General features: G+C 35.7%; 4 protein-coding genes and 1 long non-coding RNA gene across 6 annotated transcripts; all 5 read left to right on the top strand.

Moving 5' to 3' along the window:
* The first annotated feature begins 13,416 nt into the window (after positions 1–13,416).
* On the top strand, positions 13,417–14,838 carry LOC120357325 (general transcriptional corepressor trfA-like). Its single transcript, XM_039447489.1, has 3 exons — positions 13,417–13,423; positions 14,234–14,533; positions 14,657–14,838. The coding sequence occupies exons 1-3, from the start codon at positions 13,417–13,419 to the stop codon at positions 14,836–14,838; spliced, it is 489 nt and encodes a 162-aa protein (XP_039303423.1).
* Positions 14,839–33,423: 18,585 nt separating this feature from the next.
* LOC120357324 lies at positions 33,424–34,593 on the top strand. The gene has a single exon (XM_039447488.1). It carries the CDS (start codon positions 33,424–33,426, stop codon positions 34,591–34,593), a length of 1,170 nt encoding a protein of 389 aa, XP_039303422.1.
* A 97-nt stretch (positions 34,594–34,690) lies between these two features.
* On the top strand, positions 34,691–35,746 carry LOC105204499. The gene is made up of 2 exons (XM_026141318.1): positions 34,691–35,189; positions 35,271–35,746. Exons 1-2 carry the CDS (start codon positions 34,691–34,693, stop codon positions 35,744–35,746), a joined length of 975 nt encoding a protein of 324 aa, XP_025997103.1.
* Positions 35,747–35,871: 125 nt separating this feature from the next.
* LOC113005723 lies at positions 35,872–38,553 on the top strand. The gene is made up of 2 exons (XM_026141590.2): positions 35,872–37,079; positions 37,161–38,553. The coding sequence occupies exons 1-2, from the start codon at positions 35,872–35,874 to the stop codon at positions 38,551–38,553; spliced, it is 2,601 nt and encodes an 866-aa protein (XP_025997375.2).
* Positions 38,554–41,932: 3,379 nt separating this feature from the next.
* LOC120357241 lies at positions 41,933–45,384 on the top strand. Of its 2 annotated transcripts, XR_005574400.1 has the most exons (7): positions 41,933–42,356; positions 42,437–42,798; positions 43,273–43,329; positions 44,124–44,255; positions 44,351–44,437; positions 44,527–44,748; positions 44,896–45,384. It is a non-coding gene; the product is annotated as an uncharacterized LOC120357241 (long non-coding RNA). The 2 variants fall into 2 exon arrangements; XR_005574399.1 differs by having other exon boundaries at positions 41,933–42,798.
* Positions 45,385–72,089: the final 26,705 nt, after the last annotated feature.

Below are 72,089 nucleotides of genomic sequence, written 5' to 3'. Positions count from 1 at the left end.
AAATAGAATGTAAAAAGGAAGGAAGGAGGGAAGATTAAAAAAGTTTATAATGGAAATAAAATAAAGAAAGGAATTGAAATTTGTTTGAGAAAGTAAAGATTTTTGAATAAAATCATATAAAAAGAAAGGGAGGAAAGAAGAAGGGTCGAAGAAGTGTAGAATGGAAATTATATTTTATAGGACAAAAGAATTGAAGGTGTTGGAGGAGATTAAGATTTTTATAAAGAATGAATAAAATTAAGGTTTTTTTTTAAATAACGGTTAAACATTACATGATATCTTTATATATTATATAAAATAATGTAAAGAAGAAGAAAGGAAGGAGGAAGAATCGATGGAGTATATAATGGAAATAAAATTAAAAGGAGAAAGGAATTGACGGTGTTGGAGAAGGAAAAGTTTTCAAATCAAGGGTGAACAAAGTTAAAAATGTTATGGAATATTGGTTAAATTTTAGCTCAATGAGTTCTAAAAACTAAGGGATAAAAATAATGAATTTACAAAATTGGAAAGAAGTACAACCTTTATAGAAACGACAAATATTTTTATTTGTACTTTAGAAAAAATTAATATGTTATTTTAACTTGATTAAATTAATTAAAGTTTTAAAAATTTGTAATTTTTTTAAAACATTTTAATATAAAGTATTTAAAATTTTCTTCAAACTTTTGCAATATATGTAAATCAAAATAATCCTTAAATATATAATATAACTATACTAAATATATGTATATACATACAACGTATTTTAATAAATTATTCATTATAAATTTGGAATAATTTATTATTACTTAAAAAAGATAAGAATTGATACGGGTGCAAACTCGTTTTATTGCTTCTTTCATGGTTTTATATATACGACTAAGAAATATTTCTTTGGAAGGTTACAAATTTAAATTAAAGTTTTTTTTCTTGCATTTGTACAGTTTCTTAATCAACTAGCTCTTTATTGAGTATTTCTTCCGAAATGTTATTGGACCTTTGAGATAAAACGTCAATTTTTGCTCTATTTTTATCGGAGTTTTAAGTTTTTCTCGTATTAGATTGTTTCTCTTTTCTTATTTAAAATTATATATTAAATTATTATTCATAATATCACATTATTATTCATTTTGATAAAATAAATACTTATTTAATTAAATTTACTTTTTCTAAAATTAAAATTTTTATAAAATATACCAACACGATGCTGAAGACAATATTTCGCTTTTATGTTAAACACGTTTTTCAAGAGCTTTCAGAACTGGCACGCATATCAATTTTAAAGAGAGGAAGGGAGTACGGAATAAAACTCTATTAAACACAAGATAAATTCTCATTATAAATTCATTGCTTTTCTCATTTATTCTGTTGAAGAATTCCAGATATTATTTGTTAGCGTTTTTAAGGTATTAATAATTCACTGTCATAATCACATATTATAATTTTAACATTATTCTGATTGTTATCGCAATTTGTATTTTGAATGTTAAAATTTCATCTACATACGTTGTTATATAAACTTTAAATATGAGTTAACGGGAAAAAAGTACCAACACTTTTAATTTCGATGAGTTATAAAATTTAATCTAATCAAGTGGATAAGCATAACCGATTAGATTCACAAGTAAGAAGGTAAGTATCAATCACTCATTGATCAGACCGTATTCCAAAATTCATCAAAAAAAAATATGTTGTAATCATTTTTTCGTTGATCGTATCTTCATATCTTCTTACATCATGATTGTTATGATGGAAATAAACATATGAGTGAATAAATAACAAGTCATAATTATTTTTCATTAATTTGTTTAAAACGCGTATGTGCTCGGACGTTAAAAATGGCAGGAAAAAGTAATAATTATTTGGAAGAGAATCTGCTGCTTTCGGACGAGGAAATTAATATGGACAAAATAAATATATCAAAATCGAAAGAAAATATAGATAGTGATGATGATAACATAATAATTACGTAAGTAACATTTTAAAAATATATCACTGTTTTACTTGCATTCTCTTGTACGCTTCTTGTAGTAATATTACAGAAATTATTCGAATCTTCCATGCAATATTACAATAAAATATTTTGATAGACAATCTCATGCAAAATAGTTTAAAATGTCATCTAGATTTTTATGTTTCAATTTGTGGACTTTTCACCGTTATCGCAAGCTTGCAGTAATATTGTACAAATCTTTTGCAACTCCTATGCAATATTACAATACAATGTTTCAATATAAGTTTGATGCGATGTTTCTATAATATTTTACTGAGGGGTTCATAGGATACTAACATTCATATTTAATCATAAATATTAAATATTGAGATACAATATCGTAGACAATCTCATGCAAAGAATCTGAAATGTCATAGATTTTTGGATTTTAAATTACAGATCTTTCAACGTTACTGCAAGCTTGCAGTAATATTACAAAAATCTTTCGTAACTTCCATGCAATAATGTTATAACGCAATGTTTTAATAACGTTTTACTACGGAGTTCTTATGATACAAATTTTCATTTTTAATAATAAATGTAAAATATTAAGACACAATGTCGTTCTTTTCAAGTTTCACGTTCATGTCCTTTTCGTTTTACGGTGAAATCATTTCTAAGTTAAATGTATAATAGATGAATTCAACCGCAAATAAAAAAAATAGACAATTTCATGCAAATAGTCTAAAATGTCATATAGATTTTTAGGCTTTAAGGTGGCTCTAAAGTGACGTTAGTCAATAATACAACTCACATAAAACTTGATAAAATACATTATGATTTTTCCTAAACATCTCATCTAAATAAAAATTATTAATATTGATAATGTTCCCATTGATTTTTATAAGTAGTTTATAAATTTATAATAATTATAAAAGGTCGATTGATTAATGTTGTCTTGATCGCAAGACCCATCTTCTTTCGCGTCAGTGCGCAAATACTGTGAAGATAGTGTAGATCTAGCAGCCAACTCGCCGTCTTCCCGCTGGTGTCTATAACCTCTTAACCATTTTACTTCCGTGACACGCATGCATCATCACTTTGTCAATTAAATTTTCTTAAAAATCCATGGCAACACACAACCTTTCATATACCACTGGAAAGCTTGTGATTTCATCTTTCAGTAATCAGTTTTTTATTAAGATCTCTATTTTTTTTTTTAAAGATATATCATTTCCGGTAAAAATTCAATAACCTCCCATAAGAGCTATGTTAAAAAGTGATTTTTTATATTGCTTGTTTGCAATAATTTACATGGCAACAGGGTCTCAAATTTTAAGAGATGGTTTATTATATATTAAAGAACAACCTCCCAAAGTTTTATTTATGTGGCTAGTCTTTTAGTTTACTTTCGAACCACCAAATTGCGGATGTTTCAACATTACCGCAAGCTTGCAGTAATATTACAGAAATCTTTTATTGCTGATTCCTTTTGATATTACATTTTTAATAATAAATTACTGAGACACAATGTTGTTCATTTCAAGTTCTACGTTCAAGGGCTTTTTCATTTTGTGGTTAAATAATTTTTAAATTAAATATGTAAAAGATGAATTCAACCGTGAATAAAATCAATCGATAATCTTATGTAAATGGTCTGAAATGACATTTAGATATTTATGTTTTAAATTGCAGATCTTTCAACATTACCGCAAGTTTGCAGTAATATTGCAGAACACATTCGCAACTCCCGTGCAACAATATTATAATACAATGCTTTAATCAAAGTTAAAGCAATATTTCTGTAACGTTTTACCACTGATTTCTTAAAATGCTAATTTCCATCTTTAATAATAAATGTAAAATATTGAGACATAATGTCATTCTTTTCAAGTTTCACGTTCATGTCCTTTTCTCAGGTTATGTTGGACCTGTAGAAGCTTGTTGGCGTATTCTCGAAAAAAAGTTACAAGACAAAAGTCATACTATATTTCGTTTGCCAGTTCATCTTCCTAACGAACAAAACGTTATAATTGAAAATGAAGCTATTGAAGAAGCAATGACTTCAGCTTTAAATCAAGTTACGATGTTACTAGATTATTTCTCCTTAAATTCTCGCGACGAAGAAGCAAAACAATATTTATATGTAGAAATTCCACGTTATTATACATTTAAGAAATGGAAAATCAATGGAAGAAATGTATCTTGTTGGGTTAAACGCAAAAGTCGTTACAATTGTGTAGGACGAATATATTCCATTAGTCCAACACAAATAGAATTATTTCATTTACGACTATTATTACTTACTGTAAAAGGAGCTACAAGTTTTGATGATTTAAAAACTGTAAATGGAGAAGTATGTCAATCATTTTCAACGACATGTTTAGCTTTAGGTTTAATTGAAGATGATCATGAATGGAAACGAGCTATGAACGAAGCTGTTGGATGGATGATGCTTCGTCAACTTTGTAGATTATTTGTACGTATATTATTACATTGTCAACCATTACATCCGGAAGAACTATAGAAAACTTTTAAAGTAGCAATGTCAGAAGATTACGTTCGATACTTTGGATTGTTACAAGGGCAACAAAAAGCATATGTGCAAATCAACTCTTTGCTTTGTTATGAAGGTAAAAGTCTTGCTGATTTTTGAAAAGTCTTGCACAAATGGAACAACTGATAGAAAATGAAGTAGATAATGATTATATAACACTTGAATAAGCTATGGAAATTGGTACCAGATATAAACCAGAATATAAACAGTTAAATAATAAACAAAAAGAAATAGTAGATTTTGTATTAAACAAATTAGATACTAACAATTACGATAATAATTGTATTTATATTGATGGGCCAGGTGGGTCAGGTAAAACGTTTATATATACGACTATTTATTATTTAGTCAAAATTCGAAATAAACATGCGTGTACAATGGCTTTTACGGGTATAGCAGCTACGTTATTACCAGCAGGAAGAACAGTTCATAAAATATTTGGATTACCAGTTCCATTATTTGCTGATTCATCATCTAACATTAAAATCCAATCTAAAGAAGCTTAATATTTGAAAGAAACAGATATATTTATTTGGGATGAAGCGCCAATGGCACCACGCTACGCATTAGAGATTATGGATCGAACGTTACGTGATATCATGAATAATAATTTACCTTTCAGTGGAAAAATTATTATATTAGGTGGTGATTTCAGACTTCTTCCTCCTATTAAAGTTCATAGTACTCGAAGTGAAATTGTAAATCTTTCAATTAAATTTAGTTCTATATGGAAATATTTTATAAATTTCTCTTTAACGGAAAATATGCGAGTTCTTCCAGAGGAAATTGAATCTGCAAAATTTCTATTAAATTTGGGAGATGGTATATTAAATGATTCTAATGATAATATACAACTTTCTAATTATTGTATTGCACCTATTAATGTTGACATTGTACAAGATACATTTAGTGATTTAATACAAAATAAAGAATTTAATAAAATGTCAAAGTGTGTAATACTTTCTGCAAGAAATGTCGATGTTGATAAAATTAAAAATCGAGTTGTTGAATTATTAGATACATATGAAGAACAAATTTATACAAGTATAGATAGTACTGAAAATTGTAATAATAATGATGACATTGGTGAAGCGTTGTTACCAGAATATTTAAATACTTTGTCTCCATCATCTCTTCCACCTTATGAATTACGTTTAAGACCAAATTGTATCATTATGTTGATTAGAAATCTTAGTATTAATGAAGGTCTTTGCAACGGTACTAGATTAATAATAATTGAACTTGCTGATCATTTACTAAAATCTAAAATCTTAACAGGAGATAAAATGGGAGATATTGTTTTTTTGAATCGTATAACACTGTATTGCGAAAATGTATATCCTTTTACTTTTAAAAGAAGACAGTTTCCAATAAAATTAGCTTTTGCTATGACAATTAATAAATCACAAGGACAGACATTTGACAGAGTAGCAATAGATCTTCGTAAAGATGTATTTATTCATGGACAACTGTATGTTGCTTTTTCAAGAGTACGTTCCTGGCAAGCATTAAAAGTTTATCTTGGTAATCAACGCGATAATAAACAAGTTAAAAATTATGTTTATAAGGAAATATATATATAATCTGGTGTTTTTAAAATTTTTATAAATATATAGTAAAAATTACTAATAATTAAAACTTAAAAGATAAATTTAAAAAAATTGAATTTTGAATATAGATAATAGAAACATTCTTTTCTTCTACAAATATAATTAATATAAAAATATTTGTAAAAGTAATTTTTAATATTACTTTAACATAATAAATTTTTTAATTGTTAAAATACTATTTATTTTACATTTTTGATTGTAATATTTTATACACTTTATGTATAATAAATATTTGAATGTTTCTCATTAACGATTTTAAGTAATTAATTGACAATTGATTACAAATTTTAGTGGTAAAATTAGCAACTTTCTAAATTTGTTTAAATTTGGAAAATTTTTGATTTTTAAAAGTTTTTCTTGAATTTTTTAGTATAATTAATATAAAAATATTTGTAGAAGTAATTTATAATATTAATACTTTAACATAATTAATTTTTTAATTGTTAAAATACTATTTATTTTGCATTTTTAATCGTAATATTTTACACACTTTATGTATAATTTGAATGTTTTTTATTAACGATTTTGAGTAATCAATTGACAATCGATTAGAAATTTAGTGGCATATGAACGACGTGACTTCACGAATTATTATCTGGGTATACTTACTAATAATTTATAATATTATTTTATAAAATAAAAATCGACAATGTCTTTTTAAAAATATAAGTAACTGTTTATTACTTTTTGGTAATATAGCAATGATTTAAATTGAGCATATCGCAGTAGGCGAAGTATACAATAGTAGTACAGCATGTAATAAGAAAGGTGAATTATTCCTTAGGATGCACAATGGTCAGAAATATACTATAACAATTAATAAATCACAAGGGCAAACATTTGATAGTGTTGGAATAGGTTTTCGTAAAATAAAATTTCGTAAAAGTGTATTTAATAAAGAGCAACTTTATTATTGCTTCTTCAAGAGTACGTTTAGTAATTATTAAGTAAAGCTAATCCAATCAGCACTGTTCTTTAAAAAGATATATGTCGATGAACCGCGCAGTGTGAAGTTGTACAGGAAACTAGAAAGCGGTGAGCCGGGCGAGTTCTCATGTATGTACACTATAAGACGTGCGGGTCACCGACGTATGTCTTTTTAAAGGATGGCGCTAATTGAATTAGTTTTATTTAATAATAAATGCTTTATTAAGCATTATAAAAAAAAATGATTCAGAATTTTTTGACTCAGTTTTTAGCAAGAAATAACACTATATAATTAGTGGGAGCTTTTTAAGATATACCTAGCTTGTATTGGGTAATTAAGTATTAAAATTTAAACATATACTTATAATTATATGTATATGTGTAAAGTTTCACACACATAATAATAACTTAATATATAATAATATATATATATATAATATTAAAATATTAAAAATTTACCCATAATAACTTAATATATAATAATATATATATATATAATATTAAAATATTAAAAACTTTGTAGCGCGCGAGTAGCGCGCGCCTGTTTTGTTCTAGTATTATAAAAAATAAAACTCGTAATAAATTAAGATGGGAAACGATTAATTCCATCTTGACAGTACATTATGGATTACGAAGGCATGATAAATATTGTCATAATTATAATCTTTATGCCAAAACATGGAACATTATTGCAACAAACGAAATGTATCCAGTTAAATACAAAAATTTTTAACTGCATATTTTCCGCATTTTGAATAATAAATACACATTGTCATTCTCACTCTTGTGCTTTAAATAAAAAAAATGTTTTAATAAGCATAAATATAATAAGAAATTAATATAAAAATGTAACATTATACTAACTCTGCGCCCGAAAATCAGAATTCGTAGCTGAAAGCAAAGCTATGCCTGTAACAAGAAAGAAAGAGAACGCTCGAGACAGAAGAGGATACAGCGAGAAGGAGAAGAACCGCTCGAGAAAGAAAGAGACAGGAAGACCTCCCCAGTCCCCACTCGTCGCCTTGGCTGCTCGACCGTCGAGCCTCGACGACGCACGTCGAATCAGCCGAATGCCGAGGAGTGGGGAGAGTAGGTCTGTTCCTTCTGGCTGCCGGTGCTGTCCGTGTGCTGCAAATCGGCGCCTCAACGGCATCACTGCGCGCAGAGTCGAGCGCGCGAGCGCGCGCGCAACATATATATATATATATATATATATATATATATATATATATATATATATAATATACACAATTATTTATACGTATAAGTTAGTAGGAAAATCTTAATTTTTCTACAACATTTATTAAATTATATGACGATAAAATTTTGCATAAAAATTTTAATCGGCAATTACGTAGGTGTATATAAAAAAATAGATGTGGAATTGACCTGTTGTTGAGACACTGATAACTGACATTGACATTGATAACTGCCGATGTAATTTCAAAATATTTCAAAGTATTCGACAAAACTATGACGATATATATCGATATTTTTATCTTAATATATATATTTACTTAATAGTATATTTACAAAAATAGAAAGAAATTGAAAATATAGCTGTACTATGCATGGAACATTTATAAATATAATTAATCCATATACATGTTTACGAAAATCTTAATTATTTCTAAATTACAATGTAGAACTATTGCAATATGAAATATATTACACATATTCAGCATGGTGACATGTTAAATAAAGAATCAAACGGTATCGAAATCATTATAAAATTATGAATAATTGCACTAAGATGATAATAAATTATTACAATTAGAAGCAGTTTTGTCAAAATAACATCTCAGGAATATTTGTCACACATGAAATAAGTCTGAAATCGTGATATAAATGTTTCACAATTATTTGAAAAATCATTTGATTCTTTAATTAAAATATTACCATGCTGAATGTGTAATATATCATACAGCAATATTTCTACCTCATAATTTATAAATAAATGTGCATTTTGATAAACATTTATTTGGATTAATTCTTTTACAAATGTTTTACGTTTAGCATAGCTATATCTTTCCTAATTATTCCTTTACAAATTTAATTTTGCAAATATATCACTAAAATAATGATTCGCATATCGTTATAGTTTTACCGAAATACTCCTTCAAAATTAATTGAACAACTATCAATATTTTATAAAAGGTCAATTCTTCTACATCTATTTTTCTAAATGTACCTACATAATTGCTGATTACAATTTGTATGCAAGATTTCGTCATATAATTTCATAAATGTTGTCCTATCGGGGAATATCGAGTCTCATCGCCATTTCGACAACTCCACTCAAATCATATATAGCTGTTACTACTGCTGTAACATGATTTTCAATCTCGAGATTCTTCTGTCGAATTCTGGCGCAGTATTCATTAACTTCGTACGGCAATGAAAATATGTTTAAAAAATTTAAGTCCACTCTTGGCCACCATGCGCGTTTTTATTTAACGAGTATGTAAATATATATATCATAAATATAACTGTTACTTAAATTATTTTTTTACTATAACCTGTTTTCTCACATTTACTTTATTTTATATAAATATTTATTTACTCAAACGTACATAGTGTTGCTCAACGGAAACCGCGAGAAGGTGGTGGTCTCTTCCGTCAGGAGGAAAATGTAAAAAATTCTTATCTATACTTAAAAGTAATACGATTTAGAAGCAATATTTCATCAGCTACATTGTTTTACAATATTAACTAGTCGCATAAAAAATGGAATTAGTTAACATTGCAAAATAATGTAACTGATTAAATATCACTTTCAAAATAAATTTTTTACATTTCCCTCAGTGTGTGTGTGTGTGTGTGTGTGTGTGTGTGTGTGTTTGCGTGTTTACATTGACACGCTCGTTCTTGTCGAACGATGTCCTTACGGACAAAATATTTTATACACTCTTTCGAGCGATGTCCTTACGGACAAAATATTCTACACACTCTTTCGAGCGATGTCCTTACGGACAAAATATTCTACACACTCTTTCGAGCGATGTCCTTACGGACAAAATATTTTACACACTTTTTCGAGTGATGTCCTTACGGACAACCCAGATAGAACATAGCATTCAAAAAGACTGCAGGTTTATGTCACCAATACTGAGTTCATTTTGAAATGCCAAAAGAATTCTTTTCCTGACTTTTTTTTTTAGAAAAAGAATTCTTTTCGTATTTCAATATAAACTCAGTATTGGTGACATAAACCTGAACTCTTTTTTTAATCTTTTTGAATTCTTTGTGCTATCTGGGAAAATATTCTACACACTCTTTCGAGTGATGTCCTAACGGACAACCCAGATAGCACATAGCATTCAAAAAGACTGCAGGTTTATGTCACCAATACTGAGTTCATTTTGAAATGCCAAAAGAATTCTTTTCCTGACTTTTTTTTAGAAAAAGAATTCTTTTCGTATTTCAATATAAACTCAGTATTGGTGACATAAACCTGAACTCTTTTTTTAATCTTTTTGAATTCTTTGTGCTATCTGGGAAAATATTCTACACACTCTTTCGAGCGATGTCCTTACGGACAAGATATTTTACACACTCTTTTCGAGCGATGTCCTTACGGACAAGAAAAAGAACTTTTATATTTTATTTTTAATTTTAATCTACCCACGAGGGACCAGCAATATCATTAACATCCACTGTATGTAATGTTAAATTATTGTGGTCTATTTTAGCGCTACTTTCATATAATTTGTCTGGCGACATAAGAGATAAATCTTTTTCCGTTATTGTCATGTTCATGCAAGTTTCGTTTCTTGCTTTTAAGGACGACTTAATAACGCAAATGGCGTTAATGCTTGCCGACGACAGTTTATTACGTTTATTCGTTTTGATATCTGTTAAAAGCGAAAACATTCTTTCCGCATCGGCATTTGAATTAGGAAGACATCGAACAGCATTCAGAAGACTTTTTAAGGTTGGATATTTATCTTTATTATTAACGTCGTGACATTGCAAAATTTGTTTCCACATTTCGTCAAACGTTTTTATCGAAAGAGTTTGCTTTTCCTCATTTGTAAAGTCTGATGGCAATGCAATCCATTCTTTCTTTAAATCTTCTTCTTCAAAACCACCGATAGTTTTGGCTACAAAAGAAACATCTTTAAATGATGTTTCTCTATCTGTATTATATAAAGTTACATATGGTCGAAAAATATTTAACTTTGACAAAAATAAATTATTAATGGGTAACCTTTTGCGAATTTCTTCTGCAGCAGTCACATAAAACGACACACAATTCTCTCGAATTGTTGCAACATCGTTTTCGTGACCTTGCATTATTATTTCGTTTAGATATTCATCGCAATCGGATCCAAAAGTAATTTCATGTAACATTTTATGATTTTCTTTTTCAGAGAATACTATGTTCATAATGTTCTCTGTGAAAGATTTCATAAGTTCATTTTTCAAAAAATGTTTGCAAATTTTAAAAAGAAATTGGACTGATTTGGAATGTAACATATGTATCCGCGTTTCTGTTGCTTGAAAGAATGCATTGAATGCATTAAATTCATTTAAAATATATTTTAAAAATAAAAAATACGCTTTTACATCGACTTTGCGCATTATAATCAATAATTCTTCTCCAGACTTACTTTTTTCACTGACAACTTGCTCAGTTAGAAAAAGTTCAATTGTATGCCAAGATTGCAGAAGTCTATCTACGCATTGATAATGGGAAAGCCAGCATGTCTCACATAATTTTTTTAATTTTAAATATCTATTTTCAAAACTAAAAGAAAATTCACGGAAAATAGCAGTACGTTTAGGACTGCTGTTAACATATTTAGCAATTTTTTTTAAAAAATCGTCACAAACATCTGGTATCTTATTACATGCAGCACGAGCTGCTAACGCTGTCGAATGACAAGGGCACGAAAACGTTATCAAATTTGGACATAATTCTTCTAATTTTTTTTAAAATGATTTTTGTTTCCCAGTCATAACAGACGCATTGTCGCATGACAAGGCAACAATATTTAAAAATGGTACCTCTAATCGCCACATTTCACATTTGAATGCGTTAATTAACTTTTCATGGCTAGAATCTTTGGCATCTATATCAATCAACTTTACTAACTGCGTGCGAATATCTAATGTATCAAAATCTACGTATCTTACGAGAAATGTCATCCATTTATCATTTGTAATGTCAGACGTCTCATCTATATATACGCAAAATTTTTGATTCTGAATGTTGTCCACGACACGTTCTCTCATCATTGGGTATACTGCATTTGTAATAACATTTCTGCACTTTGTACGACCCATTGTCATTTTTTTCAAGACATGGGGATCATCTGATAAATTTTGAAAAAATTCTAAAATGTGTTTTGCATTATCAAAAGAAATATTGAGAGTAGCAATTAATGTTGCATATCTCATTTCAGCTTCTTTTCTACGATCTTCAAATGGTAATTCGTTACTATATTCATTTATTGATATAAATGATTTTTCACTTGATTGTTTCTTTTCAAAATTTAAAAGTTTATCTAAATGTGTTTTGGATTCTGCGTGTCGTTCAATATGCGATAATCCACCTGATATACTTCCATATATATCGCAAATTGAACATAAAAATAAACTTTTATCATGTGCCACTTCGCGTAACCAACATTTATATTCATTAATTTCTAACCATTGTGGCTGAAATGTTTTATGTTTTTCTTGGGATGTTTTATCATTGTTATCTGATAATTTTTTAAGTTTATTTTTATGACCCACAGAATCCATATGTCTGGAAACATGTGCAGAAGAGCATGACAAATTTTTGTTACATACAGTGCAATGATAGAGAGAATTATCAGACGGTACTCCGCGTATCCAAAATTTATATCGATCATCAGAAAGCCAAGCTTCTGAAAAGGTTCGCTTTTTTTGATCGATTTATCACACATTTTTGTATAAAATAAGTAAATAGTATATATAAATATTACAAATATAAGTGTCACCAAAAGAGATCAGGATCCTGTGGTTTGTTATTCCCACAATATTTATTGATTAAATTGTATTCTCTTTCCGAATATGTGTGTGTGTGTATGTATGTGTGTGTGTGTGTGTGTGTGTGTGTGTGTGTGTGTGTGTGTGTGTGTGTGTGTGTGTGTGTGTGTGTGTGTGTGTGTGTTATGTAAAAATTCGTTTTACCTTTTTGGTCGTAAATATTTGCCAACTGAAGACAGAGCTCTGATCAGCAGCAAGACGTTGCGACCAAACAGATAACAATGAACATAGCGCATAGAAAAACAATTGAAGCATATTTCAGTGGTACCACATTCCGCCCGCCTTACTATTGTTGGTAAAAATGCACGTGGATGCGCGTTTATCGATGATCCGCGTCTCCACTGTCATTGTTTACGTTCCTGCGACAGCCAACAGCGACGGACAACGCTATGGCAGGTTAGTTATAAATATTTTATTACTACTCAGTTAATGATAGATTCAATGTTGATTCACTGGTTAAGTAATTCTAGTAGACAGAGTTGTGCGTATACTAATTTAGAGATTAATTTAGAGATGTATTATAATTCAGAAAATAAAAGAAATAATTCATGATAGAAAGGGTTATGTATACGTCTTGTCAACATTTATAACAAATCTTGTACTAGTAGATAAGCTATATAAATTATTAGAAATTGAATAACAATACTGAAAGTTAGGACAAAATAAAATTAATATGTTCCAGACAGAAATAACTCTTCAAATCGATGTCGAATGGATATCGATTTGATATAAAAATCATCATTTTGACGTTGACTTCATAATCTTTTTTGCTGAGATGTGGTTTTATTAGTGATAAAATACAAATATATAACATCCTAAAGAATTCCAAAAAAATTTTTTTAAATACAGGTTTTTGTCAATTCTGAGTTCATTTTCAGATGCAAAGATTCTGTTTCTGACTTTCTAGAAAAAAAATTCTGTGTGCATCTGAAAATGAACTCAAAATTTATGACATCGATTTGATGAAGATTTCTCTTTGGGGTATGTAATAATTTTATTGCGTTATAACTTTCTGTGTATTGTGTTATTCAATTTATAATAATTTACATAACTTGCATTATCTACTTGTAGTATTATGTAAATTAAATGAATTATTTATATTTCAAACATAAGCTTTTATATTTTACGCACAAATCTTGCTTTTAGAATTACTACATATATTTATATATGTTTGTTATTTATTAATATTATATTTGTATTTTTCAGAAAAACAAATAGTGCGCCAGGGACCTGCTGTGCTCCAGCAAAGGCTGGAGCAGATGGAAAGTAGTATTCAGGCCGTGCACATGATGCTGCAGGAGTTGCAGCAACAGCGGCAGCAACCGCAGCAACAGATTGACCGCTTAGAACAAGCGGTCAATCTGCTGTTACAACGGCAAATGCCGCAACAGGAGCAACCACAGCAGGAGCAGCCGCTGCAGGAGCAGCCGCTGCAAGAGCAACCGCTGCAGGAGCAACCGCTGCAGGAGCAATCCCAGCAGCAATTGCAACAGCAGCAAAATAATAGTAATAAAATATTTATATTTAAATGTATATATGCACACACACACACACACACACACACACGCGCGCGCACGCGCGCGCGCATATGAAATGATTAATTTTACATCTATTTATATTTATTTCCAGTCCGTCGAAACGGACCAGGGCATGGGCGTTCCCGCGCCCGCTGGTACCGCCAACGCGGAATCCTCGGCGGCAGAGGCGGGAGAGGCAGAGGCGGGAGAGGAGAGGCGGAATCCTCGGCGGCAGAGGCGGGAGAGGCAGAGGCAGGAGAGGAAGGGATGGACAAAGAAGAGGAAGGGGTGTAGGCGGTACAACGATTATATACAAATATTATAATACATATAATAAATAAAAAAAATATTTAAAAAAATGTAAATGACTGTCCTTTTATTTTTATCCCATTAACATACTTGGCCATAACATTATCGAAAGAGTGTGTAGAATATTTTGTCCGTAAGGACATCGCTCGAAAGAGTGTGTAGAATATTTTGTCCGTAAGGACATCGCTCGAAAGAGTGTGTAGAATATTTTGTCCGTAAGGACATCGCTCGAAAGAGTGTATAAAATATTTTGTCCGTAAGGACATGGTTCGACAAGAACGAGCGTGTCAATGTAAACACGCAAACGCACACACACACACACACACACACACACACACACACACACACACACACACACACACACACACACACACACACACACACACACTGAGGGAAATGTAAAAAATTTATTTTGAAAGTGATATTTAATCAGTTACATTATTTTGCAATGTTAACTAATTCCATTTTTTATGCGACTAGTTAATATTGTAAAACAATGTAGCTGATGAAATATTGCTTCTAAATCGTATTACTTTTAAGTATAGATAAGAATTTTTTACATTTTCCTCCTGACGGAAAAGACCACCACCTTCTCGCGGTTTCCGTTGAGCAACACTATGTACGTTTGAGTAAATAAATATTTATATAAAATAAAGTAAATGTGAGAAAACAGATTATAGTAAAAAAATAATTTAAGTAATAGTTATATTTATGATATATATATTTACATACTTGTTAAATAAAAACGCGCATGGTGGCCAAGAGTGGACTTAAATTTTTTAAACATATTTTCATTGCCGTACGAAGTTAATGAATACTGCGCCAGAATTCGACAGAAGAATCTCGAGATTGAAAATCATGTTACAGCAGTAGTAACAGCTATATGTGATTTGAGTGGAGTTGTCGAAATGGCGATGAGACTCGATATTCCCCGATAGGACATTTATGAAATTATATGACGAAATCTTGCATACAAATTGTAATCAGCAATTATGTAGGTACATTTAGAAAAATAGATGAATTGACCTTTTATAAAATATTGATAATTGTTCAATTAATTTTGAAGGAGTATTTCGGTAAAACTATAACGATATGCGAATCATTATTTTAGTGATATATTTGCAAAATTAAATTTGTAAAGGAATAATTAGGAAAGATACTTATAGCTATGCTAAACGTAAAACATTTGTAAAAGAATTAATCCAAATAAATGTTTATCAAAATGCACAATTATTTATAAATTATGAGGTAGAAATATTGCTGTATGATATATTACACATTCAGCATGGTAATATTTTAATTAAAGAATCAAATGATTTTTCAAATAATTGTGAAACATTTATATCACGATTTCAGACTTATTTCATGTGTGACAAATATTCCTGAGATGTTATTTTGACAAAACTGCTTCTAATTGTAATAATTTATTATCATCTTAGTGCAATTATTCATAATTTTATAATGATTTCGATACCGTTTGATTCTTTATTTAACATGTCACCATGCTGAATATGTGTAATATATTTCATATTGCAATAGTTCTACATTGTAATTTAGAAATAATTAAGATTTTCGTAAACATGTATATGGATTAATTATATTTATAAATGTTCCATGCATAGTACAGCTATATTTTTCAATTTCTTTCTATTTTTGTAAATATACTATTAAGTAAATATATATATTAAGATAAAAATATCGATATATATCGTCATAGTTTTGTCGAATACTTTGAAATATTTTGAAATTACATCGGCAGTTATCAATGTCAATGTCAGTTATCAGTGTCTCAACAACAGGTCAATTCCACATCTATTTTTTTATATACACCTACGTAATTGCCGATTAAAATTTTTATGCAAAATTTTATCGTCATATAATTTAATAAATGTTGTAGAAAAATTAAGATTTTCCTACTAACTTATACGTATAAATAATTGTGTATATTATATATATATATATATATATATATATATATATATGTTGCGCGCGCGCTCGCGCGCTCGACTCTGCGCCCGAAAATCGGAATTCGTAGCTGAAAGCAAAGCTATGCCTGTAACAAGAAAGAAAGAGAACGCTCGAGACAGAAGAGGATACAGCGAGAAGGAGAAGAACCGCTCGAGAAAGAAAGAGACAGGAAGACCTCCCCAGTCCCCACTCGTCGCCTTGGCTGCTCGACCGTCGAGCCTCGACGACGCACGCCGAATCAGCCGAATGCCGAGGAGTGGGGAGAGTAGGTCTGTTCCTTCTGGCTGCCGGTGCTGTCCGTGTGCTGCAAATCGGCGCCTCAACGGCATCACTGATGTATAGTAGACAGCTGAAAAAACAGTGCAATGTAACGAAGGGGAACAGCCCGCCCAGATCCCGAGTTCACGTTTACACAGTTTAAGATTTGATTTAGAGATGGGCGTCAACGACGAACCGCAGTCGATGTCGAGGATTGTAACATCGCGACTCTTATACCCTAGTCGCGGAATCTTAAACAGGAGAAACTACTCGCAGCTGCGGCCACCTACCGGCGTGGGCGGTACTAAGCGAAACAGGTCGGCGATCGACGCTCGCGCTCTCTCTCGCTCTCGCGCTTGCCGGGCTGCCGTTCGGGCAAAGCTGCCTTGTGTGTGTTATATATATGTACACACGTACAGTTAGGAGATTGCGACATTTTCTTTTCCGATAAATTTATGAAAACGCGATATAAATCAAAATGCGAATTCATGTCATGCGCTCATCCATATGATTGATTATGATGCTGTCAAATTTGTGTATACAATATGTAACATAAATTTAAATATGTCATGTGCTGTGCGTGAAATCTATAATAAATCTTACATTTATAAAATATAATGTTAGTAGAGCATATTACAAGATATATAAATTTTTTTTATTTCTTTAATTTAGCAATATATACGAATATATACGAATAGCTCAGATAACACAAAATATTCACAAAAGATTTACAAAATATTTATAATAATTATTTGAAACTTCTATAAATACTTACAAAAATATTTTACAAATATTTTTGTGATCTTAAAGAGTAACGCTACTCTAGGGTCTCCAAAAAAGGCGTATTTTTGATCATTTTTTACAGGAAAACAAAAACAGTAATACAAAATCCTTTTTAAGTACCTTATTCTACATGCTTTTAAGAATAAAAAAAAATTTTAGTGCATAGTTTTATTACAAAATGGCGGTGACAAAACTTGACCACTCGTTTCGGAAGGTGCCTCATTGCCGCACAGTGGTCCAAAATCCAAAATAACTGGCCAAAAGTCAAATTTGCAAGTTATTAAATAAGTATTGAAATCATATAAAATATTATCTCAAATACATAATACATTATATTTAATAGTTTATTTATGTTTAAATTCATTAGTAATTTGAAAATATTTTCTCAAAGTCGAGCAATTTTATAGCATGTGTTTTACAGCATTCTGTAAGTATGGTATTGTGTTCGTTCAAACAGAGCCGAACTAAGGCAATCTTGCGCCTAGGATGAATGTAGAATATTGCGCCCTTATCCTAAAGGCATATTACAATAAATAACAAAACGCAAAAGTGTAGTATTTTGTTTTGTATCTTTGCATTTTTTGTAGTTTTTATCTACTTAAACTGTGCCAAAATGCTTCTAATCATAATAAAAGAAAACGTAGCTTAAAAATTAAATTTCTTGGTGTAGAAACTAACACAGTTTTAGTCTAAGAGATTTTAACTTTGCTTTTGCGTTTTGACATCCTATATTATTTCTGCAATCGATTAAAAATTTTATTATTTCAACTAAAATTTGAATGCGTTGACAAGTCATCCAAATTAAACCTGAAAGTATTATGCGTAAAATAGTAAGACAAAATAAAACGTGTGTAAAAATAACAAAAAGGAATTTTTTGGTATTGTAAAAAGTTTTTTTTATTATATAAAAGATATATGTTTTATTCTGGAAACAAATCTTTAAAGAAAATTATGAAAATTTAAACATATTTATAGAATATATATATATATTGTATATATATATATTTTTTTATTAACAAGATACTGTAAACAATTTCAAGATTAACTGTATTAACAAAAATAAAAGCTTAGGTAAACCTCACTTTACGAACTTTTAAAGTAGAAAAGTTTTCTATTAAGTCACTATAATATAATGACTTTGCCAAATCCCATTCAATAGATAACAAACTAAGATTACTTATCCTGTTTTGATTCATAGTTGATCTTAAATAGTTTTTAATTATTTTAAGTTTGCTAAACAATCTTTCAGCACTAGCAGATGTCACAGATATTGTTAAATATATTCGATAAGCAACTTGCATATTAAGATAACCTGAAGTTAAATTATAATAATTTATTAACTGTAAGACCTCTAAATAATTTAATTTGAAAATCTTTATTTAAAGCTTTTAATAACGTTTTTGCACTTATTACTTCAGTGACAAGTTCACTTGAGTTTAAATCCTTACTGTATTTTAAAGCTAGATCAGTACTACGTAATTTTAATTCATCTGTATCTAAAAATAAAAGACTTTTACCACTAAGAAATTCAAAATCAGAAGCAATTTTAGTTAATTCTCGGAATCTCCAATTTAAATGACTAATTATTGTGTCAATGACTTCCAAATAGGTAACTTTAAATCTGTCTTCTTCAGTCAGTGATTGGCTTTCATCTTCCGCCTCGTAGAAAAATTATTTTGGAACCTTTCTTTTACGCGTTTCTTTAAAACAAAACTTCCTCGATGTTTAATAAAGCAGCTAAAGTAGAACTTTCTTTATAAAAATCTGCGATTTGATTTCGAGTGTCCATTATATCAATTTTTAACCCATCAATTAACGTATTTGCCTGAGAAATAGATAGTTCTTTTTTCTGCAATGCTATATTCACTTTGTCAATTTTGTTTAGAATGTTGTACCAAACTGTAAAGCTACATATGAAATCATAATCAATTTGTTTTAAAAATCTATTGGTAGCTGATACCGTTTTTACATTTCTTTTTAATTCAATAATTTTCTCTAATGCTTTAATAACATTTTCAAGTTCCTGATATAAAGCAGCGATCGCTCTTTTTTTTTATGACCATCGAGTATCTGATTGCTTTTTTAAGAAAAAATTTTTTTAATTTGCTGTTAAAATGTCCCATCTTTCTGTCGATGATGAAAAGAACACAAAAAGATTTTGAACAGTGTCGAAGAATGACATCATTTTTTAAGTTAAACTGGCCGCATGTACTCCCACTAAATTGAGGGAATGAGGTATACATGGGACAAAATAAGCAAATTCATTTCTTGCTAATGTTCTAGCTTGTACTCCTTTGTATTTACCGGCCATATTTGACCCGTTATCGTAGCATTGTGCTCTGCAATTTTCTATATGTAGTCCATCCGTTTGAATCTTGTTAATGATTTGACTAACTAATGCCTCACCAGTTTTGCTTTTTGATTCAATAAAATCAATAAATCTTTCCTCAACTTTATATTGCCCATCATCTGTGAGCTTAACATACCTAATAATCTGTACTATTTGTTCCTTGTGGAAAATATCAGGAGTGCATTCGAATGAAATTGCAAAGTAGGTTGCTTCTCTAATATCATCGAAAATTTTGTTTTTTATGTTTGTCCATAAGATGTAGAACTTTATTTTGAATTGTTTTAGAAAAATATGATACGGTTCGATTTGGATTATTCCTAATTGAATCTACATGTCGCGCAATTTTTTTATCACATTTTGCAATAAGTCTGATATTTTTAAGAAACATTCCTGACTAACGATCATCGATATTGTCTGATGTACCTCTTAAGGCTAAATTATTCTCTGCACAGTGCAATATGGAGTCAATTATCGCAATTAAAATCCGCCTCCACTTATTTTTTTCCATTAGAATATTTTTTTCTATATCAGAATCAATAGTGTGTCCAAGTTTTAGGCATCGTTCTAATTCCTTCCATTTAATAAATGCATTTTATGTTTTACGCTGTTTTCGTGATCAAGAATTTGAGGATTCATTTTTCTTCAGTTGGAAAAACTGCTATCAATATTTGCAATTTTTAGAGAATTCATGCTGTTTTTGCTAAATAGTAGACAAGAGAAACAAAATACTGCTCCTTTCGATCTACTATACAAGAGCCAGTCCCTCTTTACTTTTTCACCATTTGGCATACATTTAAAAAACTATGCTGCAGAAAAATGACGCCCGTCGTTACTTGCTGAGTGGGAAAAATCTACTTCCGTATCATGAACTGGACCATGAGCTACCAAGGCACAAATAAAATGTTCATTATAAATGTTCATTCTTTGCCAAGTAGCGGGATCACTATAGTTTATGTTTTTAAATTTTTATTCTTCCTCTGGATTACATTGTTCTTCTGTAGAAGTGCCGACAATAATATTGGATACTTTTTTCTTTTCATCTTCTGATATTTCTCTCGAACTAGATTCATGAACATCGCTTGAACTAAACGTAATTACAGGAACATTATCTTTTTTTCCGTCTTCTGATATTCCACTTGTATTTGATTCTGTTACTTTTGCAATTCGGGCTAAGCATTGCTTCCAATTTTTTGCTGACTCTATTTTTTCTTCTTCTTTCCTTGTGCGTATCTTTCTTATCTCTGCTCCTGATTTTTTTGACATTTTAATCGTCAATCTACCATAAACTGACATAAAAATAACATTGAAGAAATATTAAATAGTTGCGGTATACATTTAGATATTTTTATAGTTATACTAAAAAGAAAAAACATGATTTACTACTATAAAAGACATACCTTTTATTTTTTAAATGTTAGGTTAGGAATACTTTTACTTTATTATCAATATAACTTCAAGAACAGTACTTGTTTTTTAATTAAAATAAAATTTGAAAAAATAAAAAGGGCTAAAAGCAAAAATTAAGCGGAAAAGGACTGAACACAATTACGTTATCTCGAGTTTCGGACACATTGGACAGATTACGTATTAGGCCTGTCGCACATGAAATACATAACAAAGCATAAATACAGCATAAGATCGCTGGACCATTGAGCATCTGGCATAAAGTCGCCATATTGATTTACATAAGGTTTTCATTTTAGTGGCCATTAGTTTATACTACGTTTGTGCTCTGTTATGCATTTCATGTGCAACAGGCCCATAGGGCGCCGGTAGAGGCGTCGGCGCTTGACGGCGCCCCCTACAGCATTGTGCCCGGTGCCGTCGTCTTCTTAATCCCCCCCCCCTTTTAGTCCGGCTCTGACCGTTCAAAAAATCATAATATGCTATAAATGTTAAATTTCTTTCCTTGAACAACTAATATGAGGCTTATTCTTACGTTTTTTAACATCTATTGCTACAAGATTCAGGAGAAAGAATTTATAATTATAATTCTGTTTAACTGTATATCGAAGAGCTAGTAATATAATCATTTTGATGCATAAAATTGTCTCTACAAGTCTCCATCAAATTTCTCGAATAATTTAACAAATTAACATTTGAAATGGTCATAAAAAATTTTTCATCTGCCAATTGCTGCCTATAAGCTTATATTTCAATTATTTTTAGGTAGGATGATTTACGTATAAGTTAACAACTTAATATCTCGATAATTATGCGATTACTTTTAATCGTTTTGGTCTTAAATTTTAAAGATTCTATGAGTTTTTGAAACTCTATATCAAGACTTATCTCCTTTTTCCTCCCTTTTCTCGTTACAAGTACATGGTTACATTACGATAATGTAACGTAACATAGCGTAATTTAGCTATCATAATTGTCCATTCTTTGAAACGAACAGCACGCATATACGTATTTGCAAACAGAAACGGTCAGAATGCGTATACGTATTTGCAGAAAAAAACGGACAGGATGCATATACGCATTTGCAGACAGAAACTGACAGAATGCGTATACACATTTGCAGACAGAAATGAACAGGATGCGTATACGCATTTGCAGACAGAAACGGACAGAACGCGTATACGTATTTACAGACGGAAATGGACAGGATACGTATACGCATTTACAGACAGAAACGGACAGAATGCGTATACGGATTTGCAGACAAAATGCGTATACGTATTTGTATCAAAAACGGACAGGATGCATATACGTATTTGCAGACAGAAACGGACAGGATGCATATACGCATTTGCAGACAGAAACGGACAAGATACGTATACGCATTTGCAGACAGAAACGGACAGAATTCGTATACGTATTTGCAGACAGAAACGGACAGAACGCGTATACGTATTTGCAGACAGAAACGGACAGAACGCGTATACGTATTTGCAGACAGAAATGGACAGAACGCGTATACGTATTTGCAGACAGAAATGGACAGGTTGCGTATACGTATTTGCAGACAGAAACGGATAGGATGCGTGTACGTATTTGCAGATAGAAGCGGATAGGATGCATATGTATCCAGTTGTAGACAGAAACGGACAGGATAAGTATATATCCAATTGCAGTCAGAAACGGACAGGATGCGCATACGCATTCACAGACAGAAACGGAGAAAATTGGCATTTGTCTATCGTTTTTACGGACAGAAGCCGATAGATTACGAAACGCATTCTATCGGTTTCTGTCTGTAATTACGGATTAAGAAACGCATAGTAAAGCAGACAAATATGGATAGGATACGTTTTCTGTCCGTTTCTATCCGTAATTTTTACCAGGGAGTTGCATACGTATCATAATTTTATTTAATTTTAATGGTTACATTAAATTTTCCAATATTAATTACAGTTTATATTATATTTTAACTGAAAATGTTTGTTAAGATTTACAACGAATTTATGTTAATTAGATTAACATTTACAGAAAAATTGTCAAAATATTTTTTGTTACTAAAAATAAATCGGATAAAATATTTCGGAACAAACGCTCATAAACAAATTTTTTGAAATATAACCTTATCTTCTATTATTTCTTTTTCTTCATTTGATTGTTTACCCATGCTTTAATTGTTGCACAATTTCTATTAAAAATCACGGGGTTTTCATTCTTCAATTTTTGGATTTTTTTAAAAGAAGGTTGAATTTCAAAATGAATATGTTTGAATGATGCATATGCAATACTTTTTTTTTTCTTCGGTCCGTCGTCGACGAACACATTTTCCAAATGGAGATGCTGATATATAATTAACATATAATACAAATATGGTATAAGTATAATTTATATTAATTTTCCATAAATTAAACTTACTTGAATGTTTTTTTTATGATTTTCATGTGAGGGAGGGGATACAGATTTATTTTTACTTGTATCATATATGTTTGATTCTTCAGAATTTAGTGAATCTGTAAAAACAATGTACACAAAGCATTAAAATATGATTTCTTACAATACTAATTATTGTCTACTTATATCTTCACAATATAAATCAAATTTTTTTGATAATTATTTAAAACAATAATACGGATTAATTTTATATGTACATATTAATTAAATTTTAAATTTATATATAATATATATATATATATATATATATATATATATATATATATATATATATATATAAAATTAATCTATATTATTATTTTAAATAGATTTATATTAGATATTTCAAACAAGTAATACAACAAAATTCTAAGGAATAATAAATTTGCATAAATAAAAAGGAATTATAGACAAATCTCGTAAACATTTTCTTTAATACGAATTTGTTCTGTAACATAAAGATTTAAATTAAATAATTAATATTTTAATACTGGATATAAGGTCGTACTCTAACATATTACTGTTTGAATTTTTTAATAAAACTGTTATTCTTTATAGAGAAGTAAAGAAAATTGTAAAACTTTAAGAATTATAATAATTTGGAATTCTAAATCTGCATTATTTTATTTTAATAAAAGAATTAAGTTATAATGGTAATTTACTAATAAATTAAAAGCTAACAATATTCCAAAATATTTATTAGTTATTATTAAAGCATACAAAAGAAATAAAATAAATTTACGTGATGATATTTGGTAAAAATTATTTTCTTCGATATCATTTTCCTCTGTTTCTTCATCGCTGTCTTTTCCATGCACAATTTCTAATAATTTTGAGACTTGAAATATTTCTCTACTTAAAATAGGTCGTCGATAATGCTCTATGTGTATTTTATCAGCGTAACCCATAAAATTAGCTAAGTCGGAAACCTCATGATCTTTGAGGTTTAAATTGATACATGTGGTTGCTAAATGTTTTCTTAAATTAGTTCGTCGCAATCTATCCGGATGTGATACTCCGCATTCCTCCGAGTATTTTCTCATAAGATCACATGCTTTTAAATAACAGTAGTCTCCTTTTAATGTACCAGGCATTCCAAAAAAATATGGATTATTTGAATGTATGTTCGCTTCTTTGCGGTAGCTTAGAAGTAAATTTTCAAACATTTGCTTATGCAGTAAAATAGGTACAGTGCGTCTTAATTTTCCTCTTAAGGTAATTTGTACATATTTTTTTGCTAATTTTTTTTCTTCATTACTAAGCGATTGATAAAATGTCCCAATTATACTTTCATTAATTTTTTCGTAACTGTGAAAATCTTCAACTAAAGCACGTTTAATTTCTCCTAGTCTACGACGGTTAAATAATTGAACGGATAATAAACAAGTTTCTGCCAATGTCTCCCAAGCAATGAAAGAAAACGTTTGCTTTAAAGAATCGTACACCATTTTCAATTTATTATTCAAAAAAGTCTCTAACTTCTTAATATCATCTTGAATTGGTAATAATTTTTTTGCATGTCTTCTTATCTTATGCTGGGTTTCAACAGCTGTTCAAACTATAGAAGACGAATAATCTTCCGTTAATAAGCTTAAAAATTTTTCTGCTAATTTTCGATTTATTTTATCTCGTCTTTTTATCATTACCGTAATGACCGTAATCACCGTTTACAAAGTTGTTTTAGTAAAGTACCTAAAGAGGTTGCTAATGATGGAGTTTTAAAACCAGTTTCCGAGTCATTTAAGCCTGCTAAAGATCTGACAATTCTAAGACAATCATCGTATTTATCTGGTGTAAAGATCGTAAAAAGATCATCAATATCATTATTTTGACTCTTTATTCTAAGTAATAGACGACCAATTTGGCGCAATTTTTGTCGAATCATATCATAAAAATGAGGACCTTGATATTTTTCACATAGTTTGTTTCCGAAATCAATAGCTAGTTCGTCATATCTTATCACTCTTGCTGTCATCTCTCATTGAAGGAAAAACGCGTTCTCGAAGAGTTTTACATGCCGATTTATGAATTCGGCCTGTAATTTTTCTTGATTTTGTTAATATAGTCCTTTGTTTTGCAAAATTGTTTTTACTGCATCTTTTATAATGATACCGAATAGCAAATTTTGGAATAATTACCCTTGCATTGCAAACATATAACAAAATCACATGCTTTTTTATTATATTTAGCGTTAGGACGTCTCATCACTTTTAATTCGCCCGTATTAATAGTTGAATTAGTGTTAAATAGAAATTGTCCATTTTTACGAATTTTTTTAATTAACATTCTGCGCTCTGGCTGTCCTTTGGGAATACAAAAAATATCCTTTACTTCTTTTACATCTTTATGTTTCCTGTTGAGATAACTACTCAATTTTGTTTGTTCAGTTTAACAATAAATACAAAAATCCTTTTTATTTCCAGATTTCACAGTTTTTACAAACATTTGTGTCATCGGGTGCGCTATGTTTAATGGAAGTTTCCAAACTAATATTATGTGATATTTTAGATAAATCCTGATTTTTTAAAGAAGTTTTCGAATTTTGTATCTTATTTGCAGAAGTATCTGCACTATTTGCAGAAGTATCTGAATCAGGTACGTAAGAAGAATCACTTGTTTTATTGATTGTATTAGTACTTTTCTCTTCTAAAATAAAACAAAGTACTTATAAATTTCTTAATTATTTAATATATCAATTTCTTAATTATTTAATAGTATCAATGTACTCAAAGTAAAAATGTCTTGTTATTAAAAATTAAAGTTTTATCCAATTATTACAATAAATAATTCTAATTAAAATTTTTTAATTAACATAAAATTTTACCATCTTCTCGCACATTTGATAAAGTAAACAGTCCTGGAAATAATACATCTTCGAGACTAATATCATGAAATACTTGTTCATTACTTGTAAATTGAGTCGAGCTGTATATGTCTTTTTCTGTTTGATCAAATTCTTTTTCTGTTACATCAAATGGCAATACAAGAATGTCCCTGCATTATGTCATAAGCTTAATGAAAAAAGATTTTTAATGTAATAACAAAATAAATATTAATTTATTACCTTATATCTTTTGAATTATTAAGTTCTACAGGTAATTGATAAAAATCTGGAAAAATTTTAAATAAAAAATTATATATTTTAGATAATACTAAGAGAAGACAAATATATATTTTAATTTTTTTAAGAAAATTAAAACAATCTTTTTTATTGTGTTAGTAATATACTATATATCTCTTTTTACCTTGCTGGTTAAACTTAGTTAGGTCAAAATGTGTCGCGTTTTAAACATTCTCTATTATAGTGTTCTCTACTACAGGATTTCTATTACAAATTTTTATAGATTGGATTTGATTAGAATTACCTCCAGGATTGTTAAGTATAATATTAGATGTAGACGGGTGTTCAAATTCATTATCTATTTTCATGCCTATAATAACATCATTATTTCATATTACTAATATAAAATAATGTTAATAACTGTTTGTTAACATTTATAATTTTCGTTATTGTAATTTTTGTCTTTGGCAATATTTTCTTCTATTAATTGGCCACTATACTCAGGACAAACTAATAATATTTATAAAACACGTGTTTAATTAAAAAGAATAAAAAAAACTATGTCAAAATATTATAATAGAGGAATGAATTAAACATGGTAAAACACCATTTTGCTTTTTTATACATAACTCTGAAAATATTAACGCGATGCAATTTTCATCAACATCAAATTGACCATCAAGTTCTAGCAATCCCTCTATAAGTAGAGCAGGCATGGCCCTGTGGGCGCCCACGAAGCATGTGAGGAGGAGAACATGCTCCCTCTTCGCACGGTTGCTTCTTTCCGTCTTTCCTTCTGACTCCGCAATCCACCTATCCCCTATATCCCCACCTCCATACGACCGCTCTCGGTCCCTACTATGCTACAGTATGTGCACGTGACTCGCGCGTGTGGAAAGGGAAGCGGAGAAGCTCGAGCTATAGTTTGTGGGCCATGCCTGAAGTAGAGGTTTATTGGGTATATAGAATGAATGTAATTTACAATGTATTGAAGAATAAAAAAAAATGCGTTTGTGAGATGGCAAGGAAATCATGGAATGCTAACAATCAATGTCATAAAAAGCACTTGTAATTATAAAAAGTCACAAATTATAAATTAATGATTTCTCTTGTAAATATTACTAATAAGTACCACAGAATATAATAAACATTTTATAAAATATGTTTTATTCGGAACAATCTAATTAGAATAATTTCTTTATATCTAGTAAGTATTATGTAACGTACACAATAATATTGTAAAGACATAAGAGCGGTATTACACTCTTAATGTAAACGGTTAACCATCTCTCAACCCCATTCTTTACATTATATAACTTTATACGTTGAATTCATATACGTATTATGGCATACGTTCAATTCAGTTATATCATTTACAAGCCACATTCAAGACCTTCAAGCAAGACTAAAGTTAAAAACTTGATATTTAATGTACTTCTCAAAATTATGTAGAAAGTACAGAGTAGAGAGTACGTACATGTAAAAATTACACCTACCAGTAAAACTGAAAAGCAGCTTTTAGAAAAATGCAATAATTATTAATGACCAGTTACTTCCATTTTACAATGTTTAAAAAGTCTATTTTTAACAGTTATTCTTAGATTTCAATGCATAGATTTTAAATGTATCATATAATATGGTACCTCCATCCAACACGTATCTTACCATCTTCATCTTTCCTCTATTAGATAAAATTGTAAAATCTATTTAATTTTACTTAGTTAATAATAATACACCCAATAAAAATTCTCACGAATAATATCACTTATAATTTGTGGCTTTTCTTTTGATAACGGTATAATTGGTTTAACGTCACATGCATGTATTTTTTAATTCCAGATCATAATTGTCAGTAAACGCAAAAAGATGCATTATTAATTAACATTATTGATTTAAAAATACTAATGATTACATAATACTAATAAAAGCTAGAATTTAAAGTAATTAAATAAAAATTATTGACAATAAAAGTAAAGGACATAGTTAAAATTCTTTAAAGAGCATTATTTAACACAACAATAGTAGTATCAATATAAAAATAAAGATTACAATATACAAGTAATCTGTAACTATGTGTTATATGTATAAAGTTACATGTATTTATGTTGCTTAGTATAAAATTATAACATTTACTACGTGTACACGCCACCATTAATAGGGTTTAATAACATTCGTAGTTATGAAACTGAACAATTACAATCATTCCATTCTTGAGAGGAATACTTGTGCGATCAGTTTCATAAGTACCGATCTTATTAAACCCGATTAATGGTGCCGTATAAGCTTAGTATAATACTATTATTAGTGTAGTCGATATTTGCTGGACATACAGTCCTTAATATTTTATTACAGAGTAATAAAATATTAAGGTCAGCCGAATAAAAGCGCGCGGAGGGACAAGCGGTCGCTCGCCTAAACCATAGGAGCGCCCACCGCGGCCCGACAGTTGGCTAGACGATGAGAGCGCGCGGCGAGGGGAAGGATAGCTTCGCATCGCCGCGGCGCCGTTCTTTTTACTATGGTAAATTATAATTAGCATAATGCTATTTATCCGAGTATCTTACAGTGTTTAATATGAAAAGTGTAAAGAAATGGAAATAGTTAAAAGTTTGTTCTTGAAATTACACATAATGGTGAGATTCGAATAGTATTAATTAGAACTGTTGTTGAAAGGGATAATATTTACTGTGCTCTTGTACTTTAGAAGGAGAGGTGTGATGCTACATTCGCGAAGTAACATTATTTACCTTTTCTTTTATCTTTTATTATTTTACTTTTACGCGTGTTTCGGCATGATGCGGGGACATGAGGGAACAGCGCCGCGGCGGTGCAAATCCTTCCCCTCGCCGCGCGCTTTCACCGTCTAGCCAACTGTCGGGCCGCGGTGGGCGGTCCTACGGCTCAGGCGAGCGACCGCTTGTCTCTGCGCGCGCTCTTATTCGGCTGACTATAATATTTTATTACTCAAAAATTATTGCTAGTATCGCAAAATGGTATTAGACTTTTTGGTTTGTCTCGATTTCTTCTACCTCATGTCACGAGTTTCATAGTACGGTCTGGGACACCCTGTATAAGTTTACTATACAGGGTGTCCCAGACCAATGTATAAAGATTATCACGATGAGGTAGAAGAGATCGAAATAAATGAAAAAGTTTAATATTATTTTGCGATATTTGCAATAATTTTTGAGTAATAAAATTACTCAAAAGGTCAGGCGAATAAAAGCGCACGGAGAGACAAGCGGTCGCTCGTCTGAGCCGTAGGACCGCCCAGTGAGGCCCGATTGTAGGCGACGGTAAGTGGCGCGCGGCGAGGAAAAGGATAGCTTGGTACCGCATCGTGTCGAGCCGGGCGGTCTTACGGCTCAGGCGACCAACCGTTTGCCTCTCCACGCGCTCTTATTTGGCTAACTTTAATATTTTATTACACGAAAATTATTGCAAATATCGCAAACTGTTATTAGACTTTTTGATTTATCTTGATCCCTTTTACCTTATCGTAACAATCTTTATACATTGGTCTGGGACACCCTGTATATAAATATATTTTTTCAGTCTCTCTCACACCACACGCGCACACACGCACGTGCACGCGCACGCACACGCACACGCGCACGCGCACGCACACGCGCACGCGCACGCACACGCGCACGCGCACACGCACACGCACACGCACACGCACACAGACACACACACACACACACACACACACACACACACACACACACACACATTAGTTTCAATGAATTGGTATTGTAATAAATGTTGAAAATGTGATATCGTATATTACTTCGTCAATCATATGTGTTATAACACTTGGTGCTGCGCATCAAATTTTCTAAGTATTATAACATATAATTGATGAAGTGCACATGAATATGGTGAAGAAACACAGCTAATTAGACAAAATACACGTTATTAAATCTGTTTTTCTCTTCCTACCTTCCTCCAACGTGTATTTTCACTTTTCTCAACAAAAATGTGCTTTGCTTTGTCAGATCTGCCTTCAAGTCATTAATGCAATATAATTTGAGAATAAATTAATATTTAAAACAAGTATCAAATGATTGAAGATATATAAATGATTCTAATGCTTATTGTACGTTTCATTTAACGAGTTGAGTTTTAGAGGCCTCAACGCTGGATGTTCTTTCTGATTTCACACATTTGTAACTTGATTAATTAATTAACATAAATACATTTTGAATTCTGTTTATTATACTAATAAATTTAAATATGACTTTTATAACGTGTTCGCTGAACTAATTAATTAAAATACTACATAATGATATTAAATCAGAAAGAACATACCATGCTGAGGCCTCTAACATTGGATTTGTAAAACTGAATGTATTACAGGCATTAAAATAATTTTTATATTTTCATTCAATCATTTTATACTTGTTTCAAATGTCAATTTATTCCAAATATACATTACATTAATAACTTGGAGGCATATCTGACAAAGCAAAGCACATTTTTGTTGAGAAAAATGAAAATACACATTGGAGGAAGATAGGAAAACGAAAACGGATTTAACAATTCACATTTGGTCTAATAAGCTTTGTTTCCTTATTATATTCATGTGCACTTTGTCAATTATATGTTATAACACATAAAAAATGTGATGTACAGCACTCGTAAGAACGTAATATATGACTTTGTCTATATAAGAGACATATTATTTACTGTGGAATGGACGATTTGATGTTACAATGCCTTCCACTCTTTATCTTACACTGGTGAAGAATTGATTTCTGAAAATGTAACTATAATGAAGCGAACATTTTTTGAAATTTTAAACTTGTTGCTTCTATTTTATGTGAGTGGGTGTGGGTGTGGGTGTGTGCGTGTGTGGGTGTGGGTGTGGGTGTGGGTGTGGGTGTGTGTGTGTGTGGGTGTGGGTGTGGGTGTGTGTCTGTGTGTCTGTGTGTGTGTGTAATTTTTTAATAAAAATAAACCATTATAAAATTAAAATTAAAATTTTTATTGATCATAAATTTAAATTTTTTTTTAACTAAAAATAATTTTTAATTTTTATCTCCTATTTTTGTACTTGCATTTTTTTAGATTCTAAAAAAAATACTTGAAGATAAAATATCCAGTAAAAAGCCTCTTTTCGAAAAATGTCTTTCAGTGTCGGAAAGTGAACTAGAATGAACTGTTACGTCCAGCCTAGCAGTAAAAGGGGTTTATCGTGATTGTAAAGGAAAAGGGAGGTAGGCAAGGAAGAATGTAACAAACAATACGCGCGTGTTAAGGAGGGCACGAGTCAAGGGCGTGAAGAATTTAAATATGGATCAGTATGTCGAGAGACCCTACGACCGATATCCTATTTCACGCCCCAGTCAGTCCCTTTTTGAGCCAACAAATCTAATCGTTTTAGCTCGGGATAGGACTAAGTGCAATCTTTTTATTCAGAGCGAGAGATGATGGAAAGTCAGTGAATAAATGAGATAATTATTAAATGGACATTGATTTTATTCTAACACTTCCCAAAAGGATTAAAATAGTGATGATTACATTTGTTTGATCTTATAGCTATACAATTATTATTGTATATAAAGATAACGTATATAATGCTAATAAAATAGAGGTTTTTTATTACTCTGTTAAGACTATGGTTTGAATTCGGGCGCCCAACGAAATCTCACTAGCTAAATTCAACGCTAAGGAGTCCGAGAGATGGCGCGGACCTACCGGCAAGGGACTCTTCCCCTCTCTCTCTTTCTCTCTAGTAATCTGTACTCACTGTTTTTCTCTCCTTCGACCGTAATGGCCGAATTCGAAGTTTTGTAACAGAGCTGCGCCCAAGGCAGTCTCTGCATTTTCTACACAATAAACCAGTCTTCTTTGTCATGTGAAAGATAGACGACGCGAGTGATTATTATTACCTTGCGCTAAACACAACATAATTTTGGTCCTTCGAGCCGGATCCGTGGAATCGGCCGGATACGCGGATTCGTGAGTACACGAGACACAAGGTCTCTCTGCAACGTGGCGATCGCGTGAACATCGAGAACGTTCTCGTGCACATCGCAGTGGGCCAGCACGAAACAAGGCTGGCTGGTTTGAGGCTGGCGCGCACCAACGCCAGGCAACAAGACCTATGCAAGGAAGCAGCGAAAAATCAGGATTTCGCAAGTCACAGCAGCCATTTCAGCTCAAGGGGGCGTCACCGACAAAGCGCGCCATAATAAGTGCGAGTGAGCTGCATAACCTATCGAAACTTCTGGCAACGATTTGGTAAGTCTCCGGAAATGCCCATTTCCTTATCCATTTTACCTTTTGCATTTCTCTCAATAATTTAGTAACAATGAGTGTCGAGGACAAGTTAAGGAGGTTAAGAGTGCGCAGAGGTCAGATTAAAGCGCAATGCACAAGAGCTCTTAGCACTCTCACATCGGACGCGGTACATGATATGTCCCTAACGCAATTGTCGGAACGTAAGGCAAAGGTCCAATTAACGTGGTCGCAATTTGATCAAGTCCAATCAGAGATCGAAGTATTGCAAGATTCCGCAGAATTCGCAGACACGCATGAGAACGAAAGAAAAGACTTTGAAGAGGCGTATTATGACATTATGGCTAAATTTCAAGATTTGATTATTGTCAATAACGCGGTTAACGTTCCGTTAATTCAAGCACAGTCGGTAGCAGTAAATCATAATCAAACGCCCGCTAGGAATCTAAGGCTTCCTAAAATCGATTTACCGTCCTTTTCGGGAGTGTACGAAGAATGGTATCCATTTCACGGCACTTTTCAATCTCTCATTCATCGCGATACTTCGATAAACGAAATTCAGAAATTTCACTACTTAAAATCTTCTCTCAAGGAGGAAGCCGCTGAAATAATTCAATCGCTCGAGATTTCATCCGAAAATTACAATGAAGCGTGGCAGATGTTAAAAAGGCGGTACGATAACAAGCGTCTCATCATACAAAAACACATTAAGGCTTTATTCGAGTTGCAACCGGTCACCAAAGAGAATCACGCGGGTCTTCGTCATTTACTGGATGGCGTACTGAAACACATAAGGGCCTTAAAGGCTATCGGTCGACCGACCGAGTCATGGGATGATCTTATTATACATTTGATAACGGGTAAGTTAGATCATATCACAAACAAAGAGTGGGAAAATAGCATTACGGAATCAGACATTCCCAATTTGCAACGCTTAACAGAATTTTTAGAGCACAGGTGTCATATGCTCCAGGCAATCAATAGGAAGATTCAGCCGTCATCATACTCACAAGTTAAACTGACTCAAGCAAGGGTTTCATCTTTAGTAAGTTCTAACACGGCGTCATGTCAGAAGTGTAAGGAAAATCATCCAATCTACGCATGCGAACAATTTTTGAAGCTATCCCCAGAGGAGCGACAAAAGGTTGTCAAGGAAAAAAAATTGGAATTGCATGAGGGCCTCATCACACACGGCGAGAACTTGCAAATCAACCAACTGCAAGACTTGCGGCAAGCGACATAATACATTATTGCACAAGGATGAATCAGAAACGGCATCTACAGCGCAGCCAACACGTCAACAAGCAGATCCCTCTGTGACAAACGTCGCGCATGCAACAATGTCAAATTCACCATCACAAATTTTCTTGTCAACGGTTTTGGCAGACGCGAAAGACTGTCAAGGAAGGAGACAAACGTGTCGCATACTTCTGGATCCAGGATCGCAGTCTCACCTCGTAACAGAGGATTTGGTACGACGTTTGGGCCTTACAACAAAATCAGTTAACATCTCTATCTCTGGAGTCAATCAAACACTCAGTAAAGCACAGAAGCAAGTTCAAATTCAGATCAGCTCAAGGCATTACGAATACAAGGTCACCATCGACTGTCTGGTCTCAAAACGAATCATAGATCCTCTACCCACCGTCACAATGGACAAGAATCATTTCAAGATTCCATCGAATTTGGCATTAGCGGATCCAGCATTTTATCGTTCCACGGACGTGGACATACTTTTAGGCGCTGAGGTGTTTTGGAAGATTTTGTGCGTCGGACAGATAGAGGAATCATCAGATCATCCTCTGCTCCAAAAAACCTTGTTCGGATGGATAATAGGTGGTAGATATCCGATTAACTCTCCTCATCAAAGGGCAGTACAATGCAATCTTTCAACATGTCATGATAATTTGGAATAAGCAGTTGAGAGGTTCTGGCAAACGGAACAGGTTTCTCTCAAACCAGTGCTCACCGAAGAGGAGCGGCAATATGAGAAGCAATTCAAGCAAACCTATCGCCGAACAGAACTAGGTAGATTTGTCGTACAGTTACCGATTAAAGAAGACAAGCTAAGTACATTAGGGCATTCCTACGAAACCGCTTTGAAACGTTTCCATTCGCTAGAGCGTAAATTAAATCGCAATCCTGAAATGAAAAGGGAATACACACAATTCATACACGAATACCGTCAGCTCAAGCACATGCATCTTGCCACATTGGAAACCAAGGGAGCATTCCCTGCATATTACATGCCGCATCATGCCGTCTTCAAGGCTACCAGTTCTACTACAAGGATCCGTGTCGTCTTTGACGCGTCATGTAAGACGGACACAGGAACATCACTCAATGACATTCTGATGGTAGGACCACCTTACAGCAAGATCTCATTTCCATTTTAATCAAATTTCGCATCTGGCAGCTCGTCCTTACGGCGGACGTGGCCAAGATGTACAGGCAGGTGTTGGTCGACGAATCATAACAAAGCCTGCAGAGAATTTTGTGGCGAGACAATGATGACGAAGAAATGAAGATCTTCGAACTGGCTACCGTGACATACGGTACTGCATCCGCATCATTCCTTGCAGTACGCGCCTTACAGGAGATTGCAAATCTAGAGCGACATAACATGCCGATAGGAGCTTCAAGAATCTTGACTGACTTCTACGTGGATGATCTTCTGACAGGTGCCAACACGATTCAGGAACTCATAACAATACGAAACGAAGTCAATACTATACTGAATAAAGCGGGATTTTCTCTACGCAAGTGGGCTTCAAATGAGCAAGCGGCGTTAGAAGATTTATCAGGATCACATTCCAGTTGCATTTTGAACATAAATGAGGATGCAAACTCACCTACAGTTGGCTTACAATGGAATTCTTCAAGCGACACATTTCAATTCCAAATCACGATCTTTAAGCATGCTAAAATCTCAAAGAGAAGCATATTATCTACCATAGCACGCATTTTCGATCCCTTAGGAATTTTGGGACCAGTTATAATCACAGCAAAAATTATTATGCAACGACTGTGGCAATTAAAGGTTGATTGGGACGAGACTGTTCCCAGCGATATACAAACTCAATGGTCTCGTTACGAATCGGAACTTCACACCTTGAATCATCTTCAGATACCACGCAAGGTTGCTTCTCAGCATTCAGAGGTCATGGAACTATGCGGATTCTCAGACGCCAGCGAAAGGGCATATGGCGCTTGTGTATATGTTCGTAGCAAATTAGCAGAAACTCAGTACGAGGTAACTTTATTGTGTGCAAAATCAAGAGTAACTCCGTTAAAAAATCTGTCATTGCCTCGTCTGGAATTATGTGGAGCAGTACTTCTGTCTCAATTAATGCACAAGGTCACGGAATCTGTAGATTTCAAATTTGCGCGAAAACGCTATTGGTCAGATTCAACCATAACACTTGCTTGGATAAAGTCACCTCCTAGAAAATGGAGCACCTTTGTTGCCAAACGCGTCAGTGCGATTCAGGATACGTCCGATCCAAACGATTGGTATCATGTCGACTCATTGCACAATCCTGCAGACATTATTTCAAAGGGGATGGCACCAGCGTTGCTACTTAAGTCGGAATTATGGTGGAAGGGTCCCCCGTGGCTCTCACGAGACACTACTGAATGGCCTGTCAAGGCATTGCCACTAAATCAAGAAATTCCGGAGCAACGAAAAACGATGGCAATCACGACTACCGAGCTAAAATCACCATGGTTGTTCGACAGATACTCGAATTTTAATAAATTAATTCGAATACATGCATATATTTTACGTTTTATCAACAATTGTCTTTCCAGAAAGCCTAAGTTCAAAGGAAGGTTATCCAATGAAGAAATAAATGCTTCTGTACAATCTTTAGTTAAGATTATCCAATCGTCTGCGTTCACAAATGAACTCAAATGCCTGCGCAATCAACAGCAAGTACTCAAAAACAGCAAACTCCTATCTCTCAGCCCGTTTCTTGATGAGCAAGAAATTTTGCGAGTAGGCGGAAGGCTTCAGAATGCCAAGCTACCATATTCAGCAAAGCATCAAATGGTGCTACCTTCCAAGCATTCTTTCACAAAATTGTTAGTAGAATATGAGCACTCCAGATTACTTCACGTTGGCTCGCAAACTACTTTAGCAGCCATACGTCAGAAGTTTTGGCCGTTAGATGGAAGAAACACGGTTCGCCACATCATAAGAAGATGCATCAAATGCTTTTGCACAGCGCCTGTAGCTACCCAGCCAATTATGGGCAATCTCCCATTACACAGAGTCCAAGTCACACGAGCTTTCGCGAACGTAGGAGTCGACTTTTGCGGCCCATTTCAACTTCGTGAATCTAAACGACGAAACGCTAAAATTGTGAAATCGTACGCTGCAATTTTTGTATGTTTGGTTACAAAGGCCGTTCACGTAGAGATTGCTTTTGATTTATCCGCCGAAGGTTTCATACATGTTCTTAAGCGCCTGATAGGACGAAGAAGCATACCCAGCAACATTTTTTCTGACAACGCAACTAACTTCGTGGGAGCGGAGCGAGAATTAAAGGAATTGCGGGACATGTTCATCAAGGAAAAACACAAAATAATTCATGATGTAACTAGCCAAGGTACTCAATGGCATTTTATACCTCCGAGAGCTCCAAATTTTGGTGGCATTTGGGAAGCCGCCGTGCGATCTTTCAAATTTCACTTCAAAAGAGTAGTCGGCACAGCCTTGCTGACAATAGACGAAATGCAAACCCTAGCTATACAGATAGAGGCCATATTAAATTCTCGTCCTCTTACTGTTATGTCCAATGATCCCAACGATTTATCCTTTCTATCTCCCGGGCATTTCCTCATCGGAGACACACTTACCGGCATCCCGGAACCTACGTTGCTAGACGTACCAGAAAATAAGCTTTCCAGATGGCAGCGAGTAGAGCAGATGCGTCAGCATCTATGGAAAAGATGGTCCAAGGATTATCTGAATCAACTACAGCAACGGACAAAGTGGCAAATCAAAGATACCAATGTTTCCCCCGGGGACATGGTACTCATTCGAGAGGACAATATCCCACCTCTGTGTTGGCCTCTTGGTCGGGTTCAGGAAATTCATCTCGGCGCGGATGGTGTCGTCCGAGCTGTGACAATTAAAACGGCCAAGGGAGTTTTTAAACGGCCATGCAATCGATTAAGTTTATTACCTCTGAAGAAATAATCATTTGATTTCATTTTTTGGTTTCTTATCATTTGGCTAATCATCGTTAGGCTAAGCTGCTTACGAACAACATTATTATTTTAGTTTTGTTTCAGTTATTGATAAAACTCCAAGGATTGTTTATACATTGAAAAGCTGAGCTTTCCAAAGCGGCCGGCATGTTAAGACTATGGTTTGAATTCGGGCGCCCAACGAAATCTCACTAGCTAAATTCAACGCTAAGGAGTCCGAGAGATGGCGCGGACCTACCGGCAAGGGACTCTTCCCCTCTCTCTCTTTCTCTCTAGTAATCTGTACTCACTGTTTTTCTCTCCTTCGACCGTAATGGCCGAATTCGAAGTTTTGTAACAGAGCTCCGCCCAAGACAGTCTCTGCATTTTCTACACAATAAACCAGTCTTCTTTGTCATGTGAAAGATAGACGACGCGAGTGATTATTATTACCTTGCGCTAAACACAACATACTCAAAATACAATTTTTATCGTGTTACTCTATTAGAGTGCAACTTAAGTTTTAATGTGTGTGTGTGTGTGTGTGTGTGTGTGTGTGTGTGTGTGTGTGTGTGTGTGCGTGCGTGCGTGCGTGCGTGCGTGCGTGCGCGTGCGCGCGTGCGTGCGCGGGTGCGAGTGCGGGTGCGGGTGCGGGTGCGGGTGCGGGTGCGGGTGCGGGTGCGGGTGCGGGTGCGGGTGCGGGTGCGGGTGCGGGTGCGGGTGCGGGTGCGGGTGCGGGTGCGGGTGCGGGTGTGTGTGCGTGCGTGTGGGTGTGGGTGTGCGTGTGCGTGCGTGTGTGTGCGTGTGTGTGTGTGTGTAGTAGGGGATTGGCAGCAATATGTTGAGATGAATTTATTATTTTAGAATTTTGTTGATGACGGTGGAGCTTGGGGGAAAAAGATTTAAAAACGCGTTCTTGGGGACAAGGTAAAAATTTGGATAGCTAGAGGAGAGAGAGACTGGAATCGGGTGGGAGGTTTGGAAGAACGGAGCGAAGCTCTTCAAAAACAAATTCATGAGGACCGAGGGCATACGTGCCTTCGGGAAGAAGGGATGGAGCTACAGGATATGATGTGACTAGTGACTCCAACGTCTGGTGAGGACCAGGAGTGAAGTAATATCGAGGAAGGAGAAGTTCGTATGGGATTTCTTTCAATATTTCTATGCTGGGAATGGGGGAGGGGGGAGGAGAGCATAGATAAATCACTTCGTATAGGAATTCCACGCTAGCGGTGGAACTTGCTGGAGAAGCGGGACTACTCGAGATTGGGGAGTATGTGAGTGTCGAGGATATTGAGAGAGTGGGTGAAGGGGGTTGAAAATATCGCGGGGGTTGTTCGGGTTCCTGAGGGTTTCGCTTAGTAGTTCGAAGGAAGTCCTCGTAAGTGGCGTCAAAGAAGTGTCGGGCCCCGGCAAGTGGCTCTGGACGGGAACGCAAATTTCTCACTTGAGAATAATTAAATTTTTAATAATAAAAAAAGGAAAAGAAAATAATAAAGAAAAAAGGGGAGTGAATGTTCAGAGACTCACTGTTCGGAAAATCCTTGAGCCAACTCTGTAGTGGAACTCGTGTAGTGGTCCGGAAATTTCTAGGTCGGACCCGTAAAAGATCTACTCACAGTGACTGAGTAGATCCGCGACAGTCTACGGTGCTGGACGGCGAGCACGGTTCCAGGTGTAAGATGATCTCACTCGCGAGAGAATTAGTTGTGAAATTTTACCAAGTTTTTGAGTTCGGCACTTTACACTGGGAGAACTTATTGCCACAAACGACTAAGTTTTAATGAGGTTTGACCGCACAGACTCAAACATTCAAAATGCCACGAACTATGCGACGAGTAGGATCGGGATAGTAATGATCGCTCTGAGGGAAAATTCTCTATTTTATACTATTGCTTCCTTTGTTCTAAGAGGGCCGTGTGCACCAATTTTGTTGTCTAAACGCCTATGCGCGGCCTAGCCCTTTGCCTACGGGACACGTGTCCGGCATCGAGTTACGCCGTCCATTCAACGGGTCTCGTCACTTCTTTCCCGGTAATTATTGTTATGAGAACGTGCGTGACCCGTCGTCTAATTACTAAGAATTGTGACAGATTTTGATTTAATGTACTATTTTCTATATATTTAATGTTCGCTGAGTTTCCGGAAGCCGAAAGTGATGTATACTTGTGCCTTTCGACTTCCTGATTTTAATGTTTACCGATGGAGTTTTATATTAGGAGTATAAATAAGTTTCCGCCGTTTTTTATCAAAAATTGGGCATTTATTGTGAAAGAACGGTACCTAATGTTTTATTCAAAGTATTGTCCATCGCTAGCCACTACTTTTTCCCATCTTTCTGGCAGCATACGGATACCGCGTCGGAAGAATGCTTCATCTTTTGAAGCTATCCACAAATCGACCCAATTTTTTGTATCTTCATATGATGTGAAGTGTTGCTCAGACAGGCCATGCGCCATCGATCGAAACAGGTAGTAATCAGAAGGAGCAATGTCTGGTGAATACGGAGGGTGGGGTAAAACTTCCCAATTGAGTGTTTCCAGGTAGGTTTTGACCGGCGCCGCAACATGTGGACGAGCATTATCATGCAGAAGAATAACTTTGTCGTGTCTGAAGTAGTAGTGGGCACGTTTTTCCTCGGCTCAATCTCATCAATTGTGTTCGGTAGAGAGCCCCAGTAATGGTTTCATTCGGTTTGAGCAACTCATAATACACCAAGCTGATCCCACCAAATACACAAGATAAGCTTTTTTCCATGAATGTTCGGCTTGGCTGTCGATGTTGAAGCATGGCCAGGTGGTCCCCATGATTTCTTCTTCTTTGGGTTATTGTAGTGGATCCATTCATCACCAGTGACTATACGATGCAAAAAAACCTTTCGTTTATGCCTGGCAAGCAGCATTTCACATGTGAAAAATTGGCGTTCAACGTTTCTCGGCTTCAGTTCATATGGAACCCAGTTTCCTTGTTTTTGAATCATTCCCAATAATTTTAAGCGATGTGAAATTGCTGGTTGAGTCACTCCTAATGTAAATGCAAGTGCTTCTTGCGTTTGGCACGAATCTTCATCTAATAATGTTTCCAATTCCGCGTCTTCGTACACTTTCGGCCTTCCGCTATGTTCTTTGTCTTCGACGTCAAATTCACCGTTCTTAAACTTGTGAAACCACTCACGGCAACTACTCTCACTTAAGGCCTCACCATATACTACTACAAGCAATCGATGCGCCTCGGCTGCAGATTTCTTCAAATTAAAGAAGTAAATCAAAAGCTCCCGCAAATGACGCTTATTCGGCTCAAAACTCGACATTTTCGCACGAAAAAAGATATATGATGCTGATACAAAATCGCTAATATTTTAAGGTTATGTTGTTGCCAGATGTCCAACCTTACGATATAACGTTTTACAACAGACAATTTCAACCATAACATACTAGTGGCGCCATTTTTTGTGAAACGGCGGAAACTTATTTATACTCCTAATACGTTTCCGGGGTCGAGCAACCTCGAAGGGCTCCCATAAATTACTTTTTGTGTCAACGAGTTTATTCGTCCATTTGACACTTCTTTATAATTTATGGTGCTTTGATTTGCGATATATAATTTATGATATTTTGATTTTTGTGACATTAATTTATGATATTTTGATTTTTGTGACATTTCTCACTCGTCTCAGTGGCGTATTTTACGTCTCACTGTATTCCCGGAAATGGAAGTTAGGAGATTAAGTGGGTCATCGTTGCTCGGCCTCCGTCGTATAGTGTATCCGTCGTCAAAAGAAAAGAATCGTTACATCGCTGGACGTAACAGAACGTACGATCATGGTTTTATTATTTTTTAAAATCTGAGTAACTTTTCAACATTTCTGAGTATTTATGATTATAATTTTTCAGAAAACCAAAAATGTCGATGACAATAATATCAAAAACAAAATTGAAGAAAGATTAAAAAATTTAAAACTCAAAAATACTGATGTTGCACATGTAAGTGACATATATTAATTTTAAATTTTTTAAATTACTACAACAGTCTATTAAAAAAACCTTAAAAAAATCTATCTTACAAAATTTGTAAAATCGTTTATTAATGTTGCTGTAGAAATGTTTTCTTTAATTTGCCCGTAATAATTTCACGATTTCTTATGCATGAATTTTTAAAAAATAAACACTAATTAATGTGTATTTATTAACAGAAAAATAATGAAAATGACTTATTAACACAGCGAAAAAACGACTTACCTAAACCGTCTGCAAAGGTATACTATACCTTACATACATTTTATTATATAGACCTGTGTTTTCTTAAATTAAATCAGTGAACATTTTACAAATTGAGGCACTGGTACATTCAATTTTTCAATACAGAATAAATCAATATGAATCTAATTTAGTAGTCTAATAAAAAATTTATTAGAAATATGTAGTTTTAATTAAATTGGAGCCAAAGTTTCTAGACAATTTATTCTTGGGCATGTCCTGGATATTACAAATTATAACTTTTATTGGCAAAATCCGTGACTAAATGGATTCACTGAAACAATAAGTAATTATTCACTAATCCACAGTGATGTACTTATAAGTGTGATAAATAATTATTTAAAATCACTGAATTTTTACTGCTTTTGCTTAAAAATTACCTGTGAATTTCTTGTAATTATTATTAGTATACTTGTACAAACATTAAAAGATCTGTTATATATTGTGATAAAATGTCTATATTTATCTTACAGAAAATGATTCCTGCAATGAATGCGGGATCAAAAACTTTTATATCACAAGAAACAAGAGTAAGTTATTTGCTTTAATTTCTTATTTTACTTCTGTTGGTTTTTGCATGTTCGACGAAAATTTTTAAAAATCACACTAAAATTAGATGTTACACAGCATTTAAAATAGTCTTTTATTATTTGTGTAAAATAAGACATTGAAATTTGAGTTAAAAATATTTTACAATTATTTTCAATCTACATAATATTAGAAGGGGGATTATTCTTTGTAAGCATGTATTTAAATTAAATGTATTTGTAAATGTTTTACACATAACACAGCAACAAATATTTTTCTTAAATATTATACAATTTCTTTACAAATTTAATTTTGTAAATATATCAGTACCCCAATAGACACATTATGCGAATGTTGTATAATAATATAACGAATTGACGAACGAAAAATTTGAATAATTCCGTTAATACATTATAACAATTCGTAAATACCTACATTAAGATATTAAATAATTTATCATACACAGTAAAAAAATAAAATGCTAATTTATTGACTTTTGTATCTCCCAAAGAGCACACTCTAAATTTTAGTTTGAAATAACTCAAAAATTAGGTTAGGTTGAAATAACTTTTACTTTAACTTAACAACTTAAAATAAGAGTTTTTTTTAACTTTTGAGTAATTTTAATTTAAAATTTTGAGTGGATTTTCTGGGACATTTTACTTTTTATTGTGCATAACTGCAGTTTTACTAAAATACTATTTCAAAATTAGTTGAACGTACAAGTATCAATATCTTACAAAAAGTATTCAGGTGTAGTAGAACATATAATACATTAATGCTAACTATTTTACAGATTCACGATTTAAAGAAGGAAAATCTTTGTTTGAAAGAAACCATAAAAGAAAAAGAAAAGTACATAATCGAAATATCTAACCTAAATTGCAATTTGCAGAAAAAGTTCTCGACGAATTTGAGGAACTAAAAGGTACATTTCTATGTATCATACTATTAATTGTGTGGGGAGTACCCAACACTGTAAATTTTGTTTTTTTTTTACATATATTTATATAAACATTGCAGCTGTGGTCGTTGATTTGTGTAAAAGAAAGGGGGCAAAAGATCCCAGGTAAACTTCCCGTTGATTACTGAAGCATGGACAAAAATCTGGTAGATTAACATGTTTTTTATTGATATTTTATTTGTACTTGCATATTAAATCATTAATACATTCTTATGTTTATTTTATTCCTTTACAGATATATCTTGGACACGATGTTTGGATAACGAACTGTCAATATGACAGTATCGTTAATGTAAGTAAAACGTGTTCAATTTTTGTCAAAAATTTGGCGATAACTGTTCGGCACTCCTACTTTAAAATCAAGCTCAGTCACAAGAACAGTCTCTAACAAGACCAAAAACAAATAATGACAAACCCCGACCAAAATTGGATCCAGCCAAAATGTTGGCTATAAGAGGTATAACTTTATTCATATAACTTTCTTAATTTTTAAAAGTTTTATATCTGATGTATTTTTTATTGATTTATCAAACTTATAAGTAGATACAATTTTCTGTAAGAGAATAAATTATGTAAATTGATAAATGTTTGCAAAAACTTTTAGACATTGGCTATCCACGGAACGTGGTTATAATGAAGCCGCAATCGATTTCGAAGTGCAGCAGGTTGGCACGTATATAAGCCAAAAAATATCAGAATTGAACATTTCCACCTATTGAGGTGGAATAGCTATTTCAGCTTAATCAAATGTGACTCTTATAAAAAATAATTATCTTTTTATTTAATTGTTGTATTATATATTTTTTATTTAGCTGATTCGGTAAAAATAATGGATGTGTTGGTTTAAGAATAAATGTAGCATAGTCGTAAATAAAGAAAAAGAAATTAAAAAAGAAATATAATTTTGTAGAGCTATTATTGGCTATAACAAATTAATATACTTATAGTAATTTAATATATAAAATTTTAAATCTGTGTATACTATATATTTACAAAGGTTGGTAGCAACAACCACGCTACAGTAGAAGGTGCAGAGTTTTGTAATGCAGAAGTTAACGACGTCGAATCTGCTGCAGAAAAAGATGTACGTAATAACGAAGAGCAAAACCTAGATGCCGTAGACCAACAATAAAATGACTGCTTGCACGGTAAATTCTAACCTATCCTAATCTAAAAATTTATTGCAAAAGTTGTTACAAAAAAATCAAGAATTATGCCCATTGTTACATGTAAAGTAGTTTACGTAATGTCATTGAAAATAGATATACAAGATGTCAGGTAACTACCGCCCCTGGTTTCGTGGATTAATAGATCAAGTAAAACTAAGCAGAAAAGTCCTTTACCATTTTTTAATATTTGCCATAGTTAACGAAATAAAAATTAATAACGTCTGCGAATAAGCGCGTATCACCGCGTGCAAGGACCACCCGCCGGTCGCCGAGACGTAGGCAGCCGCGGCTGTAGGCGCGGCACGGTGAGGAGGGAAAAGTAGCAGTAACTCGGGGGGCATAGCTACTATTACTTCTTAAATCGCGCGTATCTGTCACGCGTTGTTCATGCATGTATGTGTGTATATACACATTTGTAATAAAAAAAGATACATTTTCATATTTAGATATTGTACTAAAAAATTTCATTTTCATAAGAAAACGAGGGAACGAGCAGCTCAGAGCGACGATCTAGCACCGCTCGCCGCTCGCGAGTACCCATTTCTACTTCTCCCTCCTTGCCGCGCCGCTCGCAGGCCGCAGCTACTGCTGCTTTTCCTTCCTCACCGCACAGCGCCGCGCCTACAGCCGCAGCTGCCTACGCTCGGCAACCGGCGGGCGGTCCTTGCGCGCGGTGATACGCGCTTATTCGCAGACTTTATTAATTTTTTTTTCATTAACTATGGCAAATATTAAAAAATTGGTAAAGGACTTTTCTGCTCAGTTTTACTTGATCTATCAATCCACAAAACCACGGGCGGTAGTTACCTGACACCCTGTACATGTACTCTTCCTAATGCTATCGAAATCCAAATTATTGACAAAAATTGAACACGTTTTACTGACATTAACGATACTATCATATCGACAGTTTATTATCCAAACATCGTGTTCGAGAAAAACCAATAAAGAAATAAAGTAAACATAAAAATATATTAATGATTCAGAAGGCAAGTAGAAATAAAATATCAATAAAAAACCTGTTAATATACCAGATTTTTGTCCATACTTGTGTAACAAACCGCCTTTCCGCACCCCCCCCGGACCGTTCACCGTTCCAGGCTGTCCGGCCGAACAACCGCCGGACAGCAAAAAAACGGCGCACAGCGCCAATAAAAATTATAACACCGGCGTAGCGCGCGTATACACATCCGCGCGTCGACAGATTTCCGCGCGCACGCGCTCGACCGGAGTGGCGGCCGCTGGACCGATCTCGAGCGGCAGGGATCCCCTCACCGATACCGTACCGTTCCGTACCCCCGCATCGTCCCTGCCCACGAGACTCAACAACTATATAAGCGCCGCCGCTCCTATAGTCGAGGCTTCTTCTCCGTCCGCCTTCCGTCCGAAAACGAAGTATATCCTGAACGCTCAACGGAGTTAAGTGAACTTAGCTTCAGTCAAGCGATCTTGACACGAGCCATCCGCTTCCTAGACCGCCGGTTCACGGGCTCAAGTCTATCTTGGGCTCCACCAGGAGATCCTGGTAGTCGGCACTTTCCCGATCCACCGTCTTGTCTCGGTATCGACTCACAACTCTGGGTGTGGAGTTCCGCGCCTCCACCCAGAGATCTTGGCGTGAGTCGATTACCATCGCCGCCGAACATCGCGGTATTAACCGCAGCGCGTCGCGATCGGGTATAAGTACAGCTGAACCGCGCGTGCGACGTCTCCGGCCGTGGCCACGGCCTTCGGCAAGGCCACGGCACCAGCGCGTCAACAGGGATTCCGAATTCTGAGAATCTCGGCTCGGAATCCTGCGCACCTGTAAATAAACACCATTTGTAAGATACCGCGTTTAAATTCGACCGTTCCGAATCTCGCGTTATACGTACCGTCTTTCCGTCCGCGCGTTCTGACTTTCCGTTTGTCCGTCCGCGCGTAACTCTAAGCTTTTCTGTTACGTCCGTCCGAGCGTCACCGTCATTCGTCTGTCCGCGCGTCGCGTCCAGAACGTCACAATCTTGTATTATACCGACCATACGCGAAATAAAGACTCGCTTATTTATCAACCATCATAATTTTAGTTCTCTTGGCGACCTCAATCCGCGTCCTCGTCCGCCGAACTCACGCCGCCCCGTGCGCGGAAAAGCCAGATCGTTACACTTGTATAATCAACGGGGAGTTTACCCGGGTTCTTTGTAATATTTTCTTATTTTGGGATTTTGATAACATTCAGGAGAGGGTATACCCACTTTGAAAACTATGCTAAAAATGTCCGACAAAAGGTGTTAGAAAGCTCAATTCGGTGTAGAAGGATTGAATTGTTTTTGAACCTGCATTTTCTAGTAAAACATAATAAGTTTCGAATTGGTTGTATAGCACAATGAATGAATTGTGTAGAATCCAATTGAATTAAGTTTTGGAATGCTCCAATTCAATTGTGAATCTAAATTATCCAGTAAAGCAAAAACATCCGATGTAATACAATACAACTGATTTGAAAATAATTACGTTTTAATGGAAAATGCGGATTTAAAAACATAAATCAATCTCACTGTAATACACGTAAGTGCTGTCAAATTCTATTGTTGAAATTATCTCCATCTTGATCACGATTTTTCTCTGTTCAATTCTGAAATTTTTTGGCTAACGTGCCGACCTGCTGCACTTCTAAATCAATTGCTACTTCATCATAATCACGTTCCGTAGATAGCCAATGTGGAATAGAGTTCTAACATTTATAATCGGACATTTTCAGCAAAAAAAGTACATGTAACCTAATGTCAAAAATTCATTGCGAGAAGTAATGACGAAAAACGTAATGATTGTACCTCTAAACAGTATTAAAAGTAAATTAAATTGTTTACGTAGATGTCATCGATGATGAATAAGTATATGTAATCTTCCCAATGCTATCGAAATCCAAATTATTTACAAAAATTGAACACGTTTTACTGTCATTTTGTTAATATATGATTTATAAAATTTTATTTTGTTTTGTGAGATGAACACCAAAGAACAGTATTGTAGAATATGTATTAGATTTTCATGTTTAGTTTACAAAATACATATAACATTGTATTTATATCAAAAGTATTTTAAGTAAAAACTTACTTTGTAATAAACGTGATAACAAAAAATATATTATGTATGATTATTTTCCCTTTTAAAATAATTTTTACAATTTCTAACTTACTATAAAAATTATTATTTCAGCACTAACTCGATTGCGACTGATATAGGCTCGTTAACATTAAGTTTGAATTATTGACAGTCATCCGACAGCCGAAACAATCATTATTCGTATGGTAATCATAATATAATATAATACTTTTTAATTTTAAACTTTCTAGTGTACTCATATTTACTGCTATATGCCTATCGATCTCTAAACGAAATATCTTTATTTTCCATTACTGATACTCTCTGAACGACCGTGTATGCGAATGAGACACTACCTTATACTTACTCTAATTTTCTCTATTGACCTCTCAACATATTCCTATGGTTCTATGTACGAAATGACTTTCTTCTTCATTACGGGTACACCCTAAATGACTGTATGCGATTCAATCAGTCGCTGTCCTATGCTTACTCTATCGTTGTCTATCGAGCCATCAACATATTGCTATCATTCTATATACGAAATGACTTTCTTTTCCATTACGGATACTCCCTGAACGACTGTGTATGTGAATTAATCAGACACTAAGCTTATGCTTACTCTATCGTTCTCTATCGAGCCTTCAACATATTCCTATCGTTCTCTATGCAAAATATCTTTCTCTTCCACTTGTCCCTCTACCAAGTATAAGGTATTGTTTGATTGATTTGCCTACACGGTCGTTCAGGGAGTATTCGTAATGGAAGAGAAAGATGTTTCACATAGAGAACGATAGGAATATGTTGGGGGCTCAATAGAGAACGATAGAGTAAGCATAAGGTAGCGTCTGATTGATTCGCATGCACATTCGATCAGTTAGTATCCGTAATGGAAGAGAGAGATATTTCGCATAGAGAATGATAGGAATATGTTGAAGACACGATAGAAAACGATAGAGTAAGCATAGGATAGTGTCTGATTGATACGCATACACGGTCGTTCAGAGAGTATCCGTAATGGAAGAGAGAGATATTTCGCATAGAGAACGATAGGAATATGTTGAAGACACGATAAAAAACGACAGAGTAAGCATAGGACAGTGTCTGATTAATTCGCATACACGGTCGTTCAGGGAGTATCCGTAATGGAAGAGAAAGATGTTTCACATAGAGAACGATAAGAATATGTTGGGGACTCAATAGAGAACGATAGAGTAAGCATAATGTAGTGTCTGATTGATTCGCATACACGGTCGTTCAGGGAATATCCGTAATGGAAGAGAAAGATGTTTCACATAGAGAACGATAGGAATATGTTGGGGACTCAATAGAGAACGATAGAGTAAGCATAAGGTAGAGTCTGATTGATTCGCATGCACATTCGATCAGTTAGTATCCGTAATGGAAGAGAGAGATATTTCGCATAGAGAACGATAGGAATATGTTGGGGACTCAATAGAAAACGATAGAGTAAGCATAATGTAGTGTCTGATTGATTCGCATACACTTTCGATCAGCAAGTATCCGTAATGGAAAACAAAGATATTTTGCATAGAGAACGATAGGAACATGTTGATAGAAAACAATAGAGTAGACGTAGGACAGTGTCTAATTGATTCACATACACGGTTGTTCAGGGAGTACCCGTAATGGACAAGAAAGATATTTCGCATATAGAACGATAGGATTACTTTTGAACATACGATAGAAAACAATAGGATGACTTTTAAACATTAGATAGAAAACGATAGTATAGGAATAGGGTAGTATCTGATTTACTCGCATACACCTTTATTCAGTGTACATCTGTATTTAAACGTATAAAAGTTTCATATAAAGAACGATAATACCACAAAAACGTCATAGGAAGCGAAACATTCTTATTCGTGATATTTTTATAAGATGCGATATATAATATTTCGTTAAACACTTATTGGTTTTCATTATCAAGTTATATGAAATATATTAAGAAGTCTACATTGAACTGCTATCGGTAATATATTAAGTCACTTGTGAAAAACACGAACCAAAAACACAATTGATTTTAATAGAATATTTTTTTATTGTTTTCTATCGACATTTTTAAGCAGGGAAGATATTGTCAGCGAAAGACGACCTTCGTGGTATAATACGGTAAGTATGTGCATTATTTTATTAATTGATGTATGTACTTTGTACAAGTGGCCACTTCCTCTTATCTCTTAAACAAATGGAGATAAAATCAAAAAGAATAATATCATACTGTTTGAACTAAACTCTATTGTACGCACAGTGGTCACTTAACAAAATTATCTAAAGAATGGAGAGACATGACTAGTTTTTACGTTTTTATTTTATCACTAGTCAATAGTTCCGTATTCGTATATTGACAAAAACTACGTAATATTAAAGGTAGAGTCCAGAATTTAATTATTACATGTCAAATGTGTGAAGGCAAACATTATTCTTATTATGAAAAGAGAGATATTGAACGGACGAGGGCAGGAAAGAGAGAAAAAATGTGTAACTGTCAACTAGTAATAAAATGTAGAACATGTTGCAATTGTCATGCATATCTTTCTCAATTCGTAATCATGGACCTTAAAGGCCCTAGCGAAATTTGCTTTTCCTGAAATCTTAATAAAATGACATATAATATTAATTAGAATGATTGTACGCTTATAATATCGTTTATTAGAGTAAAATTAAGTTGCATGATGCTTTCTAAAACAGGTATCGCAGTTGTTATCACATAACAAGTCCTGTATGAAAACAGATATTAAAATCTTATAAAATCTAACATTATAAAACTGTATAATGCTTTGCATGTAAATTTCCATGTAAATATTTACTCTAGTAAACAACATTGAAAGTGTATCATTATCCTAATTAATATTACATGTCATTTTTTTACAATTTCAGAAAAAGTGAATCTTGCTAAGACCCTTAAGGTCCATAATTATGAATTGAGTAAGCTACAGGCATTATAATTGCATTAAGTTCTTTATTTTATCATTAGTTAACAGTTTTAGATTTGTGCCCGTACCTTTCTGTCTTCGCCCGTTCGTCATCTCACTTTTCACAGTTAGAACGATGTTCGCTTTCACACATCTAGCCTAAAATAATTACATTCTGAACTCTAGCTTTAACGTTACATATTGTCTGTCAGTATACGAATCTGAAAATGTTAATAGTTATAAAATGAAGAGCTTATTGCAATTTGTAATGCCTGTAGCTTGGTTCAATTCAAGCAGCAATATAGTATTAATTACCGCAGACACTATTACAACATGAATTATTTATCTTTTACAGGTCAACGTTGAAAACTCCGCTGCTGTGCATCGTTCGTCGATGAGTGGCAAATTATATTTTGATCTAGTGATAAATCTCTGTTGAATATATTGATAGAGATCCATTGCTCCAGATATTGGCTGAGATGCATTGATACAGATTCATTTAAAATGAATACGCTACGCTAGATTTAATATCAATATTTAATCTTGGAAAGTATTTCTATCTAGCAATTGATATGCAAATATACTTCAGTAAATAGAATAAAACCTGTTATATTAATCTGTTAACGCGTATTTTGATGAACGTTACGAGAAAACATAGAGTATTTCTGAATAGCTAATTTGATGTCGTTTAACGAGTATTAAAGTTCTCGATATAAATAAAAACTTTTGATTAAGAGAAAAAAAATTAAAAAATATAAAAATGTATGTGAAATCAAAATAATTCTAAATAGCATATACGATTTTTTTCAACAAGTTCTAGAATTCACGTTACATTTTAGAAATAGTTCTATCCAAAAATGTAAAAAAAAACGAAATTGAATTTTCAAAAAAAAGATATAAAAAAATAATTGAAACATCAAAAATATCAGTTTTACGTAATTTTCTCATTAAGAATTTTGATATAATTCTGCAGTGACTATTCAGAACACTCAACAAAACTTCCAAAATTCATAAAAAATTTTTCACACTTTACAAAATTACAAGGTCAATATCGTAAAAAGTTCTTTAAGAATTCTAGAAATTCTAAATAGCCGCCGCGCAATTTTATTAAAAATCTTAATGAGAAAATTACGTAAAACTTATATATTTAAAGTTTTGATTATTTTTTTTAATATCACTTTTGAGAATTCAGTTCCGATTTTTTTACTTTTTCTGGCAGAACTATTTCTAAAATGTATCGAAAACTCTAGAACTCGTCGAAAGGAATCGTATATGCCATTCAGAACTATTCAGATTTGACATACATTTTATAATTTTTTTTTTAATCAAAAAGTTTTTTTTATATCAAGAACTCTAATACTTATTAAAAGACATCAAATTAGCTTTTTAAAACTATTTGGTGTTAGTGCTGGGTATGAAGTTAACACTTCCATTCTTCAAAATTTATTTTTTTTGTTATAATAGGCAGAATTATTTGTAAAAACTGTGAAGAACTCTTCTTTTTTTTATGAACAATTGGGAACTCTCAACTATGATTTCGTATCATAGGGGTGCCAATTTGACACACTCTGAAACTTTTACGGTTTATAGATAACCTTACTACAAATACATCGATGAAATATTCATAACTTTATAACGTTTTAGCGCGTTTGTCACCTGGCTAGTTCGAGAGCAAGTTGCGATCATGTTTTTTTTTGTTTTTGTTCTATTTTGCAATTTTTTATTGTACAACATTTGTAAAACATTTGTTATTGTACAACATTTGTGTTTTAATTGCGTCACTATACCGAATTTTAAAAATCACTAATCTTCCTAAAAAAATTTATTTAATTTTTAATTTTATGTAAATCACTGCGATTATTTTATCGACGTACTTTAAAGAAGGATCGTAAAAGTTTTATTTTAATATTCTAAATTAATGATTTTTATTTCACGATTTTTTTACTGAAATGTTAAGTTATTATATTACTAATTCTCTTTCTCTTTTAATTTTTTAATTAATTTTTTAAAAACTATTTACTGTTTAACTATTACTATTTAATAATTAAACCATTAAAGAAAATTTTTATATAATACAATTTTTTATATAATATAGAATATAGAATATAATATATTTATATAATATAGAAAAGACCAAATATGTCCATGTATAATCATACCTGGGTTTTGGTTGAAATAATATTCTTTGTAATTTTACATATAATTTTTTATTCTTTTGATCTATGTATTCTTTCGGTTTCAAACACAATTTTTGATTGAATCAAAATAAACAATATCAGAATTAAATTGACAAGTCAGTTTTATATGACTTATGTTAAACAGTATCATTAAGAATTCTACCTGAAAAAAGTCGGAAAAAGTATTTTTAAATTATTTAATGAAGAAACATTGTAAATATTTTGTATGGTTTTTCTTGCAATGAATAATTTGCAAAAAACCATTAATAAATGTTATAGTTAACAGGAAAAATAAAGTAGTAGTAGTAGTAGGTACTTTATTCCTTGCGGAGTACATTGCGGACTTCCGCTCCGCTTACATAGTTTCAACCTTTTTTAATTCCTTGCTTCCTTTACAACGCACGAGAGAGAGAGAGAGAGAAAAATCACTCATCCATTCATACCTCCACACTCATTCTTTGGACCTCCGTTTCTGCCGCTTTCTTCCACACTTTCCTCTCTTCCTTCCACACTCTCATTCATACCCAGCCACCTTCCTCCCTCCCGCATCTCCTCCAGTTTTTTCATCCAAATCTCTCCCTCCCCCCCTCTCACCTAAAACCTCTCCTATTATCTCCTGCCATCCCTTTTCCGTCCCCCAATCCGTGCATTCCTCCCATAGATGCTCCCACGTTTCCTCTCCCCATCCACATATCCTACACTTTCTTTTCTCTTTCTTTTCCCAGTATCTACCTCCTCTCATACCATCTCCTAACCTAAACCTCGCATTCCTTTTCCATCTAGGAAAAATAAAGTATATAAAATATAAAATAAGATTAAAATTTTTTGTTTTTAAAATTCTGTTTAAAATTTTTTTCTAATTTTGTTTAAAAGGTCTTTAAAAATATGATAAAAATATTTTACCTTCTCAAGCATTACACTTCGATTGTGATAAGCTTTGAATATGTCTTTTGACCTATTCTAAGTCAAAGTAAGAGAGAGAGAGAGAGAGAGAGAGAGAGAGAGAGATTTTTTATACAAACCTATACGACCGTTGAGGAGGTAAAGTACGTTTTTGAAATTTAGAAGACGAAGAAGGGATTTAAAAAAAATATTTTTGAAAAATTTGAGTAATTTATTATAAAGTAGTCAGAATATACATAGAAAACCAGAAAACTTTTATTTGTAACTTTTTTTTATATTCTCTGTCATTTCAACGGTATTAACTCAAAAATATAAAAAAATCGATTTTTTTCAAGAGCGTGTTTTATCCTCTTAACATTTGTATAGACACGTATAAAAAAAATATGTGTCTCCTATTTGAACCTAGATTACATCATATTTAAAGCTTACCAAAATCGAATATAACCCTTGGATAATGCTGTGTATTAATGAACAAATGTATTGCGTGACATAATATACTTTATTTATTTTATAATCTATTAAGTATTATACAAGTATAATACGTCTCTATTTTTAAACTTCTTTTCTGTTGTTTGAATAAACTTTATCATTTTCGATGTATTTTTGTGTGCTAAACGAATCCGGCAAGCAAATTGCTCCGTCAGATGTTTGAGAAAAGTAAGGTTAAAGGGGTCAAAAACGACATTTTTCAACATATTCGTGATTTTTTTTGGTAGCATAATAAATTTTTTTTCTACTTCCGCGTTTATGCCATCTTAAAGTCAACTTTTACTTTTAAAATAGATTTTTTTTAACGCTGTACGTTTTTCTTTCACCAAGTAAATCTGTATAGTCACACCACAACCAACATTTTACTGGCCGACGTGGTTTCCATTGTTTGAACAAAAGATACTATTTCTCATATATTTTAAACACGAATCTGGAAAGCAAATTGCTCTAACACGTCAGATTTTTGAGAAAAATTAGGTTAAAGTATCAAAAATGACATTTTTTAATATATTTGTCATTTTTTTCCTACTAAAATAGTTTTTTATATACTTCCATATATGCCATCTTAAAATGTCAACTTTTATCTTTAAAGTCGATTTTTTTTAACATCGTACGTTTTTCTTTTACCGAGTTAATCTCTGTATAGTCACACCACAACCAACATTTCACTGGCCGACTTGGTTTCTATTGTTTGAATAAAAGTTACCATTTTCCATGTATTTTTGCGCACTGAATACGAATTCGGCATGCAAATTGCTCCATTACGTCAAGTTTTTGAAAAAAGTGAGGTTAAAGGGTCAAAAATGAAGTTTTTTGACACATGTGTATAAAATTCTTTTCCTACTAAAGTAATTTTTTATGAACTTCCGTTTACGCCATCTTAAAGTATCAACTTTTACCTTTAAAATAGATTTTTTTTTTAACGCCGTATGTTTTTCTTTTACCGAGTTAATCTCTGTATAGTCACATCACAACTAACATTTCACTGGCCTGGTGGTTTCCATTGTTTGCATAAAAGTTACTATTTTCCATGTATTTTGGTCCGCTAAACACGAATCTAATAAGCAAATTGTTATATAACAGGCATGGCCCACAAACTATAGCTCAAACTTCTCCGCTTCCATTTCCACACGCGCGAGTCGCGTGCACATACTGCAGTATAGTAGGGACCTGGAGCGGCTGTATAGAGGAGATAGGTGGATCGCGGGGCCGGAAAAGAAAGACGGAAGAAAGCAGCCGTGCAAAGAGGGAGCATGTTTTCCTTCTCGCGTGCTCCGTGAGCGCCCATGGGCCCATGCTTGCTATATAACCTCAGATTTTTAAGAAAAGTGAAGTCAAAAATGATCATTTTTACCTCACAAGTTTAATCACACTTTTCTCAAAAATCTGACGTAATAGAGCAATTCGCTTACCAGAATCGTGTTTAGCGGGCAAAAATACATGAGAAATGGTAACTTTTATTCAAATAACGGAAATCACGTCGGTTAGTGAAATGTTGGTTGTGGCGTAACACGCACAGAGATTAAATTAGTAAAAGAAAAACGTATGGCGCTAAAAGAAATATATTTTAAAAGTAAAAGTTGACACTTTAAGATGGCGTAAGCGGAAATGGAACAAAAATTTACTTTGCCCACAAAACAATCACGAATATCCCTGATAAAAACCGATAGAAAACGATAGAGAGGTTCAAAAAACTGATTCAAAATGGTAGAATTCTGTTTTAAATCATGTTTCTGAACCTCTCTATCGTTTTCTAACGGTTTTTTTTATCAAGGATGTCAAAAAACGTCAAAAAATGACTTTTAACATCCCTTTTCTCAAAAATCTGACGTGATAAAACAATTTGCATACCGGATTCGTATTCAGCGTGCAAAAATACATATTATAAGAAATGGTTACTTTTATTCAAACAATAGAAACCACGTCAGCCACTGAAATGTTGGTTGTGGTGTGACTATAGAATGATTAATTCGGTAAAAAAAAAACGTAGGACGTTAAGAGAAATTTATTTTAAAGGTAAAAATTGACACTTTAAGATAGCATAAATGGATGTATATAAAAAAATATTATACTTTAGTAGGAAAAAAATGACAAATATATTAAAAAATGTCATTTTTGATACATTAACCTCACTTTTCTAAAAAATCTGACGTGATGGAGCAATTTGCATGCCGGATTCGTATTCAGCGCGCAAAAATACATGGAAAATGATAACTTTTATTCAAATAACGGAAATCACGTCGGTTAGTGAAATGTTAGTTGTGGCGTAACACGCACAGAAATTAAATTAGTAAAAAAAAAACGTATGGCGCTAAAAGAAATATATTTTAAAAGTAAAAGTTAACACTTTAAGATGGCATAAATGGAAGTAGAAAAAAAATTTACTTTGCTACCAAAAAAAAATCACCAATATGTTGAAAAACGTTTTTGACACCTTTAACATCACTTTTCTTAAAAACCTGTCGTGATGGAGCAATTTGCTTGCCTGATTCGATTAGCGCGCAAAAATACATCAGAAATGTTAAAGTTTATTCAAACAACAAAACCACAGAGACCAGTATTATTCATCGATTCCTGTGTACAACAAATCTTAAAAGAAGAAAAATTGCAAGCCTATCATTACAGCCACATGCAACACCTACGTAAAGAAGATTATTCTCAGAGAATAATGATCTGCGAGAAATTCCTAAGAAGAGTTGACGAAGATCCAGGATTTTTTTCTTATGTAATATTTAGCGATAAATCGCTGTTTATACGAAAAGGAGCTCTAAACTCGCACAATATGCACGTATGGGACAACGAGAATCCGCGAGTGGTGCGGCTGAGAAATTTCCAAGTTCGTTGGAAATTGAACGTTTGAGTTTATGGGAACAACGATCTTGAGCCTAGTAATTCTGCCAAAACTTAGGCCCAGTAATTCTGCCAGAAACGAAATGGCGCTTCATATGTAAAATTTCTGAAATAAAATCTACCAGATTTTCTAGAAAAAGTACCGCTCTTAAATCGAAATAAAATAATATTTTAACAAGACGGTGCTGATCTACATAATGCTAGAATCGTTACACATTTTTTAAACCAAAAATTTCCCGGACGTTGGATGAGTCAATATGGCCCGGTACGCTGGCCCGCAAAATCCTTGGACCTTAACCCATTAGATTTTTTTCTTGTGGGGATACTGCAAGGAAAAAATATACAGATAATTTTCCCAGGACATTAAAGAACTAAATAACAAGCTTCACTATGCCATTTGATCCATCAAGGATGCAGTTATAGAAAGAATGCAAATAAATTTATTGAGACAAATGAGAGCATGCATCACAATGGAAGGCGGACATTTTGAACATCTATTATAAAAAAAAAGAGACGTTACAAAATAATCTGTTCTTTTCAGGTCAATCAAATAATTACATCGTGCTAGTTGCAAAATGCAACAAGCTGGGCACTAGGGGAGGAGAGGTAAACATAATTTGAGTATGTTGAATCCAATGGTGCAACCGTTTTTTAAGGTTAACTCGCGTTTTCGAGCAATTTTAATTTAAAAATTTTAGTCTCTAGGACCCCCAAAAAAAGTAATTTTTATCATTTTTTGACCATTTATTGAATTTAAATCTATGGAAATCAATCGAATACATATGTAACGATGCACCTCCGCACCGTTCCCCCTGGGGCCACGAACCGCCTCCCTATCCGGCCGAACACCCGCCGGACAGACGAACAGGCGCTACGCGCCGATAAACGCCTCGCACACGCGCGCGCGAACGGTCCAGCGAACGCGCCGTTACACGTACAAACTCCGCGCGCACGCGCATTAAGCCGCACGCTCCTGGCGTTGGAGCAACAGAGAGGTGTACGCTCAAGCGAGAGCGCAATACCGGACCAATCTCGGAGCAGCGGGGATGCTGTATTTCGAGAAGAACCGAACTCCACTCGAACATCCCCGACTCTCCGAGATCGGGGTATAAAAGGCGGACGATCTCATAGAGAAATCGACTCTTCCTCGGTCCAGCCTCCGAGCCAGACCCAGGAAATCCGCGTGGAAGAGCGAGCTCTGTCACCGCTGAGAGATCTCGGCGATTTCCAATCCCGCTTTCCCGGCACTCAGGGAATCCGAGTGGTAGAGCGAGCTCTGCCACCGTTGAGAGATCTCAACGATTCCGCCAACATCCAGCTCCATCCGAGAGTCCGCGATGACGACTGTCACCCAGGGGGTAGAGAGATCTTTGCCTCCAAGAGATCTCGAGGCAGCCGGCACCGGCGCACGTCAGGGATTCCCTACTAAGGGAATCCCACCGAGCACCTGTCGCGAATTCGCGGAACACCAGCGCGACTTCTAAGTAAGCGTCCCGACCCGCGCGCGCGTCACGGAGCGACAAGATCGCGACAAAGTAAACACCGACAAAAACCACGCGACGAAATCGAACGGGCGCGACAGGGACAACGCTATCGTGCCGTTCTCTCGCACCGGCCGCGAGCCGAGCGCAAGCAACCAAACCTATGTAAATAAAGCACCGTTTTGTATATACCGCGTCTTACTGTTATTGAATCACGTCACCGTACCGTATAGTATACACCGCGTGTTCTCCGAACCATATACTTGTGTATTGTCAACATTATATTACAATAAAGTCATACTCTCTTTAAACGCACTCCCGATCTCAGAGTTAATTAATCCGGCAACCTCCCTTCGAGCCCTGGCTTCCCTGAGCTCGTCCGCGCTCGGACAAAACACAGGTTGTTACACATATTGTATCGAGAATACACGAATAGAAACTATTTGAATAAAAATTAAATTGATTCAGTCAATTGTTCTTCATTTTTTTGCAAAAAAACAATATATATCTTGATTTTTCCATTTTTTTCAATTTTATTTTATTCAATTTTCGTTTATGGACCATTCGTAAACCTTTTAGAAACTTCCATTTTATATTTATGTACATTGCTTACAAAGAAATAGAACCGACATTCTTTCACTGCGTATGTGTTGACGAATCGGTTTCAAAATAACATTAGGTACATATCTAATATTACTACAAGCATCTCGTGACCTTGCGCGCGTATTTTGTTTATTTTCAACAATCAAATACTAACCAGCGTTAGCTCATTGTCAATCTTTTTTCAAAAGTTAAAGTGTCAACATCTACATATTAAAGCAAATAACCCAAACCGAAGTGAATAGTGAAAAGTTCAAGATTGTTCATTTTATTGGATTATAAAATCAGTTCATTTAAAAAATCAGAAATGAAAGAATGTGCTAAAATCAATATTTTTTGTTAGCAATGTGGAAAATTTATAATTATGACGAGTCGGCGTAAAATAACTGATAAAATCGCTGATTTGTATCTACAATATTATTCACAAAATGTTATTAGTGATGTGTATTGGACGCCATCTATTGGAACATGATTCAGCTGAATGTTATGCGTGCGTGAATTATACTGACAGTATGAATAGAAGAAAAAGTGGTTCTTTAAAATAGATTCTAACAATATATGCTTGCCACTGCCGCATTCAAATGAAATTCCTGTTCCACCAAGACCAATTTCAACAGAACAATCTGAATTATCAGCATTAGAAACCATAAAAACCGAAGAAACAAATGTATCAATGTATCAACCATCAAATGTTACTGTACCATGCAATCACATTGAAATCACACAATCTTGTTTCAATAACATGATAAAAAAAACCTGGAACTATCACAGCGGCAATCCATTCTTTTGGCAAAAGATTTGAAACAAGCAAACATTTTGGCACCAGATGTTCAAATATACAGAGCAATCAATTGTCATCATCGTTTTACAAATTTTTTCAAGTCCATTGAATGTTATGAGAATAATTCACTCGTTTATTGCACTGATATTCGTGGTTTAATTTTAACGATTCAAAATGAATATAATTCAAATCATTGGCGATTGTTTATGGATTCATCCAAAAGCTGTTTGAAAGCGGTTCTGCTACACAACACTAATTCGAAAAATTCCATTCCGATCGCACTGAGCACCAATACAAAAGAGACATATAATAATAATAATAATAATAATAATAATAATAGAACTGAGAGGGCGGTCCTCGGGTCGAAGATCCGCCTACAGCACGCAGACTGTTGTCCATTGTGTCACCCTCCAGTCGTTTGCCACCTACGGGAGCCCCGAATCCCTCCAAAAGAGACTCAAGTCTCTCCTAGGTAGCCTGTTAATCTGCCCTGTCTCGGAAAATGCCGAGCCTAGCAGTTTTAGTCTCAGCCCCGCGTAGGCCGGGCAGTCGCAAAGAATGTGGAGACTTGTCTCCTCTTCCTCCCCACAGACCCTACACTCAGTCGTATCGGAACGGCCCAGCCTGTGCATGTGGTAATTAAGGGCTCCATGGCCAGTCAGTATTTGCACCGCTAGCCTAGCGTCCCTTCTGCTCAAGGACCTTATGTCCCGGACTAGGCCCTCGCTGGGTGTATCCCCCAGTAGAGCTCCGGCCTGCCGACACTTGGTCCCCAGCTCATTTTTCCAAAATTCGAGGTGCTCGTTCCGTAACCAGGCCCGAAGCCTCCTCCTGCCAAGACAGAAAGAGACCACCAGCATTGGTCCCGGTCCAAACACTTCCATTCTTGATGCGGCCCTGGCAAGCCGATCGGCCTCCTCATTGCCCTCAATCCCCGAGTGACCGGGGACCCAGGTCACGATAACTTCTTTATCTCTCGCCAGCTTCTCCAGCGCATTTCTGCAATCCCAGACCAGCCGCGAGGTACAAATCGGAGCTTCGAGTGCCTTGATAGCAGTTTGACTGTCCGAGCATATTCTCACGCGCCCACCTACCTCCTTCCCTTCCAGGGCCAGTTGGGCACATCTTAGGATCGCCACGATCTCCATCTGGAAAACTGTGGCGTACCCATCCAGGAGCAGGCTTTCCGCCACCCTCCTTTGTCGGCAAACAATGCCCGCGCCGGAACTCGTACCCGTCTTGGAGCCATCTGTAAACCAGACGTCCCCGTCCCAAGCCTGAACCAGTGCCCCGGGATCTTTCCAGTCCACAAGCCCTGTGACCTGCACCTTAAAGCGCCTGTCCAGGGCCCGAACTGCTGGCATCCTATCTTGCTTCATTCCAAAGATGGAATCGGTCAGCACGCCGTTGGGGAACCTAGTGTGCGCAGTCCACTCCTTCCACTTCAGTTCACAGGCTAGTCGGTGTGCAGCGATCGCCGCCGTCCCCACCACCACCTGGTGAAGTGGTTCAATTCCGAGCAAAATACCCATGCCACCGGCGTGGTTCGCATTGCACCCAGGACTCCTCTTAAAATCAGAGCCCTGACGTGCTCGAGCGCTACCACTGCCGCTTTCTTCCGCGCCCTAGGCCACCACACAACTGCTGCATAAGTAAACCTGGGTCGAAGTATTGCAGTATAGATCCAACATACCATCCTGGGCTTCAATCCCCACGTCTGGCCCACGATTCTCCTGTACATCCAGAAGTAAAAGCACAGACTCTTACAGCGGGTTTCAAGATGTTCCCTCCGAAACAGCTTCTTACCTAAGATCACTCACAGAGATTTCACTGATTCAGCTGGGGCTAGTCTTGTACCTTCAAAGATGAACCCTATTATAATGCCCACTTTATATTTGCGAGTGAAAACAATGAGCCCCGTTTTCAGCGGATTCACTAACAAACCGGTCCCTCTGCACCACCGCTCTACTGTTCTCAGTGCGTTCTGCATGAGCTCCAAAAGAGGCCCGAGAAAGAGTCCTCGCACTAGCAGAGCCACTATCAGCGTAGCTCTGCACAAAGAAGCCCCTCTCACTCAGTCTCTCGAGCAGCCCATCCACCATCAGGCACCATAACAGTGGAGAAAGCACCCCACCCTGGGGGCACCTCCTCTCCATCCACTGACCTTCGTTGTTCCCAACGAAGTTACAACTCGTCGCCCTAGCATGCCCCGGATCCACTCCACGAGTTTCTCCGGCACACCCATGTGCAACGCTTCTTCACACACCACCTTGTGCGGGGTGTTGTTGAAAGCACCCTCTATATTTAAGAAAGTGCCCACCGCATAGCCGCCCCTCTACAGTTGCCCCTACATAAACGACACAGTCGCATGAAGAGCCGTCTCCGTGGAGTAGCCCATGCAGTATGCATGCTGCGCGTGGTGAAAGGGGCGCTGCGGGAGGACAACGTGCCTCACATACGCGTCGACCAGTTTCTCCAGAGTCTTCAGGAGAAACGAAGTCAGACTTATCGGTCTGAAGTCTTTAGCAGAAGAGTAGCTCACTCTTCCCGCCTTCGGAATGAATACCACTCTCGCTAGTTTCCATGCACTAGGCGTATGGCCCAGAGCCAAACATGCCCTCAAAGTCCTTGTCAGAGGTCCCACGACCAACTCCAGCCCCTCCTGTAGAAGAGCCGGAAAGACTTGATCTGGTCCCGCCGACTTAAAGGGTTTGAAGGTGTTTATCGCCTATTTCACTTTTTCAGGCTTGACAATGCTGGCCGCTAATCCCCAGTCCGCCTTACGGGCCCTGCGCAAGCCCATCGCATCGTGGGCAAACAGTTCTCCGTGCTCCCTACGAAAGCCCGGAAAGCTGGCCTCCAGCAAGTGCACCAGGCACTGCTCCCCGGTCACCATTGTCCCATCACGGAGACTAATGGTGTCCAGGACGGCGTCTGGGTTCCTGGCTAGAATCCTGCAGTCTTGCGGTTTCGGGCACGCCCTCTACCAACTCGTAGAACTCTCTCCAACTTCTTTTCTTGGCTTTCACCACAGAGTCTCTGTAGTCTTTCTGGGCCCTTCTATGAAGTTCCCAGTCCGACTGGCGGCCCGTGTTCCTGGCCCTATTCCAGGCCCTCCGAGCCGCACTTCTGAGCTCCTGCAGCTTAGGACTCCACCACCAGGAGTTGCCTCTGGAGTTTTTAACCGTCTTCTCCGGGCAGTTCTTCTCGTAGCTTTCCACCAGAGCCCTCTGCAGATGATCTACGCAGAGCTCCAGTTCCTCCTCAGGAAGCCCTCGAGATAGCATTTCAAGTCCACTCGATAGGAGTCCCAATCGGTCCTCTTAGGATCCCTGAACATCGCCACCTCTCCTCTGGCCCAAGCCAGTTTGAAGGTGATTTGCCTATGGTCCGACAGAGAAGATTCGCACGAGACCTTCCATCCGACCACGTCCCTCGATATACACCTGGAACAGACAGTAAGGTCGAGAACCTCTCTCCTCACCGCCGTGCAAAAAGTAAGCTCGTTACCTCTGTTAAGAATCTCCAGGTCCGTTAACGCTAGAAATTCCAACAGCCTTTTACTTCTATCGTTGGTGTCCATGATTCCCCAGACCGTGTGGTGCGAGTTAGCATCGCATCCCACTATCAGGAGAAGCCGCTCATTCTGGCAGTGCTCTACCAGTCTGGTCACCGGTTCCGGCGGGGCTCTCCCTCGTCATGAGGAAAATACGCGGAGCACACCACCACCCTCCTCTTGCTTCCCAAGGAATCGGCGACATCAAGTTCGACCACCGCCACATCTCTGGAACATAAATGTGGAATTAGTCGGGCGTCAATGCCCTTCACCGCTCCGCAGGCTCTGGGCTTTTCGGCTGTCGGAGACTTAAATATTCTCCCGCATGCCGCCACGCTACTGATACAACCCCGGACGATCCAAAGCTCTTGTATCAGTGAAATGGCTGTGTGCACCACAGCCTGCTTCCTCGACAGAATCGTCGAGGCCCCTTTACTGTGGTGCAAGTTGATTTGAGTAAAGGTCACCCTGGGTCAATCGAACTTTACGATTCGTCCATAGGGGGTCCCTTCTGGCCCTCCCTATCCCCACCTTGAGCCCCGCTCACCTTGAAGGTGACTTGGTCGAGCTGGACTCTGGAATCTTGAGAACCAGGTTCCTACCATCCCTGGTAGCCCTTACGTTCTTGGCCATGATTTTCCAGCTCACGGTGCTGAGCCCAGGATTCTGCCTCTCCAGCCGCTCCAGGACCGCGGCCGGTTCATCGAGAGCCCCCGTGACTCAGACCACGGCCCTGTGCTGTCTTTGAACCCCTAAGGAAAGTGCGACGGAAGCATGAAAAGGGTCCTTCCCGGATCCCACTGATTGCCCTGCTGATGGCCAGTTTCAAAAGAGCCAACAGTAATTTCCTCCTCGGGATAGCCCTCGGGGATGATAACCCTTGTTAAAGGGTCCGCCGCTTCGGCATAAGTCCCAGTATGTTGAGCCCTATGCTTCTTAGTGGGTCCTCCCGCCGAAAGGGGAGTGTCCATGGAGCCCTTCCGGCGTTTGCCGCCGGCGTGCCACTCCCTCTCCCTTGGCGTTGTTACCGGGAGGGGGGGGGGTAACGGTGCCCGCGGGGGTCCCGCATTGAGACCTCTCTCGTTCCCGTTGGGCCCTCCTTTTCTCCGCACCAGAGCGGTTCCTCTTATCAAGAGGGCCCGCCGCTGGCGCGGAGCTTTTCTCTGAGACGGCGACAGTGGCGCCTCCGGAGCCCGGACGAGCCCCATCCGCACTCACCACCGCCGCCTCCGCACTGAAGGTCCTGCACTGCGAGCCGTCCATCTCCCTCACTACATCTTTGAGTTGATTTAACGAGTCCATAAAGAGTCCCACGAGCAGCTAGGAAAATAAAAGTCCGCCCACGCAGAGCCCCGCATGCGTGGGTAAGGCTATTTACTCCGGGGTGTCGCCTGGTGCTCCAGAGGCATCTTTCGAGACACTGCTCCCTCAGTGCTACGCAGCCGTTGCCACGATAGCTTACAGCTTGGCTTAGGAAGCTGGTTCGCGGTAGCGGCCTTCCTGATCCCACGCAGGGTTTTACACCTGGGAGACCAGTTATAGCCGCCACTAACCGGAGGTACCCTAATCCCACACAGGATTTTATCCCCGGGGGACTCGAGCCCCTCCGGTCGTTCCGCCATCCGGAGACGCGCCTGGTAGGTAGCTCAACCCCCGGGTGGACGGAACTTTACGTATCTAAGATTTATATCGATCATCGGAAAGCCAAGCTTCTAAGAAGGTTCGCCTTTTTTGATTGATTTATCGGACATTTCCATATAAATTAAATAATAAATATAAATAAATATTACCAATGTCACAGAAGAGATTAGAATACCGTGGTTTGTTACTCCTACAATATTTATTTACTGAATCCTATTCTCTTTCGAAATATGTGTGTGTGTGTGTGTGTGTGTGTGTGTTGTGAGTGTGTTGTGTAAAAATTTGTGTGTTGTGTAAAAATTTTTACCCGGGGGGCAAACCGCTGAACAAATTGTGTACACCAATGCCTACTAATGCCCAATTATCGGGCATTACTATTAAATTTTTTTATGCAATGCCCACTAATGTCCTAGTAATGCCCATTAATGCCTTAATAATGCTCACTAATGTTTTAGTAATGCTCTACAATGCCCCAGTAATGCATAATAATACCTTATTTTTTATTATATAACAATAAAAGCTATAAAAAATAAAAAAAGTATTTTAAAAAAGTAAATTAAATTAAACAAAGCATATTAGGTTTCAAAAATATAACACATTTTTTTATTATATTTGTTTTATAAACAATGTTTCAATCACAATTATGATTACAAAAAAAATGAACTATTATAAAATAAAAATGTTTTTTATATAATAATGAACAAAATCTATATTATTTTTTTATATACTACATAAAATTAAAATATATCTTTATAAAATAAAAATATATCTTTAATAGATTTACTTAAATATAAGCGTGCTTACTTAAATATAAGCATTTAATGTAACCTTCATTCAAAGAAAAATTTCTTCAAGTAAAAAAAAAATTTGTTTTAATCAAAGAAATTTGTACACTGTTATACGGTTAAAGAAGTTTCTGAAGAAATTTTTTTTCAAAATGTCAAATTTAATCACTTATACCTTTTTATGTTTGCAAATACTGAAAGTATAACATTAATATCTTATACATATGTAAAAAGTTAATCATTTTGTAATTTACTTTTCATAAACTCATATTTTTTATTTATAATTGATAAATCTGAATGTTTTAATGTAAAAGTCCATTTCTCATTAATTCTATTGGGGCATAAAAAATAAATTCTGTTTTAAGGGGATGCTAAAGTGAACGGCGAACTCAATCGAGGTCGGTTTAGACTCTAATGGTCCTGCGACATCTGCGGCCATCTGTGGTACTAAATGCGACATCTGCAGACCTCTGCAAAACTAAAAATGATAAATGTCGATAATACCAACATTTTTATCGACATTTATCATATAAGCGTCTTTTCTCTTCTATTTTCACATGAGCTCTGTTAGACAGATACTCTATTTCCTTTTGTTAGATAACAAAAAGAGAAGAGAAAAAGTACAATGAAATACAGCGTTTTTTAAAATTATATGCGTATGATAAACACTTATAGTATTGTGTCATAATTAGCTAGTTCAAACGCCTCCGATATTTGGTTATAACTATCTACAGCACAATTTACAGCTGTAGCATTTTGTTATAACAAGCCAGTACACGATAAATGCCTCTGGCAAAAAATTACAAAGCCCACAATAAATGCCTTTGACATTTTACAACTGTGGCATTTTGTTATAACTAGCCAGCCCACATAACGCCTCTGGCAGTAATTACAAATGTGATTATAATGAGAATGGTTTACCAGTCTATGGCGAAAGAAACCTTTTGACATCTCATTATAGATTTTTTACACCACGTAGTTTGCCTTTGCAGACGATACGGCAGTCCCGTTGTCTTCCGCTGCCGCTACCGTTGTCGTAGTTGTTTACTATTATCACCAGCACTAACGACGGCGACCGACAATGACGACGGCGACGGCGACGGCGACGACAACGACGACAGCGACAACGATGGCGACGACGACGACGCTGCTGCTACCGTTGTCGTGGCTGTCCACTATTATCACTATCACTGACAACGACGACGACGACGACGACGACGACGATGACGACGTCGCCGTCACCGCTGCCGCTACCGTTGTCGTGATCGATCACTATTATCACTATCAATGACGACGACGACGCTGCCGTTGTCGTCGCCGTTCACTATCATCACCAACACTAACAACGGCGACCGACAATGACGGCGACGGCGACGGCGACGGCGACGGCGACGGCGATGACGACGACGACGACGACGACGACGGCGACGGCGACGGCGACGGCGACGGCGACGACGAGCTGCCGTTACCGTTGTCGTCGTCGTTCACTATTATCACCAGCACTAACGACGGCGACGACAACGACGCTGCCGTTGTCATGGTCGTCCACTATGATCACTATCACTGACGACGACGACGACGATGACGACGTCGCCGTTGTCGCTGCCATCGCCGTCGACGACGACGCTGCCGCTATCGTTGTCGTTGTCGCCCACTATTGTGGTACAAACTGACTACTGCCTCTACATTATAACTTAAACTTTTGGACACTTGCGCGGGAACGATACAGTGATTGCGAGTGACGAGGCGTCACGATGGAGACAGATGGAGACGCGAACGAAAGAAGAAAGACAGGAGAGAGAGAGAGAGAGAGACGATGCGCAAGATTACGCGCGGAGTAAATTATCTTGACCCACAAGCCGTACCTCGCAACGATAACAACTGTATTGTCCGAATGTTTATTTCACTGCGAATTACTCATGAAGACTCGGACGTACGTGTAAAGAGAACTCTACCCGAGACGAACGGCATGAAGCACGCCGCGAAGATGCCATACTACTAGAGTATGGAAATTACAATCCTACTGCCGCAGTACACGCTCGCGCGCTGCGACAGTAGGATTGTAATTTCCATACAAACTGTAGTACAATTTAGACATTCTTGAGAAAATAGTAAAATATTTTTAGCACCTATAGTACCGTTACGAAAGAAGACGTATCAAGTTGGGCATGTAGTTCTGTGGTAAAATGCGTGGCTGGTATGCTGAATGTTTCCAGGTTCGATCTCTCAGGACAATTTTTTTTTGTAAATCTAGTATTGATAAAAATAAAGAAATTAAAAAATGTTGTTCTATTATTAATTAAATTGAAATTGGACACAAAACATATGTAAAAATTGTACACTTATTTTGACGTTCAAACAGTCATTGTTAATTTTCATGGCAAATACATCTTTCGTGTTCTTGAGAATTCGATTGATAATAGAAGAGCATTTTTAAATTTCCTAATATTTTTTTCTAATGATAAACTTAGTGTTAAATAATTAAAAATAGTTTTAAAAATATACGTAACAATTTTAAAAAATCCAACTAATTTTTATATAATTCTACGTACATTATAAATAATTGTATGTACGGATGTATCAAGAATAATTTTTTTTCAAATAATTCATATACATAAATTTGTGAGGAATGTGACAAATGAAATCACAGATATTGTAAAAATTGAAAAAAAAATTGTTCTTTATACATGCGTACATATAATTATTTATAATTATTTATAATGTACGTAGAATTATATAAAAGTTAATGGGATTTTTAAAAATTGTTATATATGTTTTTTAAACTATTTTTTAATTATTTAACACTAAGAACATTATAAAAAAATATTAGAAAATTTAAAAATGCTCTTCTATTATCAATCGAATTAAAATTTAAAGAGCACGAAAGATGTATTTACCATGAAAATTTATAATGAGTGTTTAAACGTCAAAATAAGTGTTACAATTTTTACATATGTTTTGTATCCAATTTCAATTTAATTATTAATAAAAGAGCATTTTTTAATTTCTTTATTTTTTTCAATACTAGATTTACAACAAAAAAATTGTCCTGAGGCATCGAACCTGAAACCTTCAGCATACTAGCCACGTATTTTACCACAGAGCTACATGGTAACTTGACAAGTCTTCTTCCATAACGGTACTATACGTGCTAAAAGTATTTTATCATTTTCTCAAAAATGCCTGAATTCTACTGTAGTATTGTATAAATGAAAATTACAATCCTATTACATTTTATTAAATCGGTGACCAGGGACTACTGAGTTCCTCTCGTTAGCGCAGTATTGCAAAATTTTCGTCGCATGGCCAACGCGCTATGTGGCAACGTTGCGATAACTTCGCCGGAGCGCGCGCCGGTTGGTACGCCGCATCTCGAACTGTAGAGTATTCGCTCGCACGAGCATTCAAATTGTTACTGTAAATTCGGCGATAAATAAAATTTTGTGACTAATTGCAAATCACTAAGCACGACTTATTAAACTAATTATCTTTTCATTCTCCTTATCTAAATAAGGAGAATGAAAGGATAGTTAGTTTAATAAGTCGTGCTTAGTAATTTGCAATTAGTCACAATATTTTATTTATCGCCGAATTCACAGTAACAGTTTGAATGCTCGTGCGAGCTAGACAGAGACGCGACGTGTATGCTCGTTTTCTGCGACACGGCGCGACAGCGCGGCGACGGCTGCGTGCGAGCGCTATGTTCGAGTTTTTTGTATATTCTTCGGCGGAGAGCAGCCAAGGTGATGAGTGGGAACTGGGAAGCTCTTCCTGTCTCCTTCTTTCTCGAGGAGTCTCTCCTTCTCGATCTATCCTCTTCTGTCTCGAGCGTTCTCTTTCTTTCTTATAACAGGCATAACTTTGCTTTCAGCTACGAATTCCGATTTTCGTGTTGCAGAGCCGAGCTTGCGACGTACGCGCGCGCAACGTATTACTATATATTTCCTACTTATATATGTATTGTATATATATATATATATATATATTGTCACGTATTTTTATCCCACGCCGGAGAGCAGCGGCGGAATACGCGATCAAACACCGGAATTACGCGCGAGACACGCGTGAGCGACGATATAACCAATAGATACCACCAATCGCGAATTTGGGCGCCAGACGCGATTATACCGGTCGCGTCGCCGGGTACACTATTTAACGCTAGACGCGGATGCACACCACGCGACAGCTTCTCAGAACGAAACACGAAATCGTCGCTCGCACGCGGCCAGCTAGCTCCTCTAACCGGTAGAGGGGCGGGGTAGCGGAGACAGGGACGAAGCGGCTCTCTTACTGGAGGAGACGGGTAGGCGAGAAATCAAGCAAGATCAGGCCGATATAACAGACAGAAATAACATGTATTGTAGCATATGACAGAGACAGAGTAGAGCCAAACACGAAGAAATTATCAGTCGAAGCAAGCAAAGAACGGAAAAGATGAAGAGAGTTGATGAAAACGAATAAGCGGAACGCGAAAATTTTCTTAAATACTACAATGCTTACGCTAGCGGCGCGAACAACGGCGGTTGATCCCGCGCGGAACGAGACAGCCAATCACGCGCGCTCGGAACAGCGCGGCGAGAACACACTCGTCGAACTTTCGCTAACGGACAGTAATTAACTCAAAAGCAATACAACCAAAGATACCCGGTGACGGCAATGCCGTCGTCGCGGTCACGATGCACAATTCTCTCGAAGACGCGCGACACGACAACGCACCGATAACGCGGGCGGTCGTGTGATCACGGCCGTAACACGACTCGCGCATGTGCGCGAGGGCTTTGCGGCTTCCCGAGAAGCCGGTCGTCCGCGAGCTTCTACGGCGGGACAGCCAACGTACACGCGGCAGCCGACAGCTGGGTGCCTCGACAAGGTCTCACGCTTGAGGTGGAGAGCCGACCAAACACTAAAAAGGTGCGTTCTATCGCCACGCGGCGGACGCACCTGCACACTAACCCAATGGCTCCACCTCAGAGCGCGAGTCAGCCGGCACCGGCAGCTCGTGGCTTTACACCGTCTCTAGAGGGTCACCTCGACGACGATCCTGTCCTCCGTTGGTCCCGTGGACGTCTCCGCAGGGATCGCCAGGCGGGGCACACTCGACGATAGCCGCTCCCGATATCTCCAGCCGATATCTCGCACGCTCGCTCACGCTTCGCACCGCAGGGATCGCCGGGTCGCACGCAAAAGCCGAGAGGATCGCGCTCGATACGCGATCGATGAGCGCTACCCCTCCTACAGGGTGCGCGATATCCTTGCGCCTAGCGGCGCGGCCTATCAGCGGCCGCCCTTATCTAGCCGCGACGTCACGGCAGCGCAGTGTCGGGTCTCCGCAGGTGTCGTGCGGTC

Source organism: Solenopsis invicta, chromosome 3 (genome assembly GCF_016802725.1).
Source record: "Solenopsis invicta isolate M01_SB chromosome 3, UNIL_Sinv_3.0, whole genome shotgun sequence".
Lineage (NCBI taxonomy): Eukaryota > Metazoa > Arthropoda > Insecta > Hymenoptera > Formicidae > Solenopsis > Solenopsis invicta.
Note: the sequence above shows the minus strand (reverse complement) of the source record. Positions and strands in the feature narration are given on the sequence as shown.

What these genes read in the sequence shown, in the direction of transcription:
- LOC120357325 (XM_039447489.1), top strand. An exon ending in GCAACAGCAGCAAAATAATA is followed by an intron (nt 14,534 to 14,656) that starts GTAATAAAATAT and finishes ATTTATTTCCAG; the next exon opens with TCCGTCGAAACGGACCAGGG.
- LOC120357324 (XM_039447488.1), top strand. Translation starts at nt 33,424, where the DNA reads ATGAGTGTCGAGGACAAGTTAAGGAGGTTAAGAGTGCGCAGAGGTCAG.
- LOC105204499 (XM_026141318.1), top strand. Translation starts at nt 34,691, where the DNA reads ATGTCAAATTCACCATCACAAATTTTCTTGTCAACGGTTTTGGCAGAC. An exon ending in GTTCGGATGGATAATAGGTG is followed by an intron (nt 35,190 to 35,270) that starts GTAGATATCCGA and finishes TGGAATAAGCAG; the next exon opens with TTGAGAGGTTCTGGCAAACG.
- LOC113005723 (XM_026141590.2), top strand. Translation starts at nt 35,872, where the DNA reads ATGAAGATCTTCGAACTGGCTACCGTGACATACGGTACTGCATCCGCA. An exon ending in GAGCTAAAATCACCATGGTT is followed by an intron (nt 37,080 to 37,160) that starts GTTCGACAGATA and finishes TTGTCTTTCCAG; the next exon opens with AAAGCCTAAGTTCAAAGGAA.